General features: G+C 35.0%; 3 protein-coding genes and 2 long non-coding RNA genes across 13 annotated transcripts; 3 read left to right on the top strand and 2 right to left on the bottom strand.

Annotated features, from left to right (window-relative positions):
* Positions 1-1,195: 1,195 nt before the first annotated feature.
* On the bottom strand, positions 1,196-2,217 carry REPTOR-BP (REPTOR-binding partner). The gene is made up of 4 exons (XM_073968470.1): positions 2,057-2,217; positions 1,650-1,731; positions 1,466-1,587; positions 1,196-1,376 (listed from the first exon to the last, which is right to left on the bottom strand). The coding sequence occupies exons 1-4, from the start codon at positions 2,105-2,107 to the stop codon at positions 1,278-1,280; spliced, it is 354 nt and encodes a 117-aa protein (XP_073824571.1). The 5' UTR covers positions 2,108-2,217; the 3' UTR covers positions 1,196-1,277.
* Positions 2,218-18,438: 16,221 nt separating this feature from the next.
* Positions 18,439-21,560, top strand: LOC141392961 (uncharacterized). Its single transcript, XR_012409929.1, has 3 exons — positions 18,439-18,650; positions 18,803-18,934; positions 18,998-21,560. It is a non-coding gene; the product is annotated as an uncharacterized lncRNA (long non-coding RNA).
* A 13,210-nt stretch (positions 21,561-34,770) lies between these two features.
* LOC141392960 (ubiquitin thioesterase otubain-like) lies at positions 34,771-35,974 on the bottom strand. Its single transcript, XM_073965924.1, has 3 exons — positions 35,782-35,974; positions 35,407-35,706; positions 34,771-35,345 (listed from the first exon to the last, which is right to left on the bottom strand). Exons 1-3 carry the CDS (start codon positions 35,854-35,856, stop codon positions 34,935-34,937), a joined length of 786 nt encoding a protein of 261 aa, XP_073822025.1. The 5' UTR covers positions 35,857-35,974; the 3' UTR covers positions 34,771-34,934.
* A 6,236-nt stretch (positions 35,975-42,210) lies between these two features.
* LOC141394284 (uncharacterized) lies at positions 42,211-48,282 on the top strand. Of its 8 annotated transcripts, none has more exons than XR_012410314.1 (6): positions 42,211-43,123; positions 43,203-43,246; positions 43,304-43,409; positions 43,518-47,217; positions 47,308-47,876; positions 47,967-48,282. It is a non-coding gene; the product is annotated as an uncharacterized lncRNA (long non-coding RNA). The 8 variants fall into 8 exon arrangements; XR_012410315.1 differs by having other exon boundaries at positions 43,103-43,123; positions 43,216-43,246; XR_012410312.1 differs by having other exon boundaries at positions 43,216-43,409.
* Positions 48,283-53,825: 5,543 nt separating this feature from the next.
* Mdh1 (malate dehydrogenase 1) lies at positions 53,826-66,239 on the top strand. Of its 2 annotated transcripts, none has more exons than XM_073968467.1 (2): positions 53,826-53,985; positions 64,905-66,239. In XM_073968467.1, the coding sequence occupies exons 1-2, from the start codon at positions 53,983-53,985 to the stop codon at positions 65,901-65,903; spliced, it is 1,002 nt and encodes a 333-aa protein (XP_073824568.1). In that variant the 5' UTR covers positions 53,826-53,982; the 3' UTR covers positions 65,904-66,239. The 2 variants fall into 2 exon arrangements, with proteins under 2 accessions (XP_073824568.1, XP_073824570.1); XM_073968469.1 differs by lacking the exon at positions 53,826-53,985 and adding an exon at positions 54,233-54,479.
* Positions 66,240-72,089: the final 5,850 nt, after the last annotated feature.

The raw sequence follows: 72,089 nt of genomic DNA, 5'->3' as shown, positions 1-72,089 counted from the left end.
TCGAATATTTTGCTGGGAACCTTAGCGAACAAAGAACAATTCAAAGGTACATACTTACGATATGTCACTTATTATCTTGAGTTGCCGCAAAGTTTGTAAGTACCTACATATGTACAATGTACATTAAGTAATATGCACATTGTTCTATCGAGGAACAACAATTGCAGAAAGGGGTTGCTGATTGGGTCCTCTTCCATTCCTGTTGCCATCCAATGATTTTGAACGGCTTCCCATATCTGAAAAATATTGGCCAACTTGAACTCTGCCTTCAAATTACGCCAAACTCGATTGAGGTCTTCCTTGCTTCATTACAACACGGATGAACATGTACAATTGCCGAAAGAATTTCTAATTGTTTTTTATTTGTTACTTTCAACGTAAAACTCAAACAAATACAATTAAATATCATTACAAATGCAAAATATTCGCTTTCGTCGATTTATTTCTATAAAAAATTTCCATATTTAAATTTTTTTGTTCAACTCACTTTGATTTCTGTAGTGAGAGAATTGCCTCACATTCTCACTTTTTTGATATTTATGATAGCTACTTTTCTCACGAACGTGAGTTTTGTTCTCCCTTATGATGTTTATAATAAGGGAGGAAGCGAGAGTGAGAAAACTCACCGTGAGATGATGTTTATGATTGGACTGGATGTTTATGATTGGGCTGTATATTTTTAATTCCTCCAAATTGGTTTATTCGAGTTTTTTAGTCTGGTAGTTTATAAAACCCCAGAAAATACAGTGGGACTAATAATTTTTAAATCCTAGAGAGCTTTGAAGTTGTTCTTATGGATAATATATGCTCCTGAGCTTCACTAAATATAAGAACTCCTGAGATTTCTCATAAATATTTATAGTTTTCACAACATTCCAAGGAGCAAATTACATGCAGAAGCCTTGAAATTACCTTGTAATAAGGTCTGATATAACTTTTGGACCTTATAGTACGGTTACACTAGAGTTTTTTGCAGCGTTAGCCCACTTCGAGAGGATTTATTTGACGTTTGCGCTATGGAATTAACATTTGAAATCCAAACACACTGGGTTAATCCGGTTAAGTGTAACCGGTTTCCTTACCCTTAAAACTCGAGATTTATAGGGTGTATGTAGACTTTTTTGGTTGACTGTATGTATGTAATGTTGGGATCCACAATGTACCAAATCACAGACCAAGCAAGAATATCACTAAATTTGTTATATACTATGGTAGATACATTTATTTTGTACTTATTATTTTATTGGCAAAAATATAATGAAATTGTAAAATAACAGCTACGCTACTTCTTGTTTAAGAATTCCAGAGTCCTCTAATAACTGCTGAAATCCATTAGGTATACGTCCTTCACCCAACTCATAACTCCATTGTTTGTACTGAAATGGAAAACGCAATTCATTGATAGATGAAAACTTCAATTTTTGACACGAGATATGAGATCTAAAATTGTTTTGTACTGACTTACACGCTCCAATTCCGCCCTCAATGCTAGTACAGCTTTCTCACGATCTGCTACCAATTCCTCCAAGTATTGATATCGTAGCTTCTTACGTGCACGACATTCGCGGGCGCTCTGTCGACTGCGCTCTAAAAGAAATACAATGCAGTTAATATTTTAAGATCTACTTATCGGATAATAATGCAAGTACCAAGTTTAGCCTTAATATCGACTTTCTCATTGGATGCTTTTCGTCCTGGTTTGCGTCCACGTTTTCCACCTTCTTTACGTTCCTAAATATATGTACATGGAAATTACTAAATTACAAACAACCCTTAAATCATGTCTTCTATTCAACCCTATATTTTACTTCCACAAATATTACTGCGTAGTTCTTATTTACTTTCATCCACTGAACAGAATTCAGGCTTTAATTCTAGCTTACTCGAACAAAGTTTGAAATGTCTCAATTAAATTAATGAACATAATATGAGACTTTTGGAATATTTTCAACCCAAGGTTAGCTCGTTAGACAAAATGAGATTGTTATTGAGTTGACTTCCAACGACCAACAACATCAAACTACATTTAAGCTAATAAAATTACGTTAAAACATACCGACAAATTTGGCTCCTCTGATATTATCATTTGCATATCTTCACAATCCATTTTATATAAAATAAATAAATAAATTATTTGGTAAATAATCTGAATTTCTTCTATACAAATCAAAACAATGACGTCTTCAGCACAATAAACACAAATGAAAACAAACAGTGACATCCCATCCCATACAAAGAAAACAACAACTTGGCACCACTTCGTGGAATCAATTCAGTTTACATTAGAGTTGTATAGTTCATGAACGAACTAGTTCAAATGAACGATTCATTGAAAAGAGCGTATGAACTAGATCAGTCGACTGATCAGTCGATATAGTTCAATAGATCACTGAGCGCAGACCGAAAGATCCACAAAGAACGAACGATCAACCAACTGGTTTTTTCTGTAGGGAACGGAGTGCATTTTTCATAACTCAGTTGGACTACATCGAAAAATGTTGTGAAATCATAACTCCAATTGCACAGCTTCCAATTTTTTTTGCTGGGATGTTGTGTATCTGTTTTTTTAGATCTGTAATGGGCCAATACATACGGTCCGTTGTGTGACGCGCATGGCACAATTACCAGGTAGATGCATCAGCAAACAACTACAACAAAAACGAGTTCAGTACTGTGAAATGTCAAAAATGTTTTCCAAAAATAAAGCGATTCACACAATTTTTTCAGCAAAATTTTGTTAGGAAGTTATTAATAAACACATTATTACAACAATCCGACAAAAATTCACAATTTTTCTTTTAAATTTTTGTTTTTTTAATTTTGTGTTTTCAATTACAACAACTTTTTTGACAGCTCACAGTACATCAGCTGGGCTGATGCGGTTACCTGTATGATTGTGCCATGGTGACGCGTTGCGCGTTGAAAACAACATGAAAAATGTGTAAGTGATGCCAAGTTTGTTCTTGATGTTTTAATGTGGTTGCTGTAACGCGACGCTCAACGGACCGTATGTGCCGGGGGCTTTAGTTCTACTCGTCGTGTGATACATAAAAAATGTTGATGAATCAAACTGAGATGACAACACATACGTAAATTTTTTTCGATTAGAGTGCCCTCCATTCTCGTCTGTAAACATAAAGGGAACAGCTGTTTTGTTTGTTTGACAAAGCTGTTGTTTACTATTGACCATGGCACAATAATACAGGTACAGCAGCAAAAACAGCTGGTTATCACACTAGTTGCCAAAATTCATTATCTACCCAGCAAAAAATTTTGGAAGTTGTTCATGTGGAGTGTTTCGAGACCCTATAGCGGCGCTAGGATGGCTTCCGGCAGCTCATTGACTCAGGAGGTTCCAACCCTTCCAATCCTAGCCCAGGGAATGAACACTAAATTGAGACAGTATAGAAGAAACAACGACAAATATTACAACACACCACGCACCATTCTTTCACGAGGCTTGCTGGAGATGCCCCCACCCATGGTACAATAAAGGAGAGGTAGGCCAGGTATGAAAATCACTGAGAAATGCTACCCTGCAGCCATGGCTTAAAACGTCAAATGGCATGGTACAATAATAATGGTAGATGTACCTGCATAGCTATCCCGTATTACAAAAACATATGGAACTTAGAGCTTCACTTTTTATATGTTAAAAATGCCATATAGTGTAAAACCATTTCTTTGGCTAGGCTCCAGAATATTCTTGTTGGTAAAGTGTTCCAAAAATAGCAAAAGTTCTTCCCAAACTTATGACAGTGAAAAAATGTCATTCACTTATTTTCTACTTGACAAGTTTGGCTAATCTGACATCGTGATTGCTGGCATCCGATTTGCAGATAAATGTCAGCAGAATTTTAATTTTTACATTCCCGTACTTTTGGAACAAATTTAAATTAATTTGATATAACTTTCATTCGTAAGTTTTGCTAAAAAAATCAACAATTTTATTTTGCCACGCGAATACACATTTTTTGTCCTTGTTTTCAATTTTAAGATATAGTGTTACAGCAGAAGTTTTTTGTTGGAACAATTCAGCGATACATCTACCTTTATGACTGCATAATGACAAAAACAGTACAAAATGTCAACCCTGCTTTTGACAGATTAGGCCATAAAAAGAAAAAAATTGTAATCAGCTGTGAGCTGTGGCCTACCTTTACTTTATTCTACCATGCCCCCACCCTTGCCATCCCAACCATGATCCTTATTATCCAAAAAAAAAAAAACAATCACATTTTACAAGGACCCCGTATCGACCACACTTATAGGACTTACCGACCTATGTCATTATTTTTGCTCCCTCCCTCTAGATAATGCTTAGTTTACATTTGGAGTCGTTTCGTGATTTCGAGGGCGTTTCGTGATTTCGCGCGAAATCAAGCAAAATTTATCATGATTTCGCATACAAAAATGAAATCCTCTCATTTCGTGATTTCAGCGAAATCAACATCAAAATCACAGTGCACATGATATACAACCCTGCTTTTGCCTGAAAAAGTACCAAAAGTTGCAACACTTTTCACGTATCACAATAAACAAGGTAGATGGTCAATTGCTGCAACAAAAAATTTTAGTATCAAAATTTGTAAACAATGTGAAAAAATATTAAATTACTTTGTTACAATGATATTTTTTATTGTGTTCCCGTACTTTTTAATGGTAATGTTAGAAAAAAGAGCGAATTGTCAAAACTTGCTTCCCCATACAAATTTCATAAAAAATAAGGGAACGGAAAAATGACGGAAATTGCAAAAACTCCAGCATAAATATCAAAATCAACGTATCGGATATAATATTAGATGCCAATGAACATGCTTGCTGCTAGTTTTCTACTAGGCCAAAATTGTATGGCAGAAAACAGAAGAAGAGGGTGTTATTCGGCGCTATTTTTGTTTAAAGAGAAGTGCAAGTCTTGCTAGATTTCGGAGTATGGGAACGCATTTTTAGCACTAAACGGGAAAACTACTGCAAGTACTAATTTTGTGCAGGTTCTGAGCACAATTTTTATCTATCAAATGGCCTGTTCCCGTACTTTATAAAGTGGTAAAAGTCGTAAACGATTTTCATATACATTTTGTGTAAGGGAACGAAAATGTGTAAAAGTGGTAAAAATTATAAAAACTTTTTAGTTCTGGAACAGAGCTAAAATTTATTATAACGAAGTCTCAACGATAAAATCATTTTTTGATATTTTCATTTGTTAGTACTATACGCAATTAATACGATATATAGGTCATTTTACGATAATTTTCAATATAAAGTTTTAATGTTCTATATTGTCGTATATTTTTGATGCTTAATTCAATTTACAACAACTTGTTTTGAAAATTCATGTTCGATCAGCTGCGCATATGCATCCACCTTGATCATTGTGATATGTTTGAAATCAACAAAAAAAAAAAAAAAAATAAGTGTAAACTACCGGGGTGTATTTCAGGATTTCGTGAAATCCAGTGGATTTTGGAGCGCAAGTATAAACTTGGCATAACTTCCCCTCAGAACACCATAACGTATTCAAATTACAACATTAACTACAATGGTTTATTGATTTTTAATCTTAAACTTCTATAAATGGGTTTTATCGATAATATTCTTACGGGATACTTAAAAGGTAACAAGAAAAAAAATCAATTTAAGTTGGTAACACCTGACAAAATTAGTTGTGAGCCATTGGTTCGGATCTCCCCATTCGAAAATTCCTAGACTATTTTTATCTTCGCCTTTGGCGAGGTTCTTAATTAACAGCGTGTTTTTGTAAAAATGCTTGCCTGTCACACGATCCGTTCGTACTAAAACGTATACCCACGGTATAAGTAAAGAGGTAGATTTAAATGAAAAAAATCTATAGAACCCTTGTTTTTCTTGAATTACTAAAACTTCAAAATGAAAGCAACAAGTGGGTTTGTTTACAATGCATTTTTGAGCATTTTATAAAAAAACGCGAAAAATGAATGAAGAGTTAAGTTTTCTCCACATAATCGAGTTGTGAATATGATAAACTGATTGTTTCAATGCAAATCTCACCAATTCCTTCCACACAAATGGTCTAACAGCAATTTTAAAAATCATTGAATTCGATTGTTTTTAAAATTGTTTGGCATATTATTCAAACACCACACACGCATACACAGTTTGCTTATATTGTTTTGAAGTTTTAGGCATATTCGAATGAAAAAATTTAAATTGACATAAAGCTTTGGCTAACCTTTCTTATTAAACCATGCGTAACCTTCAAAATTTGGTTCTTGTAAAATTTTACGAACCATTCGTTTTTATCTAAAAGCTTTCGTCTATTTCCTAAAAGCTTTCATATTTCAGGGTTTCCATGATACTTATTTTGCGAATTTTGCATAGGCATCTGCACGTGAAATGTGTTACTTGATGGCAACCCCGATAAACAGATGACAAACAAAAAATAAGAACAAATGTAATCAAATTTGTACAAAAATAATTGTAATAATATAAAGAAACGGATGTACATATACGCGTATGCTTCTATGGAAATAAATAAAATTGCATTCCCTTCCAGTTTTCGTGTGTTTTGTGTCATTTATTCCTAAAATTATTTAATTTTCATTCAAAACGATGGGTCTTTTCCATTCGTTTATTGTTGACGTAATCGTTCGTCTGATTTTGTTACGAAAACCAAAAAAATTACGAAAATAAAAAGCTTTTATTTGTTTGTTACACGAATACAAACGTCAACCGCTATGAAAACCAAATTGTGTCTTCGTTCATGAAATCGACGAACGAATGGGCAAAAACATTTTACAAAAACACACTGTAACTCTCTATCTCACCTAACTGAAAGAGCTCTCTAAGTTGGTCTATTAAATACTAGTTTAAAAGGTCCAGGCGTTTACTTGTGGTGAACCTAATATAACACAAGCTGGTGTTATCAACCTTTACTAGGTTTACACCAGCCAGTTTGTCTTCAAATACAACTCTGATTTACTAACACATACATACATTTGTCGTTTGTCTCTCAGCTGTCCATCATTTTTTCACAGACAGAAAGGAAGACAAATTTTTGGCATTTTTGTAAAAATAAGTGAGATAATAATTAAAATGTGTTGAAAACAAAAGAACATGAACAAAAACAAAATATGAGAACGGAAAACAAAAATAAATCGATGATTTTCATTCAAAATTTTACAACTGTTTTTGCAGTTGTCGGGACGCCTACGTCACACAAGCAAGTTGTGGGATTTTGACAATCAATACATGAAGTCAACTGTCCTGTCATTTGTAAACGCAGGGTTACAAATAGAGTTTTACAGCGTGTTTTTGTAAAAAGTTTTTGCCCATTCGTTCGTCGATTTCATGAACGAAGACATAATTTGGTTTTCATAGCGGTTGACGTTTGTATTCGTGTGACAAACAAATGAAAGCTTTTTATTTTCGTAATTTTTTTAGTTTTCGTAACAAAATCAGACGAACGAATACGTCAAAAATAAACGAATGGAAAAGACCCATCGTTTTGAATGAAAATTAAATAATTTGAGTAATAAATGGCACAAAACACACGAAAACTGGAAGGGAATGCAATTTTATTTATTTCCATAGAAGCACACGCGTATATGTACATCCGTTTCTTCATATTATCACAATTATTTTTGAACAAATTGATTACATTTTTTTCTTATTTTTTGTTTTTCATCTGTTTTTCGGGGTTGCCATCAACTAACCCATTTTACGTGCAGATGCCTATGCAAAATTCACAAAATAAGCATCATGGAAACCCTGAAATATAAAAGCTTTTATGAAATAGACGAAAGCTTTCAGATAAAAACGAATGGTTCGTAAAATTTTACAAGAACCAAATTTTGAACGTATACGTTTTAGTACGAACGGTTCGTGTGACAGGCAAGCATTTTTACAAAAACACCCTGTTAATAAATATTTCCTAGGGTGACACAAATTCAAACACCACAGGACATTACAACACACAAACTCAACCTATAGTTTTTTGTTTCTTTTTATATTTCAAGCCGTTGCCTTAAGCCCTCGGCGCATACGATCCGTTGTGCGACGCGTTGCGCGTTGAAAACAACAACCACATGAAAAATGTGTAAGTGATGCCAAGTTTGATTATGAATTTTTCATGTGGTTGTTGTAACGCGACGCTCCACGCGCCGTATGTGCCGCGGCCATTAGGCATTTGCAGTATTGCACCAATAAAAAAATAAATATACTACTGGCCCTTTATAAATCTGTTTGTTTTCCTCTTTTCAGATAGGACTTCCGAGGCTATGACGAGCTTCCCAGTGGCCGTTATTGGATATTTTTGTTATACCAGCACTGGTTCGGAATATTCGGTGAGTATATTAACAAATTCGTGTTACCTTAAGTTTTCCAGTCGCTAATTTACGGTGTTGTTGTTTCTTTTTCTTTAGCTACCTCAATATTGCACAATAACCTCAGTCAGAGTGGTTTTCTCTCGACCACCCTTCGACCACTACTGTAAGCGCTCGCCACGTATTCCCGGAAAAATTAGTGCTGACCCCCTCTTTCCAAATCCTTGAAGAGGCCAGTAAATTTATATGGCAGTTGGGCGAATTATCTTTAAGAAATAAATAGAGAAGAAACAAACCTTCTATATCACCACATCTATCACCATCTACCACAAGAACAATTACACTTATGCCAAGTTTACACTTGCGCTCTAAAATCCACTGGATTTCACGAAATCCTGAAATACATCCCGGTGTTTACACTTATTTTTTTGTTGATTTCAAACATATCACAATGATCAAGGTAGATGCATATGCGCAGCTGATCGAAAATGAATTTTCAAAACAAGTTGTTGTAAATTGAATTAGTCATCAAAAATATACGACAATATAGAACTTTACAACTTTATTTCGAAAATTATCGTAAAATTATCTATATATCGTATTAATTGTGTATAGTAATAACAAATGAAAAAATAAAAAATGATTTTATCGTTGAGACATCATAATAATAAATTTTGATAGATAAAAGTTGTGTTCAGAAGTTGCAGCAGTTTTCCCGTTTAGTGCTAAAAATGCGTTCCCGTACTCCGAAGTTTAGCAAGACTTGCACTTCTCTTTAAACAAAAACAGCGCCGAATAACACCCTATTCTCTTGTTTTTTGCCATACAATTTTGGCACAGTAGAAACTAGCAACATGTTCATTATCATCTAAATACGATAGCTGATACGTTGATTTGCTGCCGTTTTTTGCAATTTCCGTAATTTTTTCGTTCCATTATTTTTTAAGAAATTTGTATGGGGAATCAATTTTTTCGTTCCATTATTTTTTAAGAAATTTGTATGGGGAATCAATTTTTGACAATTCGCTCTTTTTTCTAACATTACCATTAAAAAAGTACAATAACACACTGAAAAATAGCATTGTGACAAAGTAATTTAATATTTTTTTCACATTGTTTACAAATTTTGATACTAAGATTTTTTGTTGCATCAATTGACCATCTACCTTGTTTATTGTGATACGTGAAAAGTGTTGCAACTTTTGGTACTTTTTTAGGCAATAACAGGGTTGTATATCATGTGTACTGCGATTTCGATGTTGATTTCGCTGAAATCACGAAATGAGATGATTTCATTTTTGTATGCGAAATTTTGTATGCAATTTCCGTAATTTTTTCGTTCCATTATTTTTTAAGAAATTTGTATGGGGAATCAATTTTTGACAATTCGCTCTTTTTTCTAACATTACCATTAAAAAGGTACAATAACACACTGAAAAATAGCATTGTGACAAAGTAATTTAATATTTTTTTCACATTGTTTACAAATTTTGATACTAAGATTTTTTGTTGCATCAATTGACCATCTACCTTGTTTATTGTGATACGTGAAAAGTGTTGCAACTTTTGGTACTTTTTTAGGCAATAACAGGGTTGTATATCATGTGTACTGCGATTTCGATGTTGATTTCGCTGAAATCACGAAATGAGATGATTTCATTTTTGTATGCGAAATCATGATAATTTTTGCTTGATTCCGCGCGAAATCACGAAACGCCTTCGAAATCACGAAAAGACGCCGAATGTAAACCAAACATTACATACATATTTTGTAAATCACTCCAAATACAAAATAATACATAAAGAAAAAATCACAAATTCAAATAAATAATGCCCGTAATTTCTACGTGTAGTCATGGTATAAGTAAAGAGGTAGATTTAAATGAAAACAATCTATAGAACACTTGTTTTTCCTTAATTCCTAAAACGTCAATATTAGTAAACACAAAAGCAACAAGTGGGTTTGTTTACAATACCATTTTTGAGCCTTTTATTAAAAACGCGAAAAATGAATGAAGTGTCAAGGTCACATAATCGAGTTGTGGATATGATAAAAATGCTTGTTTGAATGCAAAGCTGACGAATTTCTTCCATACAAATGTTCTAAAAACAAATTTAAAAATCATTGAATTGAATTGTTTTTAAAATTGTTTGGCATATTATTCAAACAGCACACAAACATACACATATTTGCTCTGTTCCAGAACCTGCAAGAAGCTAGTATTTTTTACTACGATAGCATTTTTTCCTTTATGTTATCGGAAAAAATAGTAAAAATTAGTAGATTCTTGCAGTACTGGAACAGACCAATTGTGTATATTGTTTTGACGTTTTAGGAACAGTCGAAAGAAAAAATTTAAATTGACAGAAAGCTTTGGCTAACTTTTTTTATTCCCAGTTAAATCACTAGAACAATTGCCGCTGGAGTACATCTTTTCCTATGAATTCACCTATGAATTTTACAAGAGAGCGCGCAGCTAGGATGTACTCCATTTTGTTTCCACGGCACACAGCTAGGATGCACTCCATTTTCGATCCAATTCACAGCCTTTGATGTAGTGTTTTGGATTGAATTTAAATGCAGTCTAAAGATGTTATAAAATGGAAGCCATTGCAAATATCCCAAAATAAATAAAATACATTGCTTATTCGTGTAAAACAAGAATATTAACTTTAGCTTCGTTCCCGTACTTTTTAATGGTAAAACTCGTAAAAGAGAGAACTGCAAAAAATTTGTTCTTACACACAAGTTTTCTGAAATAGTTCGGGAACGGAAAAATGGAAAATACGTCAAAAAACTAGAACAAATGTCAAAGTCGGCGTATCAGCCAATCAGACGCCGGCAACCATGTCACTATTTTTTTACTCGCCCAAATTTGTCGTGTAAAAAGTTTTTAAAGAGAGCGTCATTCAGCGCCATTTTTGTTTAAAGAGAAGTGAACATTTTACAACTTTTTTGTGTACGGGAACGCTTTTTCGAGTAAAATGTGTAAAAGTCGTAAAAATTGTAAAAACTTTTTAGTTCTGGAACAAAGCTTTTATTACATTAACACAAATTATAAAAACTCTCCATTAAATTTGATCGTAAGTCCCAATTTACATTAGGCGAGTTTACTTGCGGCAATTGTCAGTTTGTGGGTGAGAGAGGGTGTTGAGAGGCAAAGGGTTACCATATACCTCACCTCTCTCTCCATCAAACTGACAATTGCCGCAAGTAAACTCGCCTAATGTAAATTGGGACTAACTAAGTTTACTTCCTCTACTCTGCTTTTTATGACATCAAAATTGATATTGCTTCATCATCCAAATGGTTTTTCTTTTTTCCTCGTACTTCAGTTCAGATTTCCAAAAAACTCCAACTCCACTTCAAAAATAATTTGGGTCTCGTGAATTACAGCAATGTTCATAACTTTAGTTTGTATTTCTTTATTTTTTATAAAACAAATTCTTAGAATTTTAACACTCTTTCTTGTGTTCAGAAAAAAAGAGGGGGATCTTTAAGCGAGTGCTTCCAAAATGTATCGAGCGCAGTGCATTTTCATAACTCCGTGTGGACTGCATCGAAAGATGTATTGAAATCATAACTCTGCATTGCACTACTTCAAAACTTTTTGCTGGGTTAAATCATGCGTGTAGTTATCTATGAGTTCATAGATATCCCCCGTGTAGGCAAAATTTCATAATTTCAATCCATAGGTAACGTTACCGGGTCGAAAACGGCCGTGTTACTTACACCAAGGATTTTGCCTGGTTGATCGTTGCCAATGTGTTAAAAATTGTAAAACACTTATATGTGGCAATGTTTTTACGATATGATGAATGAAAATCACCAATGTTACCACATGTTTTCAAAATTACAACGCCTCGGTAAATGGCATGTAGAAATTACCAAACGCGTAGGTAAAGATAACTAATAGGTATCTGCCTACCCGGTTACCTAGGGCTAGAAATTACGGGCATAATTTAAACTTTATTAAACTTGTTTTATTTTTGAGAGGTTTACACAGTGTTTCTTGTCTTCGGCAACAATATTGTTACGAATGGAACTGATAGGTTTAAGTTAATTTAGTTTAATTTCCGTTAATTTAAAAATTTGAACTGTTACGTAAAGTTTTATTACGCAGTTACTTTATTTAAGCAACAACAATTATCATGTAGAATTATCTTCATTATTCTAGATGTTCTTTACCTTTCATTAATGTGCTTTTGTTTTGTTTTGCCACAATCATGTAATTATTGTTTAGTTTGTTACTTCTTTATTGCACTTGTTTGTTGTTGTAGTTACGTCATTACTGTGCTTGTCGTCCAATTGTATTCCCCCATGTATGTATGTGAGTATGGTTGTTCGCTTAGTGCGAATGTGCGTCTGTGTGTTCGCTGCACAGATTCGAGATGTTGCCATATGTGTTCTGGAGGACTCTAGAACAGGGAGACTTTGGGGTATAAATACCGGGGAAATGGCAATGACGGAGTAGTTGTGTTTTAAGCGTTGAACTGAACAGATCGGTTAAATAAGAGCTGCGTGCTAACTAGAGACTTGTTGTGTGCTTTGTAATTAAAGTCGGTTCTGAATAAGTGTAATAAAGTAAATAAAGCATTGTAGAAACGTAATCTAAAACGAACCCTGTTTTATTTGGTACAAATCGTATCGGGGAATAAAACAACGTCTACACGGAGATTAGTTAAATCTAATTCCGTAACAATTGGTGTCAGAAGTGGGATTACGATCATCCTACAATGAAGTTTAAGGATCTACGAGTGGAAGACTTGAAGAAGGAGCTAAGTAAGTTGGAGTTGTGTTCTACTGGCAACAAGGCCGAACTACAAAAACGCTTGTTGGAAGAGTTCGAGCGCCGTGGAATGAACATCGATGAATATGAGTTCGACGGTAAGGAGGAAGTCGAGTTATCGGCAAAGGGCGAATCCAGCGTTGAGGAAGTTTCGTCGGTAGCTGCCAGGGGTGACGATTTGAAATCAATGCTGGCTATGATGATGCTTGAAATGAAATCTGACAACTGTAAGATGTTAGAAGAGATGTCTAGAAAGAATGAAGAAACTTCCAGACTTGTGATGGAAATGAAAGCGGAAAATTGTAGAATGGTTGAAGAAAATTCCAGTAAAATGATGGAGAAATTAGATGCTAAAATGGAAGAAAATTCCAGAAAGAGTGAAGAATATTCCAAAAAATTAGAGGAAAAGTTAGAAGAGAACTCTAGAAATATCGCTAAGGGCATGGAAGAGAAATTAGAGGTAAATTCTAGAACAATTAACGAGAAACTCGAGAACATCAATCACCATCGGATTGAAAAGAGAGTAGAAAACGTGGAGGTACAAATTAAAGAGTTGGATAAAAAGATTTTGTCTGTTGACGAGAAATTTCTGGCTCAAGATGAGAAGATTCTGGGCATAGAAAAGAAAATGTCGGAACTGGAAATTAAAGGCGGTCCAGTGAGAGCTATCCATAACGCGTTAAAAATTAAGCCTCCAGTGTTCGACGGCTCTACCTCTTTCAATGTGTTCAAATTACAGTTCGAGACAGTGGCTGCTAGAGATTCTTGGAACGACAACGAAAAGGCGGTATCACTCCTTATGGCATTGACGGGTGATGCTGCTGACGTATTACAGAGTATTCCCGCCGCTTCTAGAAACAGTTATGGGGATATAATGGCTGCTCTCGAACGTAAGTACGGTGGCGAACATAAGCAAAACATCTACCTAATGGAATTAAGGGGAAGAGTACAGAAGCCAAATGAGACCTTACAGGACTTCGCAACGGAAGTAGAACGTTTGGTGCTAATGACGTATCCAGGAGAAAACCATCCATTGTTGGACCGTATGAAAATCGAAACATTTGTGAATGGTATACGTGACCCCGAGATCAAACGTGCAACGTATGCGTCACCAAAATCGTCGTTTGCTGAAACCGTGTCGTACGCCCTTACACAAGAGACGGCAAGAATAATCACCAATCCCCAGACTCACAAGGTCCGCAAACTGGATACCGAGTTCGATGAACCCAAATCTCTTACTAACGAGATGGTGGCAGCATTGAAGTGGGCATTAAGGCATGGTAGAACAAATACAAGGTAAAGTTAATACTACAACAAATACAACTCAACAACAACCACATTGAAATTTGTTTTTGTTTGTAAACCTTAGTGTCAACGTAAATGTAAACAAAACAAGGAAATGTCTATAAATTATTGGAATTTAAGAAACAAATAATTTTTCACATTTGATTGAATATTTTGGAAAACATGAATGAAAACTCGTTAGATTTTCAATTTGAATGTTTCCATATCATTCCACTAAATGCATAATTTCTCGCAGAAAGTAGAATACTTGCAAAAATGGTTACATCAAAGAGTGGACACAGAACTTATCACCTTCCGAGAAGAACAAGGCCAAGCAGTTATTATGGAAACATGCCTCTACCTTTGCGTCTACAAAAGGGCATCAGGGAAGAACATCGGTGGTGAAACATGAAATAAACACAGCAGACGCAAGACCAATAAAACAGGCCCCAAGAAAAAATGGGACGAAGTCCAGAAGTTGATAAGCGAAATGGAGGAGAGTGGTGTGATCGAACCGTCGTCGAGTCCCTGGTGTTCCCCAGTAGTACTGGTCAAGAAGAAAGATGGAAGTACCAGATTTTGTGTGGATTACAGAAAACTAAATGATGTCACCAAGAAAGATAGCTACCCGCTCCCAAGAATCGATGACACACTAGACACCTCAGCCGGGACGTCATGGTTCTCTACCCTCGATCTGCAGAGTGGTTACTGGCAGGTAGAGATAGCCGAAAAAGATAAGGAAAAGACAGCGTTTGGCGTTAACGGCGCTCTCTGGCAATTTAATGTCATGCCATTCGGGCTCTGCAACGCCCCGGCCACCTTTGAAAGGCTGATGGAGCGGGTGCTGAAAGGGTTGCAGTGGAAGTCGTGCCTTATATACTTGGATGACATCATAGTCATGGGACAGATCTTCGACGAACACCTCACGAATTTAAGGAATGTACTCCAGCAGCTATCGTCTTCGGGTCTAAAACTTAACCCGAAGAAGTGTAACCTCTTCCAGCGAGAGGTGAAGTTCCTGGGGCACCATGTGACGACGGAGGGCATATCGACGGATAGCGAGAAGATTAAAGCCGTCAGAGACTGGCCGCAGCCTCGAAATCTCCATGAGCTGCGAAGTTTTCTGGGTCTCTGCACCTATTACCGTCGGTTTGTCCCCAATTTTGCCAGCATTGCCGCATGCTTACACCGATTGACTCAAAAAGGGCAGAAATTTCTGTGGAGCAACGATCAGGAAGAGGCATTCCAAAAACTCAAAGACATGCTCTGCAAAGCTCCTCTTTTGGCGTACCCTGTACCCGGTGGTAAGTTTGTGTTGGACACTGACGCCAGTGCATACGGGATCGGTGGTGTCCTTTCCCAGGAAATAGACGGCCAAGAAAAAGTCATCGGGTACTACAGCCGAACATTGTCAAAGCCTGAGAGGAATTACTGTGTGACGAGGAGAGAGCTGCTGGCAGTTGTGGAGAGCATCAAACACTACCACAAATACCTGTATGGACAGCCCTTCCTGCTAAGAACCGATCATTCCGCTCTGCGATGGCTGCTCCAGTTTAAGAACCCGGAAGGTCAATTGGCCCGTTGGATCGAGAGGCTTCAGAGTTATGACCTAAGTATCGAGCACAGAAAAGGTGGAAAACACGGTAATGCTGATGCCCTGTGTCGTCGGCCATGCAAAATTGAATGCAGACATTGCTTGAAGGCTGAAGGCAAAGCAAGTATCGTCGATGTCCGGCTACTGCAGGTTGAGTCCGGCGAGGATTGGTCGGCGGAACAAAGAAAAGATCGCACCCTAGCCAAAATAATTTCTGCTACGGAAACGGGCGTACGCCCTAGTCGCAAAGAAATAGCGCCCGAAAGCCCACTTTTGAAATCTTATTGGGCCCAGTGGAACAGTCTACTTCTAATAGATGGGTGCCTACATCGTAAGTGGGAGAGCGACGATGGAAAAACTCACCGCAACTTGATTGTCGTACCAGACTCCAAAATAAAAGATGTCTTGTCAGAGTTTCACGATGGGCCAAGTGGAGGACACCTTGGTGTGACAAAGACTGCTGAAAAGATAAAGCAGAGGTTCTACTGGGTCGGCTGTCAGAAATCCATTGCAGACTGGATTGCCAATTGTGAGAGGTGTATATGAGCTAAAGGTCCAACCCGGAAGAGTCGAGGCCACATGCAACAGTAAAATTCAGGAGCACCATTTGAAAGAATCGCAATGGATGTGGCTGGACCGTTTCCCATAAGCGACTCTGGGAACCGGTATGTCTTAGTGGTCATGGATTACTTCAGCAAATGGCCAGAGGTTTATGCCATTCCCAACCAGGAAGCCAAGACAATAGTGGATGTGTTCAGCAAGAATTGGATTTGCCGCTATGGTGTCCCATCCGAGGTTCATTCCGATCAAGGAAGAAATTTTGAGTCAGCGATCTTCAAAGAAATGTGTGATACCTACGGAATCAAGAAAACGAGGACAACGCCGCTGCATCCACAATCAGATGGCATGGTGGAAAGATTTAATCGCACCCTGGAAGAGCATCTACGAAAGATGGTAGATAGCGGCCAAAGAGACTGGGATGAGCATATTCCAAAATTCCTACTAGCCTATAGGTCGGCCATTCATGACTCCACATCTCGAACCCCAGCCAGGATTTTGTTCGGGAATGAATTAAAGCTGCCTGGTGACTTGATCTTCGGTGCCACACCAAACCCCGAAACTGATAACGATGAAAACAGTCCAAACTCTTTCAGTGAAGTCCACGATGCAGTACGCCATCGGATAAAAATGGTCAGCAACCGCATGAAGGCGAGGTACGATCGAGCGGCAAATACTGATGGGTTCCAAGAAGGGCAACTGGTACTATTGTTTAACCCACAACGGAAAAAAGGACTATGCCCCAAATTACAAACGCACTGGGAAGGCCCCTACAAGGTAGTCACGAAAATAAATGACGTCGTGTATCGCATACAGAAGAGCGACAGCCCTAGATCAAAGATGAAGGTGGTACATCTAGAACGGTTGGCCCGCTATGGAACGAGAACTGTGCCAGGTCATGAGGAACAGGCTTAAGCGGGAGGCAGTGTTACCAATGCCCATACCACAGAGAGGGAACTGTGCCTATTCGGGACGAACAGGCTTAAGCGGGAGGCAATGTTACGAATGGAACTGATAGGTTTAAGTTAATTTAGTTTAATTTCCGTTAATTTAAAAATTTGAATTGTAACGTAAAGTTTTATTACGCAGTTACTTTATTTAAGCAACAACAATTATCATGTAGAATTATCTTCATTATTCTAGATGTTCTTTACCTTTCATTAATGTGCTTTTGTTTTGTTTTGCCACAATCATGTAATTATTGTTTAGTTTGTTACTTCTTTATTGCACTTGTTTGTTGTTGTAGTTACGTCATTACTGTGCTTGTCGTCCAATTGTATTCCCCCATGTATGTATGTGAGTATGGTTGTTCGCTTAGTGCGAATGTGCGTCTGTGTGTTCGCTGCACAGATTCGAGATGTTGCCATATGTGTTCTGGAGGACTCTAGAACAGGGAGACTTTGGGGTATAAATACCGGGGAAATGGCAATGACGGAGTAGTTGTGTTTTAAGCGTTGAACTGAACAGATCGGTTAAATAAGAGCTGCGTGCTAACTAGAGACTTGTTGTGTGCTTTGTAATTAAAGTCGGTTCTGAATAAGTGTAATAAAGTAAATAAAGCATTGTAGAAACGTAATCTAAAACGAACCCTGTTTTATTTGGTACAAATCGTATCGGGGAATAAAACAACGTCTACACGGAGATTAGTTAAATCTAATTCCGTAACAATATACTTATGAGAGCGCGTTCGCTTCAATCGTAGCTTTTATAGCGTTTAGGTAACGCCAGCTGAAGTTTTTCCTCTTTTAAGGCATTTTCCCACAATTTTCCGACATTGATTAATCTTTGTTTTTCGCTACATTCTACAACCCCCACGATACGTTATCCCACACGTGAAGCCCATTGCGTGTCGACTAATTTTGACCTAGCAGCCTACGCAGTGGCAACATCACCGATGTGGCAACATGGTGTCGAAGTTGCAACTCTTATTTACGAAGTCATTCAACATTTCCGCCGTCTTCATTTTTCTTACGCCGCCAGCTAGAGCACACACATCACATATAATCACTGATGGGCAGGAATGCTCTGCCTCACACACAAAAGTGTAAAAAATACATGAGTCTCTCGCAATTTGCCCATCAATGCATATAATAGATAAATGCTGCCCATGGTACAATAATACAGGTAAAAGCAAGTCCCAGCTGATTAGATTCACCCGTAATACTAGTGTCAAAAACAATATGAAGTTTAATACATGTTGTTGTTTTCGTTAATTGTCAATTAATATTTATATTTTTTACTTTCTGATAAACAAACATAAAACACATACTTTGAAGTTAAGCCTATAACTTCACGGCTGATACATACATGCGAACTTCGAATAAATAAATCAGCAGAATGCAACTTTCGAATGGTGTAAGAGAACAAAAGGCCGTTTAAAATGGTGTGTCACGAATTTGCGGATACAGGTCAGTGCTATATTTATTCATGGTAAAGTGGGTATTTATGCACGCAATAATATCTCATTACAGACAAGGATCTGATGGTAAACATTATGAATGGAATCTCAGTATATCGGATGCACTGTGAATTATACGGAATAAGATAATTGCCGAGTATGGTTAACCGTCTATTATGGAACCTCAGCCGTGTTATTTTGGCTAACTATGGCGAAGCAGATTTGTTCAAAATATCCCTAGCATACCCCTTTTGCTAAGGAAGAGGTATCAGAACAGCAGTTTCGCCTCAGGTGTTGCTGTGGTTGGCATCACGAAGCAATCCTATGTTGTTGTTGTTTTTAGCTACACAAAACGTCAAGCAATGGATTAAACAGACCATAACCCCACGTTCAGATTTCGTAAATCTAAACTTAACCCTTTCGGTGATTCTATGCCATATGGCATAACCAGTTTTTGAAGCCCGTTTTAAGGCAAAATACTTATGGGCACTCTTTTTTTAATAATTTTGTATTTTTCCCTGTAGCGTTATCTAAAAATAATTCGACAAAAATTTTTGATTGGTGGACCCTATACATTGTTATGTCTCAAAGAGCAAGCGCTCCTCGTTCGATTTAAAATTTGCATGAAAATACCATCTTATAATTTTATATATTTTGTTAACAAAAATATTTTTTTTGTTAACTTTTTGTATTTAATTTAGTAGATAATCATTGCCTTAATAATTAAAACGAAAAAAAGATCCGAAATATAGTTTAATGGAGCTGCCAGATTTTTTATATTTCATACTATGCCATATGGCATAGATTTTTCCCAACGGAAATGTTTCACTTTGTTTGACTCCCAGATCTTCTATTGTAAAACCCCTAGATCTTCTATAAGAAGACCTCCAGATCTTGTATAAATAGACCTCCAGATCTTGTATAAGTAGACCTCCAGGTCTTCTATACGAAGACTTCAGGTCTTCTATAAGGAAACCTCCAGATCCACTATAGGAAAACCTCCAGATGATGTATAACAATTCTTGCAGATTTTCTAAAATAACTCCTCCAGATATTATATAAGATGGCCCGCACGTCTTCTACATGCTGACCTCCAGCCCTTCTATAGGATAACATTCAGGTGTTCTATAAGAAGTCCTTCTGCTATATGAAGACATTCAGTTCTTCTATAAGAAGTCTTCCAGTTTTTCTATAAGAAGGCCTCAAATCTGCCATAAGAAGACCCTAGGTTTTCTATAAGAAGACCCTAGCTTTTCTATAAGAAGACCCTAGGTTTTCTATAAGAAGACCCTAGGTCTTCTATAAGACCTTTAAATGTTCTAAAAGAAGACCTCCAGATATTCTTTAAGAAGACCTTCTATGTGAAGACACCCAAATCTTCTAATAGTAGACCTCCAGATATTCTATGAAAAACCTTCATGTCTTCTATAAGTAGACCTCCTGGTCTTCAATGAGAAGATCTTATGCTTGTCTATAAGAAGAGCCCCTGTTCTTCTCTGAGAAGACCATCTGGTTTTATATAAGAAGGTCTCCTGCTCTTCTATGAGAAGACGTCCTGCTCTTCTATGAGCAGACCTCCTGCTCTTATATAAGAAGACCTCCTTCTCTTCTATAAGAATACCTCCTGCCCTTCTATATGCAAACGTCCTTCTCTTCTACGAGAAGACGTCCTGCTTTTCTATGAGCAGACCTCCTGCTTTTGTATAAGAAGGCCTCCTTCTCTTCTATAAGAATACCTCCCGCCTTCTATATGCAAACGTCCTGCTGTTCTATGGAAAGACGTCCTGCCCTTCTATATGCAAACGTCCTGCTCTTCTATCAGAAGACGTCCTGCCCTTCTATATGCAAACGTCCTGCTGTTCTATGGAAAGACGTCCTGCCCTTCTATATGCAAACGTCCTGCTGTTCTATGAAAAGACGTCCTGCTCTTCAAGAAGAGGACCTCCTGCTCTTCAAGGAGGGGACCTCCTGCTCTTCTATAAGAAGACCTCTTGCTCTACTATAAGAAGACCTCCTGCTCTTCTATAAGAAGACCTCCTGCCCTTCTATATGCCAACTTCCTGCTCTTCTATGTGAAAACATCCTGTCCTTCTATAAGACGACCTTTTGCTCTTCCAGGAGAAGACATCCTGCCCTTATATGAGAGGACCTTCTGCTCTTTTATGAGAAGACGTCCTGCTCTTCTATAAGAAGACCTTTTCCTCTTCTATAAGGCCTCCTGGTCTTCTATAAGATGAAATTTAATTAAAAACTTCAATATTTTAGTTTTGTTTTTTTTTTCCTTTAAATACATTCTATGCCATATGGCATAGTGTCCAAAAACCACTTTTCCAAACAAAATGTTAAAAAATTAGTTTTGATTATTCATATAGTGGGCTTAAGTATATATAACATTGGAAAAATATATTTTTCAGATCAAAAACAAAAAAGAAGCACCGAAAGGGTTAATTAATGCAAGTTGACCCTCTCTTTTCGTTACCACTTTTTATCCTTACACATGTAGGGATGAAAACAGTGAACCAAGTTTGCATCAAGGAACTTCAGCCAACAATTTTTGGGATAATGTCCAAACACACTGATTTTTTTTAAACATATGTATGTACATACATAGAACAAAATATATTTTATATTTCGAATTGAGTTGTTTCATTTATTTATGTCTTATAAGTAGACATCGGATTTTAGCATGTTTTTTATTTCTTATCCGATTGGACTCAAATTTTGGATCTAGGCGTTTTGAGGGTCAATTTTTCGATATTTGGGGTCATATCAAAAATATGCAAAAAATATGCAAAATATATGCAAAAAATATGCAAAAAATATGCTAAATATGCAAGTGTTTTTTTGACGAAAATCGTCAATTATATTTGGAAAATCATCAAAAGAGCGTTCTAAATTAAGTTTTTTGCCGTTTTACATAGTTTTTTTTTGCAGATTATTATGTTATTGAGACTCTCCAGATATTCCGCCACAGCAATAAATCTGGACTAACAAGACTTAAATCAGTTTCCACAAGGTGAGAAAATGTCAAATAACCCAGCATTCCTATTACAACAAAAGTCCCAATTTACATTGGGCGAGTTTACTTGCGGCAATTGTCATTTTGTAGGAGAGAGAGGTGAGGCATATGGTAACCCTTTGCCTCTCAACACCCTCTCTCACCAACAAACTGACAATTGCCGCAAGTATACTCGCCTAATGTAAATTGGGACTAAGTTGCTTCCTATACAAATGTAGACAGTGGAAAAAATTTCAAAAACTCAATCAGAAATGTCAAAATCAACGTGTCCAAATATGGTGATAGTTTCTAATCGGCCAAAATTGTCTAGCAGAAAAGCAAATGAGCTAGAGTTAGTCATCGCTATTTTTGTTCAGATAAAAGCGCAATTTTTCTGTTATACCCATCCACGATTAATAAAAAGCAAAATAAAGAACACCCAATGATTAGTGCAAAATGACATCACGTAGAAAAATCTCTCTATTTTTTACACGTACAGCACTTTCATTTAAGTGTTCGGTATTGGCAATTAAAATTTAAAAAAAGTATTATTATATTACTTCCACGAGTGATTTAATCATATAAAATAATTTATAATTCGTTAATCCGAACAATTTGATAATTCGGACACCGCCGAAACCTGTGGTGTAGGGATTATGGCGAATGTACTGTATATATGGGGGCAATATCCAAATCTGAATCGATTCTTACCAAAATAGGGATCGCCCTAGGGCCAAAAAATCCCCAATTTTTATGCGAATTGGTCTATAAATGTGACCTGTGATTTGTTTTCAAAAAGACATGTCCAGATGGATAAGTGCGAATCTATGCAGATCATCAAAAGGAAAGGTGGGTCTATTTCATTTTGCATGTTCAAACTCATTCACTAAGACATAATACGGTTAGGGTATTAAATATAGTTAACAGTGCAATCAGGAATAAAAATTCGGTGCAGAATTTGTTTCCGTTCCCCAATTTCACAATTTTTATTTCCATATTTATGCCCCAAAAAAGAATATTTTTGTCGATTCAACTAGAAAACGCCATAATGAAGCGAATCAAGTAGTTTTCAACTTTTAACAAAAATTGATTTTAAAAGAATTTCACTTTTTTAAATTATTTTCCGTGTGGAAAATTCAGAGGGAAATATTCATTATATGTTTTTAGTAAAATATGAAAGATTTTATGTAATATTCAATATTTTCTTAGACTTAATTTCTAGCTCATTTGTTATTCTGTCAGACAATTTTGGCCGAGCAGAAACTATCAACATATTTGGATACGTATATCTTGACATTTCTGATTGAGTTTTTGAACAAATTTGTATTAGAAAGCAACTTATGTTGTTATAAGAAGGCTGGGTTGCATGGTAGAACAAGAAAAGGTAGCAGCAATACCCAGCTGACTGAACTGGGTTGTAGTGTTAGTGTCAAATTTCATATGACATTTTATACATTCATTTCTATTTCGATGTACATTAGGGACATATATTTTTTGAGAAAAAAAAATATATCATTCGGAAAAAAACTATTTCCCAGAAAGACTTCTTCATATCAATGATATGTAACCTCCTCCAAGTTCGAACGATAAGCCGCGCAGTAAATCACCGCTTGTAGAGGCGATACAACGTTTGTTAATATGTGAGGTATTTTGTTAAAATTTAAAAAAATAAAACCCTAATAAACATGTGCTTCTTTGATTTCTAAAACAAAACATTGAAACAGCTTCTCCTTTTCTATGAATTTCCAGCGACCCCAAACTTTTCTGCAAGAATTCTACTTTCTGCGAGAATTTATGCATTTAGTGGAATGATGTGGAACCATAAAAATTGAAAATGTAACGAATTTTCATTCATGCTTTCCAAAATATTCAACCAAATGTGAAAAATTATTAGTTTTTTAAATTCCAATAATTTATAGACATTTCCTTGTTTTGTTTACAAATACAACTGGCAGTAACGTTACAAACAAAAACAAATTCCTTTGTGGTTGTTGTTCGAGTTGTATTTGTTGTAGTATTAACTTTACCTTGTATTTGTTCTACCATGGCTGGGTTGTAGGAAATTTTCTAAGTCTTTTAGTCCAGATTTATTGCTGTGGCGGAATAATAATTAATAACATGAAAATCTGCTAAGAAATCGACGTTTTATGGCAATAAACTTAATTTAGAACACTTTCTGATGACTTTCCAAATTTAATTTGATGATTTTTTTCAAAAAAATTACTTGCATATTGTGCATATTTTGCATATTTTTTGCATATTTTGCATATTTTTTGCATATTTTGCATATTTTTTGCATATTTTGTGCATATGCAAAATATGCAAATATGCAAAAAAATAAAAAATATGAGCCTGTCATTGCATTCAGTTTTCTTCAAAACGAATTTTGGTCCAATCAGAATTTTCGTATCTTTATTAATAAAAAATATGCAAATATGCAAAATCCGATGTCTACTTATAAGGGAGCCAAAGAGATAGAGCTGTTCGCTTATCCTGACAATAACATCGGCTACATTTCCTACCCAGCAAAAAGTTTGCCTCCAAAGAAGCATTAAATCATATCTACAAGTGATTTGGAAGTGCATCAAATTATGCATTGCACTGCATTTTAACTGACCCTTTGGCATTGCATTTGGACTAACCCTTTGGAGGTAGAATAGGATGCAGTCCATTACAACATAATACAAATAAAATTCATTTATTATTTGTGTAAAACAAAAACATTAAGAACTTTATTACATTAACATAAATTATGAAAATTCTCCATTGAATTCAATCGCAACCATGCGTGTTTCCTCCACTCTCCATTTAATCCAAGCTGAACTGTACTTGGATGATAAGCTTAAGTGCTTTTGCTTCATCTGCTAAATGGGTTTGATATTATCTTCCCATCACCAGTTAAGATTTCGACATGTACTACAACAGTACTCCATTGGGAAATTTTCTTACCGAAAAATGTTCGCAAATTAAATATTTTTTATTTTACATTAAAAAATTTTTGGAAATGTTAACACGCTTATCTCTTTTTGGAAAATGTTGCCTGTAGAGATGTACAAACTGATTTATGTACTTGTAGGGATCTCTAATAACTACTAATAAAATGTAGCGAACGGAGTGACTTTTTCACGACACCGTTTGGACTCTGCATCCGGATGCTGTTAAATTTTGAGGAATTGAAGTGCCTTCTTCATGACTCCCTTGAACTGCATCCGGATGTTCTTAAAATGTGACAAGTGGATGTGGTTCTTTGGATTGCATCCAAATGCTGTTTAAATGTTAGGATTGGAGGCCTTTTTCACGACTCCGTTTGAACTGCATCAAAACATGCCGTGAAAGAACTAGTCCACATTGCACTACTTCCAATTTATTTTGCTGGGTATTATTGCAGGTATGCAGTTCTCTCTCTTAAGCCCCCGGCACATACGGTACGTTGTGCGACGCGTTGAGCGTTGAAAACAACAACCACATGAAAAATGTGTAAGTGATGCCAAGTTTGTTCTTGAAGTTTTCATGTGGTTGTTGTAACACAACGCTCAACGCGCCGTATGTGCCGAGGCCTTTAATGATACTGCCATACTGTCTTCACCACCGGTTTTCTTGATTTTTTCTAGCGGTGTTAATGTTAGTACATTTTATCCTGTGGCATAGAATTGGCGTTTCCTTAGCATATAATATCTTAGGATTAGATTGATTTAAAAACTGTTCTTCAATGTCCAATCTGAAATAAACTATGAATTATTTTATTCTGCATATTTAGATGCATTAATACTTACTACTGTCCACATTTTAGCGGAACGTACCACGCAGAAATGTTATTGATGTTAATTTAATTAGTTTTTATTAATTTCTTTAATTTACAATTATGAAACTTCAAAACATATGTATGTATTTATATTTCATATTTTGTTTACATTTTTGAAAAATTACATTGACACTAGTATTACGTACAACAAATTTCTATGTGGTTGTTGTATCGATTGTTGTACAACAACACTTGCTTTTACCTGTAATAATTGTACCATGAATGCTGCCGGTAAAAAAACACATTTTTTAATGCCACATGCAACACCGTAGACTATTCCCGCATTTTCACATACATACAATATCAGGAACCTATGACTTATCCTGATGACGTTATTTCAGTTTATAGTACTAAAATACGTAATTTTACAAAGTCCGATCTGGGTTATCAATATTTTCCCTATATATATATTCACCATAAATATTTTAAAAACAGTTTGGATCGAGCTCACATAATCTTTTGAAAGAATGATGTTACCATTTCTTACCACTTTTAACCTGTAAATTGTTCCCTTACTTTTAATAGCATACAATTTATATGATAGCAGTTTACCACTTTTACCATTTTCTGCCACTGTTACCATTTTTAAAAGTAAAGGAACAGACCAGTTAAGTACTATAGGTACAAATTCCTTTCAGAGACTCATAATGAAATTTGATTTGGAATATTTCTTCTTTTGACACAACCCCCAAAAAGTGACGCATTTTAGGAGATTTCGAATCAGTATGGAATAAATTTTAATTAAGAGTCTAAAAGTTTAACAAATAATTACTACCAGTAATATCTAATTTTGTAACGTAATTTTCTTAACAAAGTGGTTAACTTAGATATCTAGTTTGTTCTGGGACTTACAGTGAAATTTTGTGTGGAATATTTCGTCGTTTAACACCTTTCGTCCAAAACTAAATTTCATGTTACTTTCATGCATCAACTCGAAAAAAGAACAAAACAAATTTATTCAAAAAATATTTGGGTGTTTTGTTGACAAATTTGATGTATATATTTTCTTGATATATATTGCAAATACATATATCATTTATTCGGCGACTTATTTTGAAACTTGATGGAAAATACTTTTGTCTTTGACGTATTCTATCTAGAATGAAGTTTTGTTGGACAAAACTTAAGCACTGTTCCTTTACGTGCAAGAATCTTAAAGTTTTACTACTTTTTACTCGAAAAGCGTTCCTTTACTTCAGACACAATACAATTCATATGTGAGCAGTTTACAACTTGTACTACTTTTGCCGGTTTTACCATTTTCAAAAGTAAAGGAACAGACCATTAATAAACTCAGATAAAGTACAACATAACCCAAAAACGTGATTTTACTTTTGGCATATTCCTGGGGTTTAGGTACGGTTTAGAGTTTTGGTGTATTCGGGGACCTATAGTAAAATTTTATGACAAATAATTTTGTAGAATATTTTGATCTGATAAACGTTTTTGAAAAAAGGGACCAAAAAGACCCCTATAGTGACTCGCATGAGGGTTAATTTTTTTATAAAAATATACTTTGCATTGCTGTCAGTAATATTGCCAAAGACACTTTATACCTAAAATGCAAGGATTCCAAGGAATCTGATGTCGAATATTTTAAAACCTGTAGAAATGGGCGGAACTTGCCACGTCTATTTAGGTTACTTCCCGATGTAAACTTTCAAAACGCCGATACACGTGTCTTCTTTTTTCGGTCCACTTTCATAATCTGTGCGGGGTTTCTTGTAATTTTAAAATAGTTCAATTTTGTTGTACAGTGTTATTAACAAAGTATTGCCACATATTTTTTTCGTGAAATTCAAATTTATCTTCAAACAAAAATTAACTAGTTGTAAAAACTAAACAATCTGGTATTACGAATGATAAATTAAAGCGAAGATAAAAGAGAACAAAAAATGAAAGAAACCATACAAGATATTTTTCAATGCTATGATGACTTTTTGCGCCTCAATTACAAAAACTGTAGGAAAATTGAAAATGCAATAAAAATTAACTTTCTTTTCGCACAAAGAAAGCATTCTTTAAACACAATAGCCGTGTCTTTTTACTTTTTAAGTAAGATTTACTCAGTAACCTGTTTTCAGAGAGTAGTGGGCTTAATACATACGGTCCGTTGTGCGACGCGTTGCGCGTTAAAAACAACAACCACATGAAAAATGTGTAAGTGGTGCCAAGTTTGTTCTTGAAGTTTTCATGTGGTTGTTGTAACGCAACGCTCAACGCGGCGTATGTGCCTTAAATTAGGTTAGGTTTAAAGGCCTCGGCACATACTATAAGGGTGCGCAACCCTCTATTAGAATGGGTGACTGCTTCGCTCGGAGACCGTTGGTCCATTGTGTTCATCCTGTTTAGGCTATTTAAAGATGATGGAGCTGATGATTTAAAGATGATGGAGGTGTGTTGTTGAGATGATTTGAGATGAAGCTGCATCAACACTAGGGTTATGACTTTTTGACATTTTTTCTCAAAAATGATTTCCTGTAGCAGGGATGAATGAACTTTTGCCTAATAATCACTACGCTATCGTTTATTCCATTGAAATATAAAAAAAGTTCACGCACAAATCGATTTTAAAAATATAATTTTTTGAAAAAATGTATGAAAAGAAAAAAATTTTTTTTCAGAAATTATTTTTTGTTGCACGAATGAATAAATATAAGCCTACTAATAACTATAATTATGTTTATTTCATTCAAATATTGAAAAAGGTCATGCACAAAACAACTTTGAAAGAACTTTAAATTTTTTGTTTTTTGTTAAAAAATTATATCTTTAAATAAAAGCCTTTACGACATTTTTACGATTCTCAGAATTGAAGAAAATTAGTGAGATATAAATATTATGTCGGTTTAATTATCTCATGTGACTCTAAAGTTTATTTTCAATTGTATATCTGCTTAAATTGTCCATAATTTTGATAAATTCAAATTTTAAAATCATTTTGTGCGTGAGGCTTTTTCACTGAATCACCTTATAATTATGATTTTATGTAATCTTATAGCGAAACTCATCACGCTATGATACAGGGATATGAGGTTGTAAAAAAGTCATAACCCTAATACCCAGGGCGTGTGTGGTGAAAAAAGTAGAACACATGTATTCTTATGAGAACTACCGAAATACGTCGAGCGTATACTTTTTGTATGTTGAAAAAGTTTAACTTTGACAGAACGTTATTGTTTGTATGTATGTGTGTTTTGTATTTTAAAAACAAAAGCCCAACAAAACATGAAATACAATTTATTGCAAAGGAAAATTATTTGTTTTACGAATGAAAACATTTAAATATGTTTTGGTTGCTGATTTTGTGTTTAAAATGTGATTTGGGACTCAACGTATTTGGGTAATACGGAAGCTCAGAGAGTGTTGTTTTTGTAGGTTGGTGAAATATTTGTGTACGTCCCGTCGTTATTTAGGTTTAGCAGTAACAATTAAAAATTCACTTTATTCACTTAAAAATTCAGAAATTAATGCACGGTTGTTGAATTAGGCGACATTTACGTTTGCTTAAGGGCTGTTTACACCATCTATCAATGTCATATGAGCTGTCATTTCTTTCACCCATTCGACATTCTCTATGTTTGTCAAAATTGACGTCATCCATACAACTTTACTTGATGGCAACCCCGATAAACAGATGACAAACAAAAAATAAGAAAAAAATGTAATCAAATTTGTCCAAAAATAATTGTGATAATATGAAGAAACGGATGTACATATACGCGTGTGCTTCTATGGAAATAAATAAAATTGCATTCCCTTCCAGTTTTCGTTTGTTTTGTGCCATTTATTACTCAAATTATTTAATTTTCATTCAAAACGATGGGTCTTTTCCATTCGTTTATTTTTGACGTATTCGTTCGTCTAATTTTGTTACGAAAACCAAAAAAATTACGAAAATAAAAAGCTTTCATTTGTTTGTCACACGAATACAAACGTCAATTTGTGCGTTCATACCTACAAGTGTTATTTTTGTATGACATAACCTATAAATATAAAAACAGCTGTTTTTGTCATTGTTTACATTTATTGTGGAGTTACAAATTTGCGCAAATTTTTAATTTTGGTTCATGGCCCAATTATAGGTCCTCCGGCAAAACCAGATGATTTCGATTTGAGCTGTCAAAATTCATATTTGTCATTTGAATTCGCTGTGAGGTATTGAAATGTCGAACTGTATAGAAACAGGTAGATGTATCTCGAAAAAAGAAAACAAATAAACTTAAAGTTGTACACGTAAAATGTCAACATTTGTTGTGTTTGTATGAGAATTTAATTTACAATAACTTATTTTAGCAGTTCAAGTTCAATCAGCTGGTATTTTCTGTTTCGTCAAACAAAAATAACTACGGTAACGACTTTTTCTCGGAAAATGTTTCGTATGTATCTACCTGAATTGACAGAAAAGAAATTCGCTTCAAAAATTTTTTTCGCCTCTGTTTATGAATTTTGACATTTAAAATCTTCGTTTTTCTTTGAATTCGCTTGATGGAGGACCTATTATTGGGCCATGTTTTGGTTGAAGGAAAATGAATATCTAGCATGTTTGTTGTGGTAGAATAGGTTTTTGGGGTTATAGAGGCATTCATGTTTTGCCACAAAGCAATAATTTCCAACACTGCTCCTTTCGACCAATCGATCTGAAAATAACCACAGTTTATACAGTTGGCCATTCAGCCCAAACTAGTTAGCCCTGACTATTAAGTTTGCTGTCAAATACATAAAATACAAAGGAAATCAAATCACAATAATGAACAATCTATTATGTTTGTTGTCAAATGTTGTTAACAGAACTCTGAATGGCCAACTGTATAAACTGTGAAAATAACATTATAAACACCCTTTATTTACTTTTCTAAATACTTAAATATACATACAAAACTTTCCATTTTCTTTTTTAAGAGATTTTGTTTTTCAATTTTTTTTTTTTTTTTGAGAATGCCAGAAAACAGCTGATAAATTTATGTTTACATACGAGAATGCCGTATCAAATAGAGCTCTCCCTAAATGAAAAATTTACATATGAGTTGCCAAATCATTTTGATAGATGAAAATTTTCATAGTGGTCACACTATGTGTACAACATTCGCAGGTAGAAAATTTGACATCTCATACGACATTGATAGATGGTGTAAACAACCCTTTAGCTAATTCAAAAACCGTGAATTCAATGCAAAGATGCATTTTGTATTATAAAACAAAATTACAACCCCCAAAAGTATGCTATAATAATTTGGTGTAACTAATTTCGAAATATTTCCATTCCTCGTGGGAATGGGAAATTTTGTGACATTGAAATCCATTGGAAATCGTAAATCTAAAAGTACTAATAACACTGTGAACCGAAATTATGGGGGGTGAAAAATTCCTATTGGAGATGAAAGCCCTTGGTGAGTATATACAGAACCCCGAAGGACAGATTCGCCGTGAGTCGAACTTTCGCGATATGGCGTGATGAATATTTTGCTGGAGACCCTAAAAGCCATCTGGAATCAGCGTTATGTCTTTGTTCGCTGTTCTTTAAGCTCATATTTAAGATGACATGTCTTCAGTCAAATCAAATGAGAATTTTTTCGTAGAACATTTCAACCTTCTAACTCGCTTCCTTCAATGTCCTTTTCTTCCTTTATTTCAAGAACCGCAATAAAAGTGGCACAAGATGACATTTTTCAGCTTCGGAATATTCTACAAAAATTTCGCTAGAAAGATTTTAGGTGTGGTTCCCAAAGACATAAAATCGATATAATCTTGTTTAAGCGGTCGTTTTTCACTTTTACCCGAATCTTGCTCAGACAGTCCTATATCTATTTATGGGCCGATTCCGTACAGCGAGGCGAGTCATGTCGCGTCGTCTATCGTCTCTGTGACAAAATTTAAAAAATGCACTACGTACAGCGATAGAAAATAATCGTCGATAAAAAGTTATTTTTATTTTTATTTTATTTTTATTCGTTAGTAAAAATGAACGGCGACAGCTAATTTGTTGTCGCCGGAAAATGAACATTACGGCGACAAAATTTGACGTCGTCGTGCGACTTTCGCCATACGTAATGGAAAAATTGCAACTGGCAACGCGACACGACTCGCCTCGCTGTACGGAATCGGCCCATTATTTCAATATATTATTGTTAACCTACTGATGACCTAGAATTCTCGCAGTCATTAAAACAGTGGGATCTCGTTTTGCCAAGCACGTTAATTTCATTATTTTTTGGAATAAAGATCCGGATATCCGAATTATGGAACCGGTTATTAAACCCACTTGAAATTCAGATACGTAACTTTTTACACTTGCAACAATGGGTCACCAGAATTCAACCCGCCATAACTCAAAGGTTCGACAAAAAAAATTTTCGACCCCCCAGGTCATGATCATAATTTTTTTCACGCACAGAAATGTGTCCTCTCTAACGTTAAGAAATGGTTAAAAAATACGGTTTTTTGTTCCAGCACCATAACCGCTTAAAACGTCTAATGCATATTAATCATATCTGATTGACAATTTTAATAGCTTTCTAATAATATACATATAGGGTTAATCGGTTCATAAAAACCGGATAAAAAATCGGGTTTAATATCAGAATAACCGGTTCTATAATTCGGATATCCGGATCTTTATTCCAAACAAATGAAATTAGCGTGTTTAGCAAAACGAGATACAACTGTTTTAATGACTCCGAGAATTCTAGATAATCAATAGGTTAAAAATAATGTATTGAAATAAATAGATACATATAGGGCTGTCTGAGCAAGATTCGGCTAAAAGTGAAAACGACCGCTTAAACAAGATTATATCGATTTTATGTCTTTGGGAACCATACGTAAAATCTTTCGAGCGACATTTTTGTAGAATATTCCGAAGCTGAAAATGTCATCTTGTGCCACTTTTATTGCGTTTCTTGAAATAAAGGACGAAAAGGACATTGAAGGAAGCGAGTTAGAAGGTTGAAATGTTCTACGAAAAAAATCCTCATTTGATTTGACTGAAGACATGTCATCTTAAATATAAGCTTAAACAACAGCGAACAAAGACATAAGGCTGATTCCAGATTGCTTTTAGGGTCTCCAGCAAAATATTCATCACGCCATATCGCGAAAGTTCGACTCATGGCGAATCTGTCCTTCGGGATTCTGTATATGGTAAATAACAAAAATGTTTTGCAATCGATGAATCCGAGTTTCACCCTTTCACAATTCGCGAACTGTTAACATATTCTATAAAGTATGACTACAATTCTTTAAAATGAAGTGTTTTAGGAGGGATCCGATAATGTCGACCATTAAAATTAATTTTCGTGGAAGCTGTGTTGGCATCAATGTAGAAAAATGGGTAAAAATGGGTTGAAGCCAACAAGTTTTTTTATGTTCCCATGCGATTTCTGGCTTAACCTTACATTTTATAGACCTATTCCTATTCCCATTCTCACAGAATACTCCATGGGCAATAAGAGAGCAGTGTATGATTTTTCGATATATCCACTGCATCCATCTAAAATTGATGCTGACATTTTGAAGCCGGAATTTCGGGGTGTTTTGAATTTTTTTAATAATCCGGACGCGCAAGAAGATAATTTTCCAAACTCATAACACGATTGTAGAACTCGTGATTTTACGTCGTTTGGTGCATATCTCATGATTGTGCTCCTTACAGCATCCTAGTAATTGGGAGTCGAAAGGACAAAATTTCATGCGTGAATTTTCTCACAAAACATATTTTTTGCGTGTAAAATTTACAACTGTCATTCAATTTCCTTTGAAACCCGCGTGAATTTAGTTTTTTTACGTGACGGTTCTAATGAAGCCTTCCGCGATCGAATTCATCTACTAAAACCGCGGATATAGATACCTTGAAAATCGGAAAATCAGCAAAAATATATTTCGACAAATCCGCGTACTAAACCGCGATTTTCTTTAAAATTGGAAAAAATAAAAAATGGAATCCTTTACTCGCGATTATAATATTTGCGAAAACACGTCTCATAAAAAAACACAGATACGCGAGTAATATGGGTATTTCGCCAAAAATTGAATGTGGAGGCACATCCGCGGTTTTTGAAGAATCCATTTGAAATAGGTGTATATTGACGTATTTTTGATGGGCGCTGATGAAACCGGATGCGCATCAAAATCGTATGCACATTGCGCGACTTTTACCAACTTTAAGGTTTTTTGCAGTGCATGATGCAACTGGCGACACACAATGGCCGCTGAGTGAAACATCGAAATATGCATAAATATTGAAAGAGATTGATTCGCTTTATCCAAAATCGGATGCGCATGATAGTAATTTCAATATTACTCTTAATTTCCTATCCTTATAAGTTATCACAGTAAGCAGTTAAGCTTTCACGATGGTAAACCATATATTTTGATAAAGTTTTAGCAGAATACTTTAATTTATGTATTAGATTTTAGCGAAATAGTTGGATAACTCTCAAATATTTTTTCTAATTTTTCGAAACAATTTCTATTTTGTTGTTGTTATAATATGCAATTTATAAAGCCAATGTTTATAATTTTGGTTTCACATTTTTTACGCGTTGTCTAGTTTCTGTGTGTATTTTTAATTTAGTTTTTAGAGGTTTATATGGACTCTGAGTTAGTATAATTTAAATTTATTGCCAGATTTTTTTAATTTTCCGCGAAAATAAGAACAAATTTTTGGAAATTTTGGTGCATGTTGTTACTGATATATGCTTACATTTTCTCAATACAAAAAATAAGAAATTTTAAAATATTTTTTCTTTATAAGAGGATAAAAACCACTATAAATTTTGCGCGCATCGGCCAATTTCGTGAACGCGAGCAGATTTGAAACCAGATTTTTTCCTTTAACTTTATACCAAAAATCGTAGATGTGCTCGCGAAAAATTTTTTTAATTTTTTTCAAATGGAATTGCAAAGGAATTTTGTTATTTGCCATATACTCACCAAGGGCTTTCATCTCCAATAGGAATTTTCCACCCCCCCCCCCCCCCCCCCCCCAGACTTTGAGTTCCATTTTGTTGCACAGTGTAATTGGATTGCATGTAAGAATAAAACACTATTTTATAAATAAAAAACAACGAAACATTTATAATTCACTGAGGCATTTATAGCGTCAATCCACATTCGAAGAGATACATTATACATTACCCACTTGTCGTAAACTATCGCAAGAGTTGATATTTTAATTTATGGTATGTACTTTAGCAAAAAATACTATTTACATTATTTTGGGTATAAAATATCATAGTGACCAGGTCGATAAATCAGAAAAACTTTTGGTGTTTGCCCTTCTGGAAAGTCATGAGCTTTTACAGTACCACCTTCACCCCGATCCATATATTCCACTCGCACACCCACTCCAAGGGCAGAACATAGGGCGATGATGTGAATATGATCCGACTCTTTGTACATAGGCTCTACTTCCTGGTGACGAAACTCCTCAATGGTAAAATTGCCTTCAATAAAATTTTGGTAAAAATCGGCTTCTTCCTGAAGTTTTCCGGACGTTAGCAATCGCAAATATACAACAACGTAGTCGGAATAGCCTTGATCATTAAAAATCTTATGCAACTGTTCACTCAACATCTCTGGATTGGTTGTAGATGGATCCACACGTTTAACAACTTCCATAAACTGAAACACAAATTAAAAAACATGCAATATAAAAAAATATTCAATATACGCATTATCTTACAGTTTCATGAAAGTCTTCTAGTGTAAAGCTAGGAAATCCTAACTGCACCAGTTTGTCTTTGGAACTTTCACCCAACTGTCGAAACTGGTCGTAATCTTCTTTGTTAGAGATTAAATGTTCCAAATATGCATAGGCAAATGCTCTAAAAAAACAATTTCCATCTGGTCGAGTTCGCCTCAGGTGTGAATATTTAGCCGACAAATCCTCTATTTTAGATGTGAACACAGCGTCCCCAATATATTCTGCGTTTAAACAATTCACCGGCAATTTTTCACTAACCAATGGAATACTGTCACTTATCTGTAATACATACAAATATCGAACCATAAATTTGCACCTTCTTTTAATTTAATTCCAACTTAAAATAAAAAATACCTCTCTTTCGATATCCCTCTGCTGTTGTATTATCAATTCATCTCTGTTGACATTATCATTCTGTTCGTTTTCCATCTTACTAATTTTATATTAAAATATATAGAACGCTAAACATAAATTTCAGGGATATGTAAGTTGATGATTTCCCAGTAAAAATAATCGACTTGTCAGCATCGATTAACCCAATCCGTTTATCGATTAATGGTTCGAATATGATTGCCATTAATTTTCAATTTTGTTACCAGCTGTTCACACGAGCGTTTGAATTACATTATTCGTTGATTGACGATATTCATACCGACGATAGTTCCCTCTCTAATCGTCGTTGGACACATTTGCTCTGTTCCAGAACCTGCAAGAAACTACTAATTTTTATGAATTTTACAAGAGAGCGCGCATCTAGGATGCACTCTATTTTGCTTCCACAGCACACTGCTAGGATGCACTCCATTTTCGATCCAAATCAAAACTTAAAATGCAGTGCTTTGGATTGAATTAATATGCATTCTTCGGATTGCATTTTTAATCAGTCTAAAGATGAAATTAAAATGCAAGCCTTTGCGAAATATCCTAAAATAAATAGAATGCATTTATTATTTGTGTAAAACAAGAACACAAAGAACTTTATTATATAAACACAAATTAAAAAAAGTTTCCATTAAATTCAATCACATTTGAGCTTATACCTAAGACAGACGGCAGCGTTAATTTGCATTAACTGCTTTAATTCAAATTAATTCGTGCATTATCCACATTCTTAATGCACAAAATCAAAGGAAATTTAAACTGAATTAAGGTATTTCAATATGGCAATGCTGTAAAAGAGAGCCCATATTTATGTAGGAGAGAGAGCATATTCATGCTCTGAGACAAATTTGCATTGAAAATCAATTGTCTTTTCTCAAATTCCCATGTTTAAGAAAATAAAAAAGAAAAACAAATCAGAAATTTTCGCGTTTCTTTCGAATAAGTAGTGGTCTTTCTCGAATAAAATAGCAGCTAATCGTTTATCGCGCCTTCTATCAAATCTATTTTTAAATTTTTATTTTCACAAGCATTTCATTACCCACCATACCAATTTTATCGAAAATAATATCTTCTTCAAATTTTCCTTTAGAGTTTTGCGACATTTTTTAATATTAAAAAGACTCAAAAATATCGCGAATAAATTAAATTTATTTTTGCATTATCGTCGTGAAAATGTCAATGGTTGAAAGTATGTATATTTGTTTCGCATATTTGGCGAACTTTTGTAAAACTTTATGAAATGGTCTGCTGTGTACAAACAAACAACACAAACAGCTGTTTTATAAATGCAGAAACTATCGTCTGTCAGGGCAAAAAGTTAATTCAAATTAAGGAATTTTTAATGCAAATTAACTCTGCCGTCTGTCTAGGGTATTACTTCCTCCGTTCTAGATTTATTCCAAGTGCATCTAATTTTCTTTCATCATCCTAAAGTTTCTTATGTCGCCTTCCCATCACTAGTTCCGCTTTCGAAATGGACTCCAAAAATGTTCGCAACTTAAAGTGGGGTTCAGACGATCAGTTTTGACTGACAGCTTTGCTCAACTAATCGGTTGCTTGACAGTGTGGTCGTTCATTTTTGTCAGTCATCAGGCAACCACAAAATTTTTTGTGGATGTTGGACAGTCAGCTGTTGGTTGTTTGTTTGTTTGACCGTGTGAACGAAACAACGACAGTCAAGGAATAAATTAGCAGAGTAAATATCAAATAAAAGTTAAAAAAGTCGTGTGTTTTTATTAATTTGATTGATTATTGCAAATAAGAGATAAAAATAGCAGACAAAAATCTTTTCCTTCATTTTAATATCGGCCAAGCAAAAAATTGCAAACAAAACGACAAACATGGACAACGAAAATGAATTTTTATGTTGCTACGAAATGCAAAGATGCCTCTGGGACATAACCAGTCAAGAATATATGATGCGCGACATTAAAACAAAAGCATATGGAGAACTACTAAATGTTATGAAGAAATACAAGAAGGATTGTTCTATTGACGACGTCAAGAAGAAAATAAACGTAATTCGCTCATCGTACAGAAGGGAATTGAAAAAAATAAAGCAATCTGAATCTTCTGGAGCTGGAGTGGACAGCGTTTGGCTCAGAATCTCGAATTTCTTTTATAATATTCACATGTGAATATTGTTTTCGGGAGGCTATCTATTGTTTTACCCATTTCCTTCTTCTTGTCACTTTATTTTCTTCCTCTAAAAGCGAAATGATCAAAAATACACATCCAATCTTTTTGTCATCCATATTTATTAATAAAAGTTGTTATTTATATTATTTTATAGCTATGTGAACACAGTAATTTTTCAACTTGACTGTTGGTTTGTCATCCAACTTGAATGACTGTTTGGCCGCTACGAACAGCACAACAAAACTGAAGCAATCGATATTTGACCGAAAGCTGTCAGTCAAAACTGATCGTCTGAACCCCACTTAAGGGGTCGATCATCGATAACAATTATCGTTGAGTGGCGTTGCCAGTTGTCAAAATTGATCCACGTATGGCAACTCTCAACTGAAGTTGCGAATCTCAGTTGACGAAGCGGCTGTTTTTCAGCCACCACCAATTTTCAGTTGCAGTGAACATTTTCGAAGAAACAAGAAGTAAAATAGAAGGAAAAATAAACATTTTGTTAACAATTATTGATTCTTTGCATTATTAATTAATTTTGTGTATCAATATGGTGAAAATAACGACAAAGCAGCAGTTCGAAATAATAATTGATAAACTGAGTGAAAATCCAAACTTAGCCCGAGGAGTTCGGGAGTTTTGGTGAAACCAAAGCCACAGCGGATGAAGCGTGGAGGTCCATTTCGGACAGTTTAAACAGCCATGAACCTCCAACACAAACACCTGAAGAGTGGCAGAGTCTGGATTCACTTTAAAGCAAAGTTGAAAAAGAAAATGCCTCAAAATAAAATAAACATCAACGACACTGGTGGTGGTCCATCACAATAAGTGAATTTATCGCCTTTGGAGCGGACAGCAGCAAATCTTTTGCAAATGAATTTGGTGACAAATACAGTAAGTTCAGTTTAAGTACAAATGACGAATATCCTCCATATATATAGCCAACTACACCAGGGAATTTCGTTTTTGAATAAAAATGGTTTTTATTTTGCCTTTTTTCCTGCTCTGTCAACTTCGAGACGATCCAATTTTGGCACAATTTGTCCTCTATCAAGTGGACAACTTCCTTCAATACTCTCGACAATGTAGATTGAGCCATGCAATTGTTGAAATCATTGCCATGGGACTTTTGGAAACTTCCGTCCTCCAAGAATCGCAACGCTGCGCACACTTTTAAAAGTGGTGGTTTTGCTGTTGATCTGTAACTTACTTTGAAGTCATCCTTTACGTTTCCACAACGTAAACTACGGCATTCTTTGGCAATCGAAAATACGCCTTAAACCTGAAATAATTTACTGATTATACAGATCTTTCCACATGATCATCAGCTTACAGTGCAGACGGCAATTCCAATGGATTCGACTTGTCCCTCAAATTTCTTCTAATAGATGCAATGTCCTGTACATTTTCTTCATCATCAAAAAATAATTCCACCAAACTTATCATTGTTTGGGACAGCAAATAAAACTTGACGATCCGAAGATTCAATGGGCAGGTTATATTCCAATCTTGGGTTGTTTTCTAAATTTGCTCGAAAACTCAGCCAAAATATTAAAATATTGTCCAGAATACACAAAAGAGTTATCCAAAGCGCAATTACTTTTAAAATGTTTTTTTTTTTTTTTTGCGAATAGAGGTCACAAGTTTGTAAAAACATTGATCGATAACATGTTTATCGACCACCCAGTTGAGTTGACATTAATGGTACAACATTTCGTCTCAGTCGCGCAGACAACTGACAACGCAACTCAAGTTTAGTGGCAATACAAGATAGACCCATAAGTTGTTTTTTCTTTATTTTATAACAAATTTTTCGAAATGTACATATATGGTCTGTTCCTTTACTTTTAAAAATCGTAACAGTGGCAGAAAATGGTAAAAGTGGTAAACTGCTATCATATACATTGTATGCTATTAAAAGTAAGGGAACACTTTACAGGTTAAAAATGGTAAGAAATGGTAACCTCAGGCACGTAAAGGAACAGGGCAATACACTCTTGTTTATCTTTTGAAGAAATGTGTAGAGATCAAACAACTGTTTTTTTCTGTAGGGATCTCTACGGCAACTGCTTATAAAATGTATCGAACGGAGTGCATTTTTCATAACTCTGTTGGACTACATCGAAAGATGTTGTGAAATCATAACTCCAATTGCACAACTTCCAAAATTTTTTGCTGGGTGGGATCTGACATAATAAAAAGAAAAGAATAAAGAAGACCAATTTCGAACTGGGTTGCCCTTTTCTTTTTTTTTCTTTTATCAGAAGCAAGCAAGGTAAAGGGTAGTTTACACCATCTATGAATGTCATATGAGATGTCAAATTTGCTACCTGTGAATGTTGTACACATAGTGTGACCACTATGAAAATTTCCATCTATCAAAATGATGTGGCAACTCATATGTACATTTTTCATTTAGGGAGCGCTCTATTCGGCCATGTATTTTCGTATGCAGTCGAGAAATTAATTGTTAGAAGAAAACAATTTTACCAAAAAACAAGTAAGAACGGCGTTAAGTTCGGCCGGGCCGAACTTGTTATACCCTCCACCACAAGTTGTATTGAAGTAAAATGGAATAATTAGTTTCCTTTCGTGTATGAAGAATACCTAATACTAAATTTCGGTAAAACAATGTGAGGCACCATTCTATGGGGGCTATTTCAAAACGTCGATCTATACCCACAAATTTCTGACGGAAAGTTTTTAGGCTTAAAGAAGACTAAATACCAAATTTCCTATATTTCGGTAAGAGAATGTGGCTAAAACTAAAAAAATACCGAAAATCAAGAAGTAAGCTTCTATGGGGACATAGGAAGAGGTGGACCTATACTGATAATACTCTTCTGGAATATTTTATAACTCTTGGAAGATGAAATGACGAATTTCAGCCATTTCGGTTGGATATTGACGTCACAATCTTCAGTATTACGAAAATCCGGAGGTACCGTTCTATGGGGGCTATATCGAAACGTGGACTTATACCGACGAATTTTAGTCAGAAATGGGGCAATATGACCTGTACAGACATATTTCTGGCGAACAGTTTTATATCACATTGAAGACTAAATACCAAATTTCAGCCATTTTGGTGGAATGTTGAAGACACAACCTTCAAAATACGAAAAATCGGGAGGTACTTTTCCATGGGGGCTATATGAAGGCGTGGACCTATACCGACAAATTTAAAGGGGAAGTTTGAGTACCCCCAACGAAGTCTAAATACCAAATTTCAGCCATTTCGGTGGAATATTGAGGTCACAACGTTCAAAATACCGAAAATCGGGAGGTACCGTTCTATGGCGGCTATATGAAGGTGGGGACCGATACCGACAAAATTCTGGGGAAAAGTTTTATACCCCTAAAGAAGACTACGTACCAAATTTCAGCCATTTTGGTAGGATAATGAAGCTAAAACCTTCAAAATACCGAAAATCGGGAGGTACCGTTCTATGGGGGCTATATGAAGGTGTGGACCGATACCGACAAAATTCTGGGGGAAAGTTTTATACCCCTAAAGAAGACTACGTACCAAATTTCAGCCATTTTGGTATGATAATGAAGCTAAAACCTTAAAAATACCGAAAATCGGGAGGTACCGTTCTATGGGGGCTATATCAAAACGTGGACCGATATATCCCATTTTCAATACCAACCATCCTGCAAGTAATAAAAACTTCTGTACCAAATTTTGACTCTCTATCTTTAAAATTGCGAGCTGTATCTTGATTTCAACAGACAGACAGACGGACGGACGGACAGACGGACATGGTCAAATCGACATAAAATTTTATGCTGATCAATAATATATATACTTTATAGGGTCTCCGACCAATATTTCGATGTGTTACAAACGGAATGACAAATTTAATTATACCCTCCATATGGTGGAGGGTATAATAATGAAATAGGTAAAGAAAATGAAAATGTGAGTGCGATTAAAGTTTTTAACAATTGGTCTGTTCCAGTACTACACATTTCTACACATTTTTACTCCGATAGCCGATTTTTCCTTTATGTTATCGAAAAAAATAGTAAAAATGTGTAGAAATGTGCAGTACTGGAACAAACCAAATATAAATTGTGTTATTTGCGTGATTTATATTTTTTGGTCATATGAAATTGTATGCTAGTGTGAACGCAAAAACTAAAAGTGGTATGGACTTTGACAAACATAAAGGACGTCGAATGGATAAAAGAAGTGACAGCTCATATGACATTGATAGATAGTGTAAACACCCCTTAAGTAGGCGAGGCAGCTTATGTACCCAGGCCTTTAGAACTATATCTGTGTTCCTTTACTTACCTGAGGTTACCATTTTTACCATTTGTTACCATTTTTAACCTGCAAAGCGTTCCTTAACCCCGAAAAGTGGCAAAACTGGAAGCAATTTTTAAGAGAGTGAGAGTGGAGAGAGCGAAAATGGCTTTCTCTTCTACCACAGGCTACCAGCAAAATTTCTGCATGTAAATGACAGAACTGATTTTTCGACTTTTGTTTGACGATTATTTCACAATGAAAAAGAAAATGGACGCAAAACAGAAGTAAATGTCGAACGCTGATAAAACTAAATTAAAAACTGTGAAATAAAAGACGAAAATTGATTTTTTATGTTTCTTTTCGACATTGCTGCCAGACCCACCATTTTTCCCTTCCTTTACTTTTCTGGTAAAAATGTTCATGAGAGAGCAATTTTGAGCAATTTTGACACCTTCCTCTTTTACCACACTTACCATTAAAAAAGTAAAGGAATAAAGCTTATATTTGTTTTGTTCTAAATAGTTGAGATGTCATATGCTACATGCGAGAAGAAAATAATAATACGTTTTGTAAACAGAGTGAATGAAAGAAACAAGGCTTGCTCGCGGCCTTAAGTCCCGGTCCACACTAGAACGATTTCAATGAAATAATTTTAAAAAATTTAGGCGTTCTTAAAACCAGTTACCCACTACTGCAATTTCATAAAATTACTTTAGTATGGAACTCGATCTAAGAACGCATAATTTCATTAAATTATTTCCTTGAAATCCCTCTAGTGTGGACCGGGACTAACGTGTGTCTAACAGAGCGTTTTTGTCTGTTAATAATAAATAACTAAACAACAAGTTAAAACGAAATAACAAGATACTGTTAATACAAATGTCAAACAGTGGATATGTGAAGGAACATATGATTAAGGTAAATTGTTTTTGTAAATATCACAAAGCTCAATGTTTTTATAAAAAGAACTTAAACAATATTTAAATAATACGAGAAGTTATCCTCTGTAGATTCAAAGTGATGGTTTTTGATAAAATTCAGGTACGGTTGTGACGTCTGGATCAGTGTTAATATTTTTGTGGATTACACCAATTGCAGATAAATAGGCCGTGTCAGACCAGGATGTATTCTTTTCGGTCTCATGAATCACGTTCATTAAGGAATTATCGTGTGTTGAAAGGCCGTCCACAAACCTCTTTAACAGGTAAAGTGCGTGTTTGCAGAACGGCTGAAATCCTGATGTTCTATAAATTTAGTTATTTGAGAACTTCTTTGTCGGATTTTCATAATGCTTATTTATGCATTTTCGCAGGATTTTGCGTTCGAATACCTCCAATTGGCCACTACTGGCGAAATAGCGAACAAGATCGGATATCCGTGGAGAAGAATGGATCTTATTGCAACTTTGTATAAAAGTAACTTCGTACTCTGTGGTAAGTATTTGTTGTTGAAGAAGATAGAAAACCGTCCAGCGACCCGCTTTGCTTTTAAAAGTGTTGAGCGAACGTGTGTGTTGAACTTCATTAGATTATTAAAATTCATTCCCAGATATTTAAAGGAGGAAGCAAATGGTATGTTAATTCCGTGATGAGAATGGTGCAACATTTTGCTCAGTGGGACAACTGATTTATGACATTTACCTGACGCGTTCCGTATGCAAATGGCAGTACTTTTGGCAGCATTGATTTTAATGCCCCATGTCTTATAGTAGTCGTCAATTATAGCGAGATGTGATGCTACCATATTTAATGCAGCGACAGGTGATGTATTGTGGGCATATATTAGGCAATCATCTGCATAAAGTATGGCCTGAAAGTTCTCGTTGATGTGAGGAAAGTCATTGAGGAATAAATTAAACAGAAAGGGGGCCAACACGCTGCCTTGAGGAATCCGCTGCTTATTTGACCAAGTGGTGATGTATAATTTTGGATTTGAACTAAAAAGCGAAGATTTTCAAAGAAGGTTTTGATAAGTTTAATAATGTATGGATCCTAATCCAAGTCTATCAGTTTGTATAAAATTCCTTCATGAGATACGGAATCAAACGCTTTTTCAATATCGAGTGAGATGGCGACAGTACAAGTTTGGTTTCGGAGATTTCTGATGATGTCATTATGGAACTTCAACAGGGCATGTTCTGTCGAGTGGAACTTTTTGAAACCAAATTGTAGATCTGATACTGGTTCAATGATGTAATTATTTTCAATTTTTTCTTTTAGAATATGCTCAAAAATCGGAATAATTTTTGCCCTCTCCAATCTGAAGGAAAATATCCATTGTTTATGCAATGGTTAAAAAGGCAGGAGAATAATTCTATGGTTGAAACTGGGAAATTTTTTTATAAGTCCCGGTCCACACTAGCGTGAATTTCATTAAAAAATTTCATGAAATTAGGTGTTCTTAAATCGAATTCCCCACTACAGCAATTTTATGATTTTACTCTACTATGGACGTCGATCTAGAGACACATAATTTCATGCCAAAATTTGAGTGAAATTACTGTAGTGTGGCCCGGGACTAATAAAGTTCGAGACTCCATCTAATCCGCTTGATTTTTTGTTATTGATTCTTGAGATAATGTTTTTTACATTTTCAGGATTTATAAAGTGCTGCGTATCGCTATTATTTATGGCAGGAAAGTCATTATCAAAAGAAAATATATGACGTGGGACCAGGTTCATAAAATTTGAAACCTTTGTATAGAGGTCAGATACTGGGCGTTCTGTGAGCGAAGTTAGACGAATAATAATCTTGAAAATGATTAGCTATTGTGGATGAATCGGTTATTATATTATTACCATGGGTAATATTATGACAAAATGGAGCCTTATTTTTACCAACAATTTGGAAAACTTGTTCAAATGCCGTGAGCCCAGGTTTGATATTTTGTAACTTATTGTTGAATATTTCGGCTTGCTCAATATTTACAGATTCCTTTATAAGGATTTTTAATAGCTGAATCTGTTTGGATAAAATCCTGTACTCACTACTTCTCCGATTATCAGTACGATGAAAGATAGTTTTTAATTCCTTTTGCCAGCAATGTTTGATTTTGTACAGCTTGCTAGTCCTTTCCGAAAGTGGGAATTTGCCATTGGTAATGTTATGCTTTTTTGAGTGAGCTGTGTGGATAGTTCTAAAAGCATTGTTGAAGTCTTGAATAATGATGTCAATATTGTCATTATCCAATGTTCAGTTTGACGGAGGCATGATACTACGCGATGCGGCATCCATGTCTATTCGAAATCTGTCCCAATTTGTGTCGCTGTATGAGATGAAACTGTGTGGTGCCTCTACAACCAGGTTTGCATTACCCATATCCAGAGATAAAAGAACAGGGTAGTGATCAGAGAAAGAAGACAATGTTTCCAGACTGAAATTTTGGTTATTTCTATTGATAAGCTCTGGACTTATTAGGAAGTGGTCAAGGAAAGATGGACCGTTTGGATATGAAGGCGATGAAGCACAAAACCGAACCACGTCCAAGGAATTGTCGTCCAGCCAACTCTCAAGAGCTTTCCCGTTAGAGTTATCACAGTAATCGCCCCATGATGTATTTTTGGAAAAATATCATAAATTTTGCAAAACTGTAGAACTTTATCCAAGTCCTCCCAGCAAAATTTGACGGAAGGAGTTCTTTGCGATGACGTGATTTCATGTCATCTTTTGCATTGGTTCAAAGGAAGTCGTGAAAGATCCGATCTTTTCATTAGGATTTGAACCAATGCAAAGGAAGTCGTGAAAGATCCGATCTTTTCATCAGCATTTGTACCCATTCCATCGATCCAATAGAGATGATGTTTGTGTTTTTATTTACACACCTGTTTATTTTCATTTTGGTATGTTCCAGTACTGCAAAAATCTACTAATTTTTACAATTTTTTCCGATAACATAAAGGAAAAATTGTTATCGTAGTAAAAATAAGTAGATTCTTGCGTTTTCTGGAACAGACCAAAGTTTTTAGAACTGTCGTCGTGATGTTGTCTCACATTTCCTGCAAAGACGTATAGCAATAAAGACCCGAACAAATGCATTTTCCAAAAACATATGATAATAGTTTCACATTTTGGATACAGATGGCTACACAACTTACTGGAATTGATAACAGCAATGCCAATCGTTTTTGATACCCATTTCTCGCGGCAGAAAGCATTAACATTGTGTTTTGTGGCTGAAATTTATTTCTTTACTTTTTTTATTGTTTATTTAATAAAAAAAATCAAAAGCGAATGCCGTCAAACTTGAGTTTTAATGTTTTTCTTGTCAATATTCCAATGAGTAACAGTTTTCGTTTAACAGAATGTTGCTATGATATCGTAGCAACAGAGGTTAACTCCCTCTACAGTTAAATTTTCACAATTGACTTTTCCTATCTTATAATATTGACATCTTTGTTTCCTGCATATCAAACAACTAAAACTTCTAAACAATTGGTATTATATGAAGTCCCAACCATCGAGCTAAAAATAGAATCGGACTGCACACATTGCTATTTTAAAAGTTCCCTTGTCTGTTCTAAATCTGACATAGAATGAAATCAATCAAATCTCGCTTCTTGGAATTTGAAAAAAAGTCCGAAACGAAAAGGAAGAAGAATCTGAAAATAAAGAAGAAACTACTTTTGGAAAGAAACAATTAAAAATAAATTAATTAAGCATAAATGGTATTTTCCATAAAAAGTCTCTCCTCCCCGTTCGTTACATTTTGTTCTTAGAGATCCCTAAAGCAAGCCGGGTTGTAGATCCCTACATATTTCCGTCACTAAACAAAAGAGTATAAATTACCATGTTGTTATAAAATAACAAAATTATAAAATAAAAGTAATTTACGAAATAAAAATACTTAAAGGAGTGCATGGAGTCCATGTTGAAATCTGAACTGGTGATGGGAAGATAATTGAAAAAACCTTTTGTAAGATGAAAGAATATCAGTTGCGGAGAACGGAGGAAGTAATCTTTTGCGTTGCAGTGGTGGTGATTACATTGCAATTTTGGATGTAAACTTTTGAAAAGTAAACTGATAAGTTAATTGTAGCTATTTCATGAATTCGTTTGAATTAATAAAGAGTTTTGTTTTTCATGAAAACCATATTTCAATACAGCATTTCCATTTTCCAAACAAGACATGAAAATTTCATGCCAAGGGGTTGGTGAAAATGACATGCCAAAGCATTGGTTAAAATGACATGTCAAAGCATGGGTGAAAATGACATGTCAAATCATTGGTATAAATGACATGCCAAAGCATTGGTGGAAATGACATGTCAACGCATTGGTTAAAATGACATGCTTAGGATCCAGAAAAGAACGTCATCTTTTGGGGTCCACGCTCATATAAAATTCATCGATGAAGATGCTAAAAAGATGACATGCTAGATCACTTGCACCCATGATTGAATGTCATCTTTGGCATCGAACATTTTGCTGGGAAGAGTATAAATTACCATGTTGTTATAAAATAACAAAATTATAAAATAAAAGTAATTTACGAAATAAAAATACTTAAAGGAGTGCATGGAGTCCATGTTGAAATCTGAACTGGTGATGGGAAGATAATTGAAAAAACCTTTTGTAAGATGAAAGAATATCAGTTGCGGAGAACGGAGGAAGTAATCTTTTGCGTTGCAGTGGTGGTGATTACATTGCAATTTTGGATGTAAACTTTTGAAAAGTAAACTGATAAATTAATTGTAGCTATTTCATGAATTCGTTTGAATTAATAAAGAGTTTTGTTTTTCATGAAAACCATTTTTCAATACAGCATTTCCATTTTCCAAACAAGACATGAAAATTTCATGCCAAGGGGTTGGTGAAAATGACATGCCAAAGCATTGGTTAAAATGACATGTCAAAGCATGGGTGAAAATGACATGTCAAATCATTGGTATAAATGACATGCCAAAGCATTGGTGGAAATGACATGTCAACGCATTGGTTAAAATGACATGCTTAGGATCCAGAAAAGAACGTCATCTTTTGGGGTCCACGCTCATATAAAATTCATCGATGAAGATGCTAAAAAGATGACATGCTAGATCACTTGCACCCATGATTGAATGTCATCTTTGGCATCGAACATTTTGCTGGGCTGTTTCATTCGCTGTACATGATAATTGCATGGTATGTAAATAGATCCTATCAGGCATTTTGTTTGGATACCATTTAATGAGGAATCTATTTGTGTGAATGCAGTACAGAAACCAACGCCATCTAGTACCAACCTGCAGTAATTAATGGAGCTTTTAATAGCAACAGCAACCCCAACGGATGAGTTATTTGTGATGAAATTGTAGCCATGTATCTTAATGCGTTTATTTCTTCGTAGATGCAGTTCTTGGATGAAGCCAATATAAATTTCAATGTTGGACAATGTGTTCTGAAGATCTATTTGCCTACTTGCGTCAGCAAGCGATCTGACATTGAATGTTAATAAACGTATTGATCTACCTACGATCCATATTTGTTTTTAACTTTATTTAGCAGACGCAGACATTCGGATTTTGCATCTGATTTGGACATGTTTGCATACTTTGAAAGGAATAAACTGACCTCTTGTTCCAGAGTCAGTTCTTGTGGCTCCATAAATAAATGCGACAATTTCAAAAATTCCTCAATTATTGAGGATTTTGGGTGATGATCGATTTGTTGTATTTGTTGTCTGCCAAATAGACTAGAAAATGTTTTTCCTGGGAATACTGACATGTTAATTGCTCGATTAACATTGGATTTGGCGATAGTTTTTTCCTCTATGGCTTTTGCTATTTTCTGCCGACGAGCATCAGCATATTTTTTATAAACAGGGCATCTTTTATAATTTGCCGGGTGACCGGGCTTTTGGCAATTCGCACAGAAGGGATCTTCCGATTCCGTACGGACTCGCTGGCATTGTTCGGTAGCGTGTTCCTGATGGCACTTCACAAATTTGAATGCCGAGTTCCAATTTTTTTGATAGGTGGCCCCATTTTTGGCACCGATGACATTGAATGTCGCTTTTTGGTTTTTTCCAATTAATCGACTGACTAAAGGCCTGCGTACATAAGCTGCCTTGCCTGCTTACCTTGCTTACTTCTGATAAAAGAATAAAAAAGAAAAGGGCATCCCAGTTCGAAATTTCCTCGGCCTTCTTTATTCTTTTATTTTTATTATGTCAAAAATGAAGCAGGAAAGCAAGCCAATCAGGCAGAGCAGCTTATTTACGCAGGCCTTTAACAACTCACGAATGTGATTTACGTCCCCGGCTTTCCTTCCTGGGAGTAATGTAACAGCGAAAAGTCCGGTGTCTCTATTTTTCTTTATAGTCCGGTCAAAATAGACATTGAAATAGCAAAAATTCCCACAAAGATGAATTTTGGTGGAGATCTAGGGTTTGCCATTAGAAGCAACGTCCTAAAAGTCCCCATCGATCCCATGTGTGCAAAACAAGTTATTCGGGGTCAAAGGTCAAAATTTAAGGGTTTTTAGGTTTTCGGATTTATTTTTTGAAAACGGTTGATCGAATCAGAAAGTGACTAAAGTAAATATTGTAGACAGAAAAATTATCTACAAGTTTGACCCTTATAAATTTTTTCTTAGAAGGAACCATTCTTGAGATATAGCTGTTCTAAAAAACATATGATTTTTATGCACTTATAAGGGAAATGTGCACATATTCAGACGAACCGGCTAAAATAAGCGAAGTAATCGGGTCTGTCCCCCCAAAAAATATATATTTTCTTGAAGAGCGAAATTATAGCTATCTTCTAAAAAAAATTCCAACAAAATCGGAGTGTGTTTAGTAGAGTTATTCAATGTTAGAGTCATTTTATGCAAAAATAGCCCATTTAACCCACATGTATAATCGAAAGCCCAACGGGAACGACCCCAACGAAAACTCTCGGATTTTTTTCACGTTTTGTCCGAAGGTAGGGTTTGTTGCGCTGATTACGGAAATGTATAATTTTCAACGGTTGCGGATCCGGTTCGCCGGCTATTAGACCCGAAGGGCCAAATTTAAAAACCGGGTTAGACCCGGTTCTACTGAACCGATTACTGCAAACTGGATATCGTTTGAAAGCTTACGGAAGTATCTAACACATAGTGTCTTTACTTTAACCGGTTCGCCTCATAATGTACTTACGCGGCTAATTTTTTATTTGACCTTTAGATCGAGATATCTCGAAAATGGTAAGTCTTTTTTAAGAATCATAATGACCAATCTTGTAGACAATTATTGAATCTACAACTTTTACTTTAGCGGGTTTTTGCTAAGTATTACCGTTTTTGAGAAAAACTAAAAAAAAAAACTGAATAATGCCTCCAAAAATGACCTTTGACCCCGAATAACTTGTTTTGCACACATGTGATCGATGGGGACTTTTAGGACGTTGCTTCTAATGACCAACCCTAGCTCTCCACCAAAATTCAGCTTTGTGAGAATTTTTGCTATTTCCCCCTTATACGCATGTCTATTTTGACCGGACTATTATAGAGTGCGGTGTCTTGAATTTTGTGACATTTTCGACTGTATCTGGAACAAGATTGTACAGCTCACGCTTTATTCGGTTGACGTCTGTCGCCATGTATAAACTTCTGATCAGCAGAGTTTCTTGTTTCAATTCATTCGGTGTAAATGAATTTATATTCTTTTCTTTGAGGATTGCCATCATTGATGCATGGACTGATGGATCTGCAAAATATAACTTGCTTTTAAATTTGTTAACATTTTTAATTCTGAATGAGAACTCGGGGATAGTGGATCTCAAGGAATCCACAAGAGCTTGAACGTCTACATTGTAAACAAAAATTGGCGGACACCATGATTTTACTCTCTCAGGTGCTGTTTTTTCTACATTGCTAGGACGGAGGGCGGTCGCTTTGGAGATTAACATCTGCCAGCACACCCAGAATTCCGAATTTGTTTTGGTCGTCAGGATTGTAGTTACCCAATCTCGTTGTCAAGTCAGATATGTTCACATGGATAGGGGACAAGGCGCTTTCCAGCCTTTGCCGCTTACGATCATTTACTTTTTCTGGTTTATTGGTTTTTGTTTGCGTTTTACCGATGGCACCGACAACTTGCGGGGTAGACATCACTTCTTCCTCCGCGACATCGAAATCTATGTCGTGTTGAATAGAACCTGGCAAGGTTGAGAATATATATGAAAACATTAAAAAATATTTAATTTTTTTGCGCTTAAAAAAGTTTACGTCCGAACTATAGAGATCTCATGTTGTCGAGTCCTGATAGATATATGTCACACTATGTGTACTACATTCACAGGTAGCAAATTTGACATCGCATACGACATTGATGGATAGTGTAAACACCCCTTAAAAGCATGGTAGAACAAATACAAGGTAAAGTTAATACTACAACAAATACAACTCGAACAACAACCACAAAGGAATTTGTTTTTGTTTGTAACGTTACTGCCAGTTGTATTTGTAAACAAAACAAGGAAATGTCTATAAATTATTGGAATTTAAAAAACTAATAATTTTTCACATTTGGTTGAATATTTTCGAAAACATGAATGAAAATTTGTTATATTTTCAATTTTTATGGTTCCACATCATTCCACTAAATGCATAAATTCTCGCAGAAAGTAGAATTCTTGCAAAAAAATTTGGGGTCGCTGGAAATTCATAGAAAAAGGAGAAGCTGTTTCAATGTTTTGTTTTAGAAATCAAAGAAGCACATGTTTATTAGGGCTTTATTTTTTTTAATTTTAACAAAATACCTCACATATTAACAAACGTTGTATCGCCTCTACAAGCGGGGATTTACTGCGATGCTTATCGTTCGAACTTGGAGGAGGTTACATATCATTGATATGAAGAAGTCTTTCTGGGAAATGGTTTTTTCCGAATGATATATTTTTTTTCTCAAAAAATATATGTCCCTAATGTACATCGAAATAGAAATGAACCCAGCAAAATGTTCGATGCCAAAGATGACATTCAATCATGGGTGCAAGTGATCTAGCATGTCATATTTTTAGCATCTTCATCGATGAATTTTATATGAGCGTGGACCCCAAAAGATGACGTTCTTTTCTGGATCCTAAGCATGTCATTTTCACCCATGCTTTGACATGTCATTTTAACCAATGCTTTGGCATGTCATTTTCACCAACCCCTTGGCATGAAATTTTCATGTCTTGTTTGGAAAATGGAAATGCTGTATTGAAATATGGTTTTCATGAAAAACAAAACTCTTTATTAATTCAAACGAATTCATGAAATAACTACAATTAATTTATCAGTTTAGTTTTTCAAAAGTTTACATCCAAAATTGCAATGTAATCACCACCGCTGCAACGCAAAAGATTACTTCCTCCGTTCTCCGCAACTGATATTCTTTCATCTTACAAAAGGTTTTTTCAATTATCTTCCCATCACCAGTTCAGATTTCGAAATGGACTCCAAATGCACTCCTTTAAGTATTTTTATTTCGTAAATTACTTTTATTTTATAATTTTGTTATTTTATAACAACATTTTGGTAATTTATACTCTTTTGTTTAGTGACGGAAATATGTAGGGATCTACAACCCGGCTTGCTTTAGGGATCTCTAAGAACAAAATGTAACGAACGGGGAGGAGAGACTTTTTATGGAAAATACCATTTATGCTTAATTAATTTATTTTTAATTGTTTCTTTCCAAAAGTAGTTTCTTCTTTATTTTCAGATTCTTGTTCCTTTTCGTTTCGGACTTTTTTTTCAAATTCCAAGAAGCGAGATTTGATTGATTTCATTCTATGTCAGATTTAGAACAGACAAGGGAACTTTTAAAATAGCAATGTGTGCAGTCCGATTCTATTTTTAGCTCGATGGGACGTCATATAATACCAATTGTTTAGAAGTTTTAGTTGTTTGATATGCAGGAAATGTAAGACAACATCACGACGGCAGTTCTATCAACTTTGGTCTGTTCCAGAAACTGCAAGAATCTACTTATTTTTACTACGATAACAATTTTTCCTTTATGTTATCGGAAAAAATAGTAAAAATTAGTAGATTTTTGCAGTACTGGAATATACCAAAATGAAAATAAACAGGTGTGTAAATAAAAACACAAACATCATCTCTATTGGATCGATGGAATGGGTACAAATGCTGATGAAAAGATCGGATCTTTCACGACTTCCTTTGAACCAATGCAAAAGATGACATGAAATCACGTCATCGCAAAGAACACCTTCCGTCAAATTTTGCTGGGAATGTATAAAATGTCATATGAAATTTGACACTAACACTACAACCCAGTTCAGTCAGCTGGGTATTGCTGCTACCTTTTCTTGTTCTACCATGCCTTAAAAGACGTTTAAAAGATGTATAGTTTTCTTTATGAGGATTTATATAACGTATACGCTTATTCTGTTTTCGACTTGAAAGGATCAAAGTGTAAAAATGACAATGCTGTTATATATTTTTGTACAAGGTATATGGACAAGGTAGCCGACAGTAATAACATAGGGCTGTTCCAGAACTGCAAGAATCTACTATTTTTTACTATAATTTTTTTATATAAAGCACAGCAGGCCAATAATCAACTGGCCTAAATCGGCTACCTTGATTATTGTGCCAGCCCTCTGTACTTATCGATAACATTGATTACGCTGATTAATTCGATTGCAGAATAAAATCGTAAAATCTTTTCGGTACTGATTGGTACTTGATACCCATTTCATATTTTGTTAATAATTTTGTTTGTGGATATATAAGCCCTTGATTTCCAAACCAATCAGTTTCGCATTTACCTCCTGAAGATCTTCAAACAAAAGATAATTAATAAAATGGTGAGTTGTTTAATAAAAAATGTATTCAATAAATATGTATCAACATAATCTGGAAATTCCAGCAAAAGATATTGTTTTATTAGACATTCTGGAGAATTAACTTTCATTTGACCTTTGCCGATTACGAATCTTTTGCAAATATGCCTTTTGTTTTTGCATTAAAAAATTGATGATTGTGGATAGACTTGTTTAGACCTTAAAATCACTTATAATACACGTTTATTTTGGAAATGTTTCCAAAAATATTGTAAATTCGATTTTGTTCGCGGGCTGATTTACGATATCTGTGTATTTAAATTTCTTTAAATGCTATATGTCATCCATCGGTTATTAGGGTGGAAAACTTATTTATTATTACGTCGGAATGTGTGTTTTGCTTTCCTTGTTTGTTTTGGGTATAACATGTGGGAAATATAAGATAACATCGATTTGCAAAAAGTATATATAAATGTGTGTATATTTATAAACTTCCTTCCTTGTGTGTGGATGAGGCGGTGGGTGAATAAAAATTCGTCGCATTATTTATGACTAGTCGTCGCATTATTTGTGTGCTATTTCAGTAATTTTGTTTTTTTGTTGCTTGTTTTTATTTCCGCAATTTAACGAAACGCTGGGGAAAATATATTTATGCCGTTTGAACTTTAGTTAGTTCATATGCAATATCTCGTAGTTAAGTCCAAAGTTTCACCTTGATAAAGTCTTATCATTATCAATCATTTCTACGATTATTTTTCTTTTTATTGTGGCCAATAAATGTATTTTGAATCTCGAATTCATAAGGACTTCAGGCTAACACTTTGAAAAAGGCATACTTCTTTACAGCAGATAGTTTGGACCAATAATTGTATGTATTATGTCAAACGTACACTTGAAGTTTATGAAATAAAATCATCCCCAATCTAAGGTAACCCGGCTATGATTGAGGTTGATTAACACCCATGTTTAAATTGCAGAAAATTGGAACATTCATTCTAAGTTCACACTATGCTGACGTGAAGGCATTTTCATCTGGCAAAATTGCAATGAATTGTTTGTTTAATTGGAGGCAAATCATTGCAATATGTATATCGTCATCATAAATGCCCGAAGACGTAACCCGCATGAAAATCGAAATTCGTTTTTCGTTCAAAAATAACAATCCTATTCATGTAATTAAATTTCGGAAAATTGTATAATAGGTATTGCACATTTTGTTGTAAGGACAGATATGAAAACCAAGCGCTTTCGCGGTTTTAGTTTCATTACTTATTCCCAATCGTTCACGATTGATAAAGTTCAAAATAATCGCCCTCATAAGATTGATATTCTATAAAACAGTGTACAATGTGTGTAAAATTTTGTTATTGTGGGTTACGTCTTCGGGCATTTATGGTGACGACATGCATATTCACAGCGCAATGTACAACACAGTCATACAATTTGCCAGGAAAATATTTTGCGAAACAAAATTGTACATACAGTTAAGCAACAAATGTAGTGCAAAGACCAAAATTGTAGAAATGTTTATTTTAGTCGTTCGTTTATGGCAACAAATTATGTAAAAACTATACAGGTTTCCGTGCAAATCTCTTGCTATTAGTCCTTAAAACAATATTCCGCCAAAATATACAACATTTATTTTCGATTTATAAAAAACAGACTAAAATAAAAATTACCTACTACTTTGAGGTGACAAAATATATGTATTGCAACGGGAAAATGCAGTACTAAAAATCAAATCATTTTTGCGCCTAATAATGGACTAACAGTATTGAATGAGATAACGTTCAGTGATAATAAAGTCGTCATGGAAGGTCTTCAGACAAATAAAAAACGCAGGTTATATTAACAATTAACAATGACTAATCGGACACAGACAAGTATGCAAAGAATGAATATTTAAGTCAATTGTATTGTCTGAAAATGGACCAATGTATAACAGTCTGATTTTCGTTTTGAAAACGTCAAAATACCTACATCTGGAAAGTATAAGGAAAAAAATAGACACCCAGTGCTGTGATTTGAAACGACCTACAACAGAGCACTGTTTCCTCCCTCAATAGTAGTGGAATGACTTCATTTTTACTAATACCGTGGTTACTATATTCTATATCAAGCAAAATATTTCGGGCCAAAATTCTGCTATTAACCCTTGTACAATTTTGTGGTCCATTTTAAGAAAAAGATTCGAAAAAGATCTTCCAACGAAAGATCAAGACTTACTAAAAATTGGGGAGGGGCTGCGCTTCTTGGCAAAGACAGTATACTCAGCGATTCCACTGAGTTGTCTTTGCATTTGCTTTTCTCCCTCACGTAATCAATGGTCGGCGCTGCCTTGGAGTGTAAAATGAATAAAGATCCAGTGAATATCCAAAGTGGATAGACAACTCGTTAAGGAACATAACTCTGGTAATTCTCCAGGAAACCATAGATTTGACAATATTTGCAGTTGCTAAGGCCATAAGCAATCATAGTGTAAATGAAGTCCTCGGAATACATTCTCCATCTATCGCAGCTTAGGAGCGTCAGATGCCACGACAAACCAGAGTAGTTTTGGCTCAACTACCCTCAGAATATTGCAGTCGCTTAAATTCCTATTGGGCAAGTATCGATAGCACAAAACATTCACCCAGAATGCGGCATGGGCGCACAACACACAGCATCGTTTCAACTGCCCTGCCAAACCTACTCATCTAAATCCAGTGGATCTGTGGTTACATCCCATCGAATCAACCACTTTCCTGGAACTGGAGATAGACCCAGAGCCAGATTGAGCAGAAGAACAAAACAGCAAACATACAATAATAAACACTGTTACAACAGCGACTGTATAATGAAAAATATTTTCTTTGTAATGTTTTTCATTTTACATTTATTTCCTTTATACCATTTTTCATTCTGCTTAGAATATACTTTATCTCTAAAGTTTCATTTAAAAGGATTTCATTTAAGTTGTCAATTTCATAGAATATCTGTCAAATCACCCCAGCAAAATTTGACGGAATGGGTTCTTTGCGATGACGTGATTTCATGTCATCTTTTGCATTGGTTCAAAGGAAGTCGTGAAAGATCCGAACTTTTCATTAGGATTTGAACCAATGCAAAGGAAGTCGTGATAGATCCGATCTTTTCATCAGCATTTGTACCCATTCCATCGATCCAATAGAGATGATGTTTGTGTTTTTATTTACACACCTGTTTATTTTCATTTTGGTATGTTCCAGTACTGCAAAAATCTACTAATTTTTACTATTTTTTCCGATAACATAAAGGAAAAATTGTTATCGTAGTAAAAATAAGTAGATTCTTGCAGTTTCTGGAACAGACCAAAGTTGTTAGAACTGTCGTCGTGATGTTGTCTTACATTTCCTGCATATCAAACAACTAAAACTTCTAAACAATTGGTATTATATGAAGTCCCAACCATCGAGCTAAAAATAGAATCGGACTGCACACATTGCTATTTTAAAAGTTCCCTTGTCTGTTCTAAATCTGACATAGAATGAAATCAATCAAATCTCGCTTCTTGGAATTTGAAAAAAAGTCTGAAACGAAAAGGAACAAGAATCTGAAAATAAAGAAGAAACTACTTTTGGAACGAAACAATTAAAAATAAATTAATTAAGCATAAATGGTATTTTCCATAAAAAGTCTCTCCTCCCCGTTCGTTACATTTTGTTCTTAGAAATTCCTAAAGCAAGCCGGGTTGTAGATCCCTACATATTTCCGTCACTAAACAAAAGAGTATAAATTACCAAAATGTTGTTATAAAATAACAAAATTATAAAATAAAAGTAATTTACGAAATAAAAATACTTAAAGGAGTGCATTTGGAGTCCATGTTGAAATCTGAACTGGTGATGGGAAGATAATTGAAAAAACCTTTTGTAAGATGAAAGAATATCATTTGCATAGAACGGAGCAAGTAATCTTTTGCGTTGCAGCGGTGGTGATTACATTGCAATTTTGGATGTAAACTTTTGAAAAACTAAACTGATAAATTAATTGTAGCTATTTCATGAATTCGTTTGAATTAATAAAGAGTTTTGTTTTTCATGAAAACCATATTTCAATACAGCATTTCCATTTTCCAAACAAGACATGAAAATTTCATGCCAAGGGGTTGGTGAAAATGACATGCCAAAGCATTGGTTAAAATGACATGTCAAAGCATGGGTGAAAATGACGTGTCAAAGCATTGGTGAAAATGACATGTCAAATCATTGGTGGAAATGACATGTCAACGCATTGGTTAAAATGACATGCTTAGGATCCAGAAAAGAACGTCATCTTTTGGGGTCCACGCTCATATAAAATTCATCGATGAAGATGCTAAAAAGATGGCATGCTAGATCACTTGCACCCATGATTGAATGTCATCTTTGGCATCGAACATTTTGCTGGGACCTGTTTTAAATGCAAGTGTAAAATTCGTTTTATGTTTCAACTCAAGGCAATAGATTTCCTGTTCATAATAATAGATACACTTCAGTTAAGCAGGACTCTCACTATATACCCTCCGTTGGACACCTGAGTCTGGCCAGGCCTTTTTCATTTTGTTTTGCATTTTAAGCAGGGTTACGATAAAGCTGTGGACCTGAGATTCCAGGTAGCTTCGTGAAATTTTCTTACCTTTCCAACGAAAGAAAAAAAGTCAAAAGGATCAACAGAAAAAGAGCTACAAGGATTTTTTACATACATATAACATTCGTAACACATGAGTCTGGCCAGAGCCCACCATTTTTTTATTGACAATTTTCTGAAATTTTCCTAAAATTAGATTTTTTCCCACAATATTTGACAAAATGAATATCCTTTAATAAAATTTGTCGCATTTCACCCTACCATGTCTTCAAAATTGCACATAAAAATGTCTCAAAAGTAGGAGATGCGTTTGAAATCAATAAATGTACCACAACCTAAAAAAATTCTCGCAAATAGGCCCAGCAAAATGTTCGATGCCAAAGATGACATTCAATCATGGGTGCAAGTGATCTAGCATGTCATCTTTTTAGCATCTTCATCGATGAATTTTATATGAGCGTGGACCCCAAAAGATGACGGTCTTTTCTGGATCCTAAGCATGTCATTTTAACCAATGCGTTGACATGTCATTTCCACCAATGCTTTGGCATGTAATTTCCACCAATGATTTGACATGTCATTTTCACCAATGCTTTGACACGTCATTTTCACCCATGCTTTGACATGTCATTTTAACCAATGCTTTGGCATGTCATTTTCACCAACCCCTTGGCATGAAATTTTCATGTCTTGTTTGGAAAATCGAAATGCTGTATTGAAATATGGTTTTCATGAAAAACAAAACTCTTTATTAATTCAAACGAATTCATGAAATAGCTACAATTAATTTATCAGTTTAGTTTTTCAAAAGTTTACATCCAAAATTGCAATGTAATCACCACCGCTGCAACGCAAAAGATTACTTCCTCCGTTCTCCGCAACTGATATTCTTTCATCTTACAAAAGGTTTTTTCAATTATCTTCCCATCACCAGTTCAGATTTCAACATGGACTCCAAATGCACTCCTTTAAGTATTTTTATTTCGTAAATTACTTTTATTTTATAATTTTGTTATTTTATACCAACATTTTGGTAATTTATACTCTTTTGTTTAGTGACGGAAATATGTAGGGATCTGCAACCCGGCTTGCTTTAGGGATCTCTAAGAACAAAATGTAACGAACGGGGAGGAGAGACTTTTTATGGAAAATACCATTTATGCTTAATTATTTTATTTTTAATTGTTTCTTTCCAAAAGTAGTTTCTTCTTTATTTTCAGATTCTTGTTCCTTTTCGTTTCGGACTTTTTTTTCAAATTCCAAGAAGCGAGATTTGATTGATTTCATTCTATGTCAGATTTAGAACAGACAAGGGAACTTTTAAAATAGCAATGTGTGCAGTCCGATTCTATTTTTAGCTCGATGGTTGGGACTTCATATAATACCAATTGTTTAGAAGTTTTAGTTGTTTGATATGCAGGAAATGTAAGACAACATCACGACGACAGTTCTAACATCTTTGGTCTGTTCCAGAAACTGCAAGAATCTACTTATTTTTACTACGATAACAATTTTTCCTTTATGTTATCGGAAAAAATAGTAAAAATTAGTCGATTTTTGCAGTACTGGAACATACCAAAATGAAAATAAACAGGTGTGTAAATAAAAACACAAACATCATCTCTATTGGATCGATGGAATGGGTACAAATGCTGATGAAAAGATCGGATCTTTCACGACTTCCTTTGCAGTGGTTCAAATCCTAATGAAAAGATCGGATCTTTCACGACTTCCTTTGAACCAATGCAAAAGATGACATGAAATCACGTCATCGCAAAGAACCCCTTCCGTCAAATTTTGCTGGGGGGTTACACTTTTATTTTAGACAATTATACACATAACTGGACAAAGAAAACCCATTACATAGCATTTCTGCTCTTTTCGTGGCGTGGATTGGTTCAAATATAGGATTCTCCATATAAATTAGAAGAAAATCCTTAGGATATATGCCTTCATTTCCCTATTGATATTATCGTTATTGCACTGCAATATGCTGGAAAGTCATTAAATAGACACTATTCATTCTGAATAATACCCTAAAATAAAAAAGTGCTTCAAAATGATATATAAATTGGATTTTCAACCATAGAGACAAGAAAACTACGAATTTTTTTACTTCGTAGGCATATGTCAGTTTCTACTAATTAGATAAAATTAATCAAATTTATTGTTTTTCGACATTTTTTTTTTTTTTTTTTTTTTTTTTGACAAATAGGATTTTTTATGTAAGATAAGGATCCTTTAAACATGTTGTAAAATTTTTTATACGAAAATGTTAATTAAGGTTACTAACCCAACCTTTACACATGCCAGTGACAGTTCGAAAAATTCAATACATACACAATATTTTACTACCTCAATTACATTTTTTGAATTGTCGACTCCACTGGCACTAGATTTTTCATGCCAGCAAAATTTTGAGCTGGCTGCCAATGATATGTCGAAAATGAAGAAAGAGTTGCCGAGACTATTTTTTAATCCATGTACATTTTGGTTTCTTTTAAGAATGCAAAGATTTAATGCATATTTTCAAAAAGATTAGGAAACACAAATAATACGTCTTGGCAGCTGCAATATATTAGTGGTTAGTAAAGACATAATTTTGATGTTTTTCATGCAAATATAGGTTGATAAATAATTTCCCCTCTGGGATTATACAATATTGAAAAGGCGGCAATACCAGATTCATTATGTTTATGATTGAAAACAATCTTTTTAAAACGAAATAAAATAAAAATAGTAAAATATGTTGTGAATTGTGTTTTGAATCTGAAATATAATGCAATTTTGTGTGTTATATGCGGCTTAAAATAATTTTGGAATTGAACTTGCACTGGCATGTGTAAACACACAAGAAAACTGCATGCCAGTCGAACACTTTTTCGGCATTTTCGAGTATAATACATGTACTCAATTGGCACCAATTTACTGGCATGTGTAACGGAAGTGTAAGAAACATGGTGCAAGACAGAAAGTGATACAATAATACCAACTGATGTCCTCATTTGCTGTAAAAACATATTTTTAATCAAGAATAAATAACAAATATTTCGAATCTATAAAGAATATACGTAGTTTTCTTCTGCCTTTTGCGGATATTTCGCGCAAAAAAATTTGACAGAAAATAGAAGACTACGGCCTGTATTCGCCCGAATTCGCCTTTTGGAACACCTTGTTAAATTCGCCTTGCTAACTAGGCGTTTACACCAGACAGTTTGTCTTCAAATACAACTCTGATTTACTAACACATACATAAATTTGTCGGCTGTCTCCCAGCTGTCCCTAATTTTTTCACAGACAGTAGGGAAGACAAATTTTTTGCATTATTGTGAAAATAAGTGAGATAATAATTGAAGTGTGTTTAAAACAAAGTAACATGAACAAAAACAAAATAAGTGAACGGAAAACAAAAAGAAATCGATGATTTTCATTCATGATTTTACAACTGTTTTTGCAGTTGTCTGAACGTCTACGTCACACAGGCACACTCAACTGTCCTGTCATGTGTAACCGCAGGGTAAGAAATATATGGTCTGTTCCAGAACTGCAAGAATCTACTAATTTTTACTATTTTTTCCGATAACATAAAGAAAAAAATGTTATCGTAGTAAAAAATAGTAGCTTCTTGCAGGTTCTGGAACAGAGCAATAAATAATTATATGAGTCTGGCCAAGGCGAATTCAGGCCGTACTCTTTATTTTCTTTCAAACATTTTTGCGCGAAATATACACAAAAGGTAGAAGAAAACGGTAAAACATTTTTCGCGAATCTTAAATACCCAGCAAAATTTGACGGAAGGGGTTCTTTGCGATGACGTGATTTCATGTCATCTTTTGCATTGGTTCAAAGGAAGTCGTGAAAGATCCGATCTTTTCATTAGGATTTGAACCAATGCCAAGGAAGTCGTGAAAGATCCGATCTTTTCATCAGCATTTGTACCCATTCCATCGATCCAATAGAGATGATGTTTGTGTTTTTATTTACACACCTGTTTATTTTCATTTTGGTATGTTCCAGTACTGCAAAAATCTACTAATTTTTACTATTTTTTCCGATAACATAAAGGAAAAATTGTTTTCGTAGTAAAAATAAGTAGATTCTTGCAGTTTCTGGAACAGACCAAAGTTGTTAGAACTGTCGTCGTGATGTTGTCTTACATTTCCTGCATATCAAACAACTAAAACTTCTAAACAATTGGTATTATATGAAGTCCCAACCATCGAGCTAAAAATAGAATCGGATTGCACACATTGCTATTTTAAAAGTTCCCTTGTCTGTTCTAAATCTGACATAGAATGAAATCAATCAAATCTCGCTTCTTGGAATTTGAAAAGAAGTCCGAAACGAAAAGGAACAAGAATCTCAAAATAAAGAAGAAACTACTTCTGGAAAGAAACAATTAAAAATAAATTAATTAAGCATAAATGGTATTTTCCATAAAAAGTCTCTCCTCCCCGTTCGTTACATTTTGTTCTTAGAGATCCCTAAAGCAAGCCGGGTTGTAGATCCCTACATATTTCCGTCACTAAACAAAAGAGTATAAAATGTTGTTATAAAATAACAAAATTATAAAATAAAAGTAATTTACGAAATAAAAATACTTAAAGGAGTGCATTTGGAGTCCATGTTGAAATCTGAACTGATGATGGGAAGATAATTGAAAAAACCTTTTGTAAGATGAAAGAATATCAGCGGAGAACGGAGGAAGTAATCTTTTGCGTTGCAGCGGTGGTGATTACATTGCAATTTTGGATGTAAACTTTTGAAAAACTAAACTGATAAATTAATTGTAGTTATTTCATGAATTCGTTTGAATTAATAAAGAGTTTTGTTTTTCATGAAAACCATATTTCAATACAGCATTTCCATTTTCCAAACAATATGAAAATTTCATGCCAAGGGGTTGGTGAAAATGACATGCCAAAGCATTGGTTAAAATGACATGTCAAAGCATGGGTGAAAATGACGTGTCAAAGCATTGGTGAAAATGACATGTCAAATCATTGTGGAAATGACATGCCAAAGCATTGGTGGAAATGACATGTCAACGCATTGGTTAAAATGACATGCTTAGGATCCAGAAAAGAACGTCATCTTTTGGGGTCCACGCTCATATAAAATTCATCGATGAAGATGCTAAAAAGATGACATGCTAGATCACTTGCACCCATGATTGAATGTCATCTTTGGCATCGAACATTTTGCTGGGTAAAGATATTGTATATTCTTTACAGAAAAGAAATATTTGTTATTTATTTTTGATTACAAATGGTCTGTTCCAGAACTCCAAGAATCTACTAATTTTTACTATTTTTTCCGATAACATAAAGGAAAAAATGTTATCGTAGTAAAAATTAGTAGCTTCTTGCAGGTTCTGGAACATACCAAATATGTTTTGACAGCAAATGAAGACATCAGTTGTTATTATTGTATCACCTTCTTTCTTGCACCATGGGTCTGGCCAGACCCATGTTGTTGTTGTTGTTGTAGCAGCATACAAACCTACGTAGAAGCATAGGTTTGATGCTAGGTTGGCAGCCGCTGGCCGAAACACTAGGGTTCCGGGTCAATCCGGTATGATAGAACCCGCTGCCGTGGGATTGGGCCAGACTCATGTGTTACGAATGTTACAAACAATATGGGTGTCCAACGAAGGGTTAATTAGTTTGTCAAGCCGATGATCCTCTTCTGTACGTGTGTGCTTGATAAGTGTGTAACAAAGCATCCCAGTTGGAAATTGTCATCAATGTGTCTTAAAAGGTGTCCCAAATCCATTGAAGACGGCTCGAAGACAGCCCTCTGGGATCATTGACGAACTTTTCACACAAATGTCGCAAAACTCGTGCATGACAAGTTGAGCGACGAGATAAGCGAAGTTGCCTTCAACGACGATACAATGGACATTGGCTTGTTCTTTGTCGTTGATGAATACATAGTCAACTTTGTCTTGAACTTAATCATTGATGACAGTATTATTACTTACTGCAATGTAATTATTCGTCTGTATACAGCATTTAGCGTTACGTTGTATGAAATAAATAAATGCAGACCTACGCTAAAATTTTTTGGTTATTTCCGGTCACAAATGAACTCGAAATGCTAAATTACAGACAATTTGGTTGAAAATGTACCACCCAACACATTCTAATAACTAAAGGGTTAGGTACTGTATATAAAAATCTATATTTCAAGAATTGTAACAAACACCTCAATTTCTCAATTGTAATTTGTAAATGCATTCAGACTACCTTGGCTTGGGTTTCGTCAATTCTTCACCATTGTTCATTTGTATATAATTTTAATCATTATAAATTCTTTAATTAATATACAATTTGTATTACTCTTTATCGTTTTAGGCTGAACCAATTCGTGTTGTTGTCACAGGCGCTGCTGGCCAAATCGCCTATTCGCTCTTGTATATGATCGCTCGTGGCGAAGTATTTGGCAAGGACCAACCCCTAATTTTGCATTTATTGGACATTCCTCCAATGGTTGGCGTTTTGGAAGGTGTCGTTATGGAATTAGCCGATTGTGCCTTACCATTGCTCCGTGAGGTTGTTCCAACCACCGATCCAGCTGTAGCATTTAAGGACGTTGCTGCTGCTTTCTTAGTAGGAGCTATGCCCCGCAAGGAAGGTATGGAACGTAAAGATTTGTTGTCTGCCAACGTGAAAATCTTTAAAGCCCAAGGCCAGGCATTGGATAAATATGCCAGGAAGGATGTCAAGGTTTTGGTTGTAGGAAATCCAGCTAACACTAACGCAGTAGTTTGCTCTTTTTATGCCCCATCAATTCCCCGTGAAAACTTCAGTGCTATGACACGTTTGGATCAAAATCGCGCTACCGCACAAGTTGCCGCTAAAGCAAAGGTTCCCATTAGTGCTGTTAAAAATGTAATTATCTGGGGCAATCACTCATCCACCCAATTCCCCGATGCCAGTCATGCTGTTGTCACTGTTGGCAATGCTGAAAAGTCTGCCGTGGAAGCTGTAGGAGACGCCGAGTTCCTAAAGAGTTCATTTGTTGAAACTGTCCAGAAGCGCGGCGCCGCTGTTATTGCCGCTCGCAAGATGTCATCGGCAATGTCTGCTGCTAAGGCCGCTTGCGACCACATGCATGATTGGTGGAACGGCACTGCCCCCGGCCAATTTGTCTCGATGGGTGTCATTTCTGATGGCAGCTACGATGCTCCTAAGGATGTTATCTACTCCTTCCCTGTGGAAATCAAGGACAAGCAATGGAAGATCGTCCAAGGATTGGCTTTGGATGACTTTGCTAAGTCAAAAATGGCCATCACTGGCAAGGAATTGTTGGAGGAGAAAAACGAAGCAATGGCCGTCTGTAATGCGGATTGACTAGCCGGCCCAACAGACTCAAAATTGTAAATCAACAGTTAAATAATTACTGTTAAGCACCAATGTTTGAGTAAGACATAAAATGTTAATGTTTCGACAACCCCAGCCCTTGTTATTGGATATTCTCTTCCCACAATGTTATGTTTGTTATTTCTAAACCAACACTTATATCTCATTTAAGGCAGTGATAATCACTGTCTGCAAAAATTATATGTATATTTAAACTTAGTGATATGAATTTGTAAACAAAATCCACTCTCACCCAATATTTTTTCTGTTTTTGGTTTTTTACGTCACAAATAAAATTTGTGTAATCAATTGCGATTCAAAAACAGATATATTCAATTTGTTTTCTTTCTTTGTGACTTCTATATAAGAACGCCAGTTTGGCACGCTGAGTATTTACTTGTAATGATACACACATATTTATATATTAATCCCTATTTTTGTAAAAATGTTTATTCTTCTCATACGAACTGTCAAATTTTGTAAAGCGCAGATTTTTAAATGAGGAATTCTTAACTATATATGGAACTCATTTAGGAAACATTAAGTCTATATTTCATCTGTGAGCTGAGCTATGGATGCCTAAATTATTACGAATATAGACGAACGAATAAAAATAAGTTACAAAAACAGGGGGTAACAGTGGCTGAGTTGGGCTTAAGGCCTAGGTACATAAGCTAGCTGCCTCGCCTGCTTGCTTCTGATAAAAGAATTCCCAGGAATTCCGTATTCTCAACGACGTGGGAGTAGCCAAAAAAGGGAGGAAATATTTCGAAATTCGAAATTAGTTACACCAAATTATAGCATACTTTTGTGGGCTGTAATTTTGTTTTATAATACATGCATGTTTGTTTTATAGTACAAAATGCATCTTTGCATTGAATTCACGGTTTTTGAATAAGCTAAGCAAACATAAATGTCAACTAATTCAACAACCGGTCATTAATTTATGAATTTTTAAGTGAATAAAGCCAAACGTAGTCAAACGTGAATTTTTTAATTGTTAGGCAAACATACTTTTTGTGTATAAAATAATAGGAACTTTTTAAGTTTGTAACGAATTTAAAAATTGTATGTTTGTGTCCATTCGGAATAACTTGAGTTAGGGGTTTAACGAGTATATCGCTAGTTTTTTTATTCCTAATGATCGTTAACCTCGTATTTTGCAGATTTGTTAAAAATTCAAAAAAGATAAATTCTGATACTTTTCTCGATTATTACATATTTTTGCGTACATATTCACATTTATTAGTCCATATTTACATTAGGCAATTGTCAGTTGGAAGCAGAGAGAGGTGAGGCATGTGGTAACGGTAACCCTTTGCCTCTCAACACCCTCTATAACCCTGCGTTTACAAATGACAGGACAGTTGAGTTCATGTATAAATTGTCAAAATCCCACAACTTGCCTGTGTGACGTAGGCGTCCCGACAACTGCAAAAACAGTTGTAAGATTTTGAATGAAAATCGTCGATTTCTTTTTGTTTTTCGTTCACGTGTTTTATTACATATTACTTAGTCCTCAAAAAAAACCTGAGTTATAAAACTAAACATATTTATTCCATAAAACTTACCAAACTCCTATTTATTTATCTTTCCCTATCTATCGGCTCCCCAGCCATAAATATAAGCAATATAGTATTTAATGTCCATGTTAACTATAATTCGCAAGTTAATGATCAAAGAATTCGACGCAAAACAAAAAAGCATAAGATGATATTAATTAGATGCAAAATGCTGAAGAAGTTTCAATCGAAAAACATTCAGCCCAATCATGAACATCATCTCACCGTGAGTTTTCTCACTCTCGCCTCCTCCCTTATTATAAACATCATAAGGGAGAACAAAACTCACGTTCGTGAGAAAAGTAGCTATCATAAATGTCAAAAAAGTGAGAATGTGAGACAATTTTCTCTCACCATAGAAATCAAGGTGAGTTGAACAAAAAAATGTAACTATGGACATTTTTTATAGAAAAAATCGACAAGAAACGAATCTTTTGCAATGATAATCAATTGTATTTATTTGTGTTTTACGTTAAAGGAACAAATAAAAAACAATTAGAAATTCTTTTGGCAACTATACATGTTCACCCGTGTATCAATGATGCAAGGAAGACCTCAATCGAGTTTGGCGTAATTTGGAGGTGGAGTTGAAGTTGGCCAAAATTTTTCAGATATGGGAAGCGGTTCAGAATCATATGATGAAAACAGGAATGGAAGAGGATCCTATCAGGAGCAAGACCTTTCTAAAATTTTTTTGTAGGTACTTCCAAACTTTGCGGACACTCAAGATGATAAGTGACATATCTTAAGTGCCTTTGTATTGTTCTTTGTTCGCTAAGGTTCCCAGCAAAATATTCGATGCCAAAGATTCTATTCAAGCATGAGTGCAAGTTATATGTCACCTTTTTACCACCTTCGCCCATTCTTTTTACAAGACTGTGACCCCTAAAAGATCCAAATCATTTTGGATGGCATCTTCAATAACCCAGTGGAATGGTATCTTAACAACCACCTTGGCATGGCATATTCCACGAACAAGCCACAATAGGAAGGATTAAATTCATAAAAAAGGGCATGTTTATATTATATAGCCTTTTGCAGGGTTAACCTTCTTGAAATTGTATTTAAAATCCATGAAATTGGTTCAAATGTTGAATAGGATCCGAATTTCACGAATTGTACTTAGCATTCATATGATTGGTCCTATTGCTGGAGAAGAGATCGGATGTTTCACGTATTGTATTTATTTACAATTCTTGAAATTCCTTTCAAATGCTGAAAATGGGATCTTTCACAACTTCATTTGAACTAATACAAAAGATCCAGTGAGATATTGGCATCGCATGGAACGACTTCCACAAAATTTTGCTTGGTTTTCTTTGTATTCCTCAGCGTTTGTCGTTTCGCACATCATTCAAAATGCAATATTAAACATTTTCATTTCTTTTTGCCATTTAATGACATTTAAACGGTTTTTGTTCACTTTTTTGCAAATTGCAGAAATTCTTCGGGCGTAAATAAACAATTTTTACATATGTATGTATGTATCCGTCAAAACAAAACAAAAACAGCTGTTACAGATGTTGCCACATATCAAACATTTAATATTTTTATCAATTACCAAGTATTTTTAAAGTGGATTGTTGATGAAAATTATTTTTCGTTTTAGAAATATTAATTTAATTTAAAATAAAGTAATGTTTTATAAAAAAAATTACGAATTTAGTTATTGCAAAATTATTTGTAAATAAAATAACGATATGGCAACGCAAATTATATTTTCAAGGGTTCACAAAATGCGGCACTATTTTCAATTTTCAAACTTGTGAACCCCTCTTCACTTTTTTCGCTCCTCCCTTGTCATTTGTGATAGGTCGAGACGTGAGAAGTGAGCTGCAACTCACTCGTGAGAAGCTCCCTACGTGAGTATTCATGATCGCTATGATTATTTGTGTGGGAAAAAATTCGGAGTTCATGAGGCAATGCATTCCAACATCGCGAAATCCGAATCAGAAATGATCTTGTGTAGGAATTTTTGTAGATTCTAGGAATAACCAATTGTGGGTTCCTAGTTGAATGCGAAAATCTAAAACATCTCATCAAAGTTGTTGGTTTTCTGTTCTTTACTATATTATAAAAAGAAAGGAGATTTCCAGATTGGGTAAAGTCATTAAAGGAACAACCAATGAATCTTTTTACATATCCAGAAATGTGATCCCTTCTTCGAACATTATATACAAAACGGACAATCGAATTTACAATTCTCCAGACACAACTTCGAAACCATACAAAATTGTAGGCATAAGCAGAGCATGAGCCAATTTATCTTTTATAGGAAAAGGGATATACAAATTGGCAGCATGAATCCTTCGCAGCGTAGACCAGACCTTTCCAGATATAAAGTCAATTTGATATTTAAAAGACAGGTCGTTATCAATATCGACTCCCAAACATCTTTGGTGAGTAACAAATTCAACATTTTCATTCAGCAAGTTAATATTGATAGCAGGATACCTATTATTAAACACTCCAAACATTATAGCCTTCGTATTAATAGAAAGAAAATTTAATGATGCCCAAGAAGAAAATCGACTAAGGCATACATTAATATGTCGTTCAAGCAGGGTAGGAGTATCACTGTGACCATTAAAGAGTAAAAAAATGTCATCAGCAAACTGAAAGGTTTTGCAGAATTCTGTTCCAGTATAATTCACCAAATCATTCACATATAGTATGAATAAGAGTGGGCCTAACACAGAGCCTTGAGGTATGCCGCTATAAAGGTGAACTGTATCGGATTCACAGCCATTCAAGGAGACAAACTGCGACCTTCCAGTAATATATGAATAAATTAGTTTGCAAGCAGTAGTCGAAAATCTGAAAATATTTTTTAGTTTCATAATCATATGAACATGATTAATAGAGCTAAATGCCTTCGATAGATCGAGAGAAACGAGTACAGATACTTTACCCTCATTAATGTTCTGGCGAATGCAATCAGTAGTTTCTATGAGTAAGTGAGTGGTATTGTGCCCGCGCCGAAACGCAAATTGGGTATCAGATATCCACCCTTATTACGGTTGTCGTAGGCGTTCAAGTGTCGTAGACGTAGTCGTAGGCGTTGTCGTAGTCAATAATTTTTGGTATTATGTAAAATTTTCGACTACGTCTGTTTTGTAATAGATTGCAAAAATACAGGGTGTTGAAGATTATTACCATTTTCGACTATTACACGCCACCCTGCTATAAAAAAGAAAACAAAAAATAGCGCCAGTTAAAATAAAAAACAATTATTTATTAATAAACCATAAAAATGTTAAGTGTGGGTTATTTTATATCTGACGATGAGGATGAATATACTCCGAACGATTTAAACGTAAGACGAAAACAGTTACGCAAGAATCAAACATATTTTCCATGACTGATACTCAGTAAGTAAACACTTAAATGAAAAAGGAAAAATGTTCATGTTTTTTTTATATTTGTTAGTTACTTCAGGCTTACTAAGGATGCATTCAAATATGTTCTCGAGCAAATTGATCCCGATTTTTATGATCAGATAAGGGCGACGTGTGTAACCAAATGTAGTGAAACTCTCAGCAACAATGCGGATACTTGCTGAAGGCAGTTACCAAAAAAGATGCTGCTTCTTCCGTGTCTGTTAGTATGTACTGCTTGAAGGATCCTCCACCTGTAGCACGACATTCCGCCTTATTGTGAACTAACTTCTTCCTTAACATGAATTTGTAGTCAGCCCAGACTTTCATCCAACCCTCACCTGTTCGTACTGGCGGTCCTAAAATGTTGAGTTGCGTACTAATTTTATTCCACTCTTCTTTCACGTTAATTTTTTTTATTCCATTGCTGTAACCTCTGACCAAATTTGGATTGCTCTGCAAAATTTGGACCATTGTGTCAAACTGCTTTTTGGTGGTGACTTTTGTTATAAAACATGTGCAATATTATAAAATTTATACGAATATATAATCTTTTTGTAATATAGACAAATACCTTTTGTTTAAATCCATTTTATTTGTTCGTTTTTATTAACGTTTTAAGAAATTTGTCTGTTGTCGTCAACAAAATCTCTAACGACTAATTTCACAGCGTTTCTCGTAATAAAACGCCTCCCGTGGTAGCAAAATTGTAAAAGAAAGGCATACAGAGTTGTAATATCTCGTATACGACATACATAATACCAATTAGTCGTTGCGAAAATGTCGTGTACGACATACATAATACCAATAAGACGTTACGACACGTCAATTTGCAATTTTGGATACGACTACGCCAACCGTAATAAGGCTGATCATTCTCGATGCATAGTCCAAAATCCACAATTTTGGATATTGCTGGGAGGATCGAAATTGGTCGAAGATCATCCGGGCATCTAACACCCTTAATCTTAGGAATAGGGACAATTCGAGCTTTCTTCCAAGACTGAGGGAATGTAGAAGTCATAAGAACATAATTTACAAAATGGAGTAAAATATCGGAAACGTGCGGATAAATCATCTTTATAAATTTTATTGGTAGCTTGTCAACGCCTACTGACTTGGATTTCACTTTATTCAATGACTCAAATATTACGGAACCAGTAACCGACTAAAAAGAAAAAGAAGAGTTAGAGTCAATGAACTGGCTGAAATTAATTTCCTCTTCAGACCCTGAATCA

The sequence above is a fragment of the Musca autumnalis genome, unplaced genomic scaffold (assembly GCF_047663935.1).
Source record: "Musca autumnalis isolate F117 unplaced genomic scaffold, ASM4766393v1 scaffold_2, whole genome shotgun sequence".
Taxonomy (NCBI): Eukaryota; Metazoa; Arthropoda; class Insecta; order Diptera; family Muscidae; genus Musca; species Musca autumnalis.
The sequence above is the reverse complement of the archived record's forward strand: the minus strand, read 5'-3'. Positions and strand labels throughout refer to the sequence as shown.

Excerpts from the sequence above, each read along its gene's own strand:
- REPTOR-BP (XM_073968470.1), bottom strand. The coding sequence starts at position 2,107 with ATGGATTGTGAAGATATGCAAATGATAATATCAGAGGAGCCAAATTTG. Across the intron at positions 1,732-2,056 it reads CAGAGGAGCCAAATTTGTCG|GAACGTAAAGAAGGTGGAAA; the intron begins GTATGTTTTAAC and ends ACATATATTTAG. Across the intron at positions 1,377-1,465 it reads TGAGGGCGGAATTGGAGCGT|TACAAACAATGGAGTTATGA; the intron begins GTAAGTCAGTAC and ends TTTCCATTTCAG.
- LOC141392960 (XM_073965924.1), bottom strand. The coding sequence starts at position 35,856 with ATGGAAAACGAACAGAATGATAATGTCAACAGAGATGAATTGATAATA. Across the intron at positions 35,707-35,781 it reads AGAGGGATATCGAAAGAGAG|ATAAGTGACAGTATTCCATT; the intron begins GTATTTTTTATT and ends TATGTATTACAG. Across the intron at positions 35,346-35,406 it reads TAGAAGACTTTCATGAAACT|TTTATGGAAGTTGTTAAACG; the intron begins GTAAGATAATGC and ends TTTGTGTTTCAG.